Here is a 72,089-nt window from a genome sequence, read left to right as displayed (position 1 = left end):
TATTTTTATTTAAAGAATTTAAACAGTTTGTTAAGAAAACTGAATGAAAACAGTTACATAACTCCTTGGATAGTTACAAACAGCGCCCACCATTCCTCCCCAAAAGAGGGAAAAGATTGGGGAAAGGGGGACAAACAGAAGGCAGGAGAGGTTGCTGAGATTTTTCCTTTAGCTAGGCACAAGAAACCAGTGGGAAACAAAACTATGGCTAACAGTCGAATTGGTATGTGACTTGAGGATGGACAATAGTCCTAAAGCCCAACATACCAAATTGTGTACGCCTAGTATATGTCAGGAGCAGGAAGTGCTTGGAGGGGGAAGATAGACATAACTGCCAGGTCCATGGTTGGGTGGTGAGACCTTCCAGAAAAACAGAAAGTATTTATACAACTCTAAAATAATCATAAGCAGATAAGTGACCAACTCTGGGCTTATTATTTAATTCCTAGAAAGGCATTATTTTCAAGGAGGAACAAAAAATCATTGTTATAGCTAAAAATTTAAGTATATTATGTTGTATTAAGAATGGAAAAGTAGTAATCATATTATATCTTTTATTAGGATTATGCTCTCTTGGTAGAGATAACGCAATGATACAATCTATTAAACAGATGACCAAAAAATATTTATACTGTTTATTCATAGGAACATAAGATAAACAACACACTACTGTCTCAAGCAATGATAATTCCTTCTCATAGAAAATTTGAGATTATAGCAATAGAAATAAGTTTAAGAATCACAAGAAACAACAACTATCTGAGAATAGAACCATAAATCATATTAATGTAATGAATAAATCGGATGGAACCCTATCGCTACAATTAAACAACATTGGAATCATTTCAACATATGAAGGGTGACAATCTGTCCAAAGCTATCGAACTTTTCTTCCATTTAATCTTCATTCAAAATGTTGAATACATATAAAATCATGAAAGACTAGTTATGGTTTGTTTTGGATCTTTGTCCAACCTAGAAGGAAGGACTGAAAGCCAACTGACCTCGTATCAGCAGAGACTACATGAAACCATTGAAACAATAAACTTCAAATAAACTGAGAAACAATATCACGGGTACAACATTAAAATTTATAAACCATTCGAGTCATAAATATAAATAGACAGTGAGGATATCGCGCAACCAAGTTGAAAACCCATAAACAACCAAAAAAGCAAATAGCCAAGCTTTGCATCCAGGAAACCCTCTTAAGCGAAGCTAAAAACTATTTATGCAATGAAGGTTTTGTTGAGATGATCTTCAAGCCAGCAAACCCTCTCATCTGCTACATTATAAAAACCCTTAAATACTCTCAACAGTAGACAAAATAAACGAAGTAAATTCCCTTTTTCAATGTCGTTAGAGTGTTTCATAGCAGACGAACCTGAAGACACAGAAGATGAGTATGTTGTTAGGGTGTCTTCCACATCTACACTTCAAAAATACACTGGACAAAGGGTTTACCTACAAGGGTAAACCAGAGGATTAAACCTTGGATTTCGTGAATAATTTTTTAACCAGATATAAGACCAAAAACATTTTAGGTTTCCTTCTTGCCTGAGAAAGAGTCACCTCAGGTGAGGGAGAGCCGAAGACTTGTAGTCACCATCAGATAGTTAACCGTCTCTAAAATAAAAACAAAAAAGGAAATAAAGAATTTCTCAGTACAAACCTAAAGCCCTTGCCTCGGAGGAAAGACCTTCCTTGTGCTTTGCGATTCGGTTGGAGGAACGAGGTAGCACTCGAAGATCACACCTGTAACATAAGTAACCTTTAGTAGTTTTCCTTCTAATTGAGGAAATTAAACTGAGTTCAGCATATAGCAGAAACCCTTACAATCTTACCTAAGAGCTCGCCTGAGGACGACGAAACATGGAGGTCTGGTGCCAACATGGTGCCCCCTATCAACCCTGAAAATATACACAGAACCACCATATATTCCCTACCAACCTTAACAGAGTTGCAGAGCCACAATACTCGAGAAATTCCACACCCAAATGAGAAATGGGCGATTTTGACAGATGGAGGAGATGCTTAGGTTTAGTAGGAAGTGTTGGACTTGTCGGATTCATCCACCATGGATCTTAGGGTGGAAAAAAATTTCCATTAATGCCCTGGACCTCTCGCAACAGGTCAGGCTATCAAAATTAAAGCCGAACCTCAAGTGGCAGTGCCACATCATAATATTTTATCCCGGTGGTGTAATTTCCATGGTTTTCGAGCAGGCGCCTGGTGGGGTAGATCCAACAACTCATGTAGTTTCACTAGAAAACCATAAATTAACACTTTAATAACCCTTTCCAATCAAGTTGAATCTTTTCAAATATATGCATGGACATTACGGTTAAATAAATGCAAGAGATTTGGATAATATTCAGTAATACTTTAAGTTACAGTTCAATAAAAAATAAATAAAATCATATTGTATATTGATGAGTGTTACAAATGGTATCAGAGCCCATGCTCGCACACAGAGACTTATGGGAGAGATATTACACATTTAATTAAACTACAAAATACTTATATCTATGTCTATGTGAACACAGGGGTAGAAGAAAGAACCAAGAAACAGAAATATCGAGGACACCCAGATTATCAAACCAGCAGGAAGTGCCTTACGTTGAGGCCAATCTAGATATATGGATAAAGTTGGGAGAAGAATCCTGGAAAGCCAACGCTGCCCTACTTGAAACTGTGCAACAGTTACGTACTGGAATGATGAATTTGAGGACAGATAATGAACAACTGAGGCAGGAGAAGGAAAAGATTCTCAAAAGTCTGTCCGACCTACAAAATCAATGAGGACCAGACCCCAGTACAGAGGATAAAGAGAAGTCCCCAACAATCCACCACGGTGAGGAAAAGGGAGAATCAGCAGAGGGACATAAGGAGGATGAAGAGTGGCATTTGGATAATGTTTCTGACCAAATAAAGACAAAATACAGAAGATGGAATTACAGGGTGAATTAAAAAAATAAATCGCCGCTTTTCGAAGGAGAATCTGAAGAGGCCGTTGAAGCATGGCTGATTGACATGGGTAAATATTTTCAGATTTATGAATATACTAACAAACTTAAAGCACAATTGGAAGTTTACCAATTAAGGGCAAAGGCCATGCTCTGGTGGGAAGGAATTAAAATTGTGAGAAAGATTGACGAAGAACAAGTGACGTGACAATAATTCCAGAAACATTTTAAGGACAAATATTTGACCGAATGTTACTATGATGAAAAATAAAAGGAGTTCCATGAGCTAAGGTTTGGGACCTTGACCATGGACAAATATGTGAAGCTATTCACCTCCCTGTTACGATATCTCACTTATATGCTGGAGGAAAAAGACAAAATTCAGCAGTTTATTAGCAGTCTATCCAATTTTATGAAGGAAAAGTTAGAATTTGACTATCCTAGAACAATCGACGATGTTGTGCCAAAATATCATATCTGTTATCAGCAAATGAAATAGAAAAGTGAAGTGCGCAAAGCAACTTCAATCAGAAGAATGAAGAATTTACCCCCAAATAGACAATGGAATGTAAATGGAAGGAGTAATCAGCAAAGAAGTTTTGTGAAGTTTACCAGGACTGCACCCAAGGTCCCAGCGTACACTGAAAATAGACAGATAAATGGAATTAATAAACCTGCCACTGATCAACCACCAAAACAATCTCTGCAACACTGGGGATGTGGGGAATCTCATTATTACAAGAACGTCCCATGCAAAGCTAGAATGGAGCATCTTTCAAATATGCAGGAAACCTCCATAGTTGGAGATATAGCAAGAAGTATGCCCAGAATTAATGATGCTTTGGACGATCATGAAGAAGAATACGAGCCCACCATGATCGAGTGCGAAGGTATGATTGATGATCAACTTGTTTTTGTTTTATTTACTCGAGGTGCTAGCCTAAGTTACATTAGTCCCAAAGTGGTAGAGAAATGTTATTTGCTAAGACACAAATTTAAGAAATCTTGGCTAGCTCAGCTAGCCACCGGAACTAAGAGAAAGGTATCTATGAAAATAGAAAACTACCATATAATAGTTTCAGGACAACCCATCCATGTTGATCTAAATATACTTCCCTTAGGTTCATACGATGTACTAATAAGGATGGACTAGTTGGAAGGGCGTTGTTCCCTAGTGTATTGTAAAGAGAAATATGTAAGCTAACTTATAGAGTTGGGGCAAAGAAAGGAAGTTCAAGGAATCAAGAAAAACATTAAATTGCATGCTATTACTACTAACCAGCTAGGAAGATGCATTAGAAAGGGCTGCTAGATTTATGCTATCCAAGTAGGATACTCTAATGACAAAAATAAGATGACTTCATTGGAGATTATTCCTGTAATTCAGGATTTTGTGGATGTGTTTTCTGAAACCATCCCTGGATTGCCACCTAGACGTGATATTGATTTTACCATTGAACTAGTACCTGGAGCAACTCCTGTTTTGAAAGCTCCCTACCACATGAGCACTCCGGAGTTAACAGAACTCAAAATGCAGCATCAAAAAATTTTAGATAAAGGGTACAATCACCTTAGTGTATCTCCTTGGGGAGCCCCTGTGTTGTTTGTTCGAAATAAGGATAGGACCTTAAGGCTATGCATCGACTATCGTAAGCTAAATAAACTGACCGTAAAAAGGAAGTATTCTTTACCTCATATTGATGATTTATTTTATCAAGTGCAAGGGGGCAGCGTATTCTCAAAAAATGATCTAAGGTCTGGTTACCACCATATCAGAATAAAGGATGATGGCATTTGCAAAATTGCATTTCAAACTCATTATTGTCATTACGAGTTCGTAGTACTACCTTTCGGCCTTCCCAATGCCCCAACCACTTTCATGTGCCTATGCATGGCATTTTTAGCCTTTTCTAGATAAATTTGTACTGATTTTTATTGATGATATATTAATTTATTCAAAAAATGAGGAGGAGAATGAGAAGCACTTGAGAATAGTCTTGCAGATTTTGTGAGACAATCAGCTGTATGCTAAGTATAGCAAGTGCTATTTTTATAAAGACCAGATTCAGTACTTGTGCCATGTAATATCAGTTGAGGGAATAGCAGTAGATCTAGAAAAAATGAAAAATATAATGGAATGGACAACTCCCAATGTTGCTGACATTAGATCATTTTTGGGCTGGGAAAGTTATTACTATCGATTCATTAAAGGCTTTTCAAAAATAACTTTTTCTATGACCTTCCTACAGAAAAAGGGCCATGCCTTTCACTCAACAATGGATTGTCAACAAAGTTTTGAGCAGTTAAAGAAATTACTTACCATTGCACCGGTGCTAAAGGTACCAGATCCGGAAAAATAATTTGTGGTATCCACAGATGCAATTAAGGAGGGTGTCGGTGGGATATTAACACAAGAAGGAAAAGTCATAGCCTATGAATCATGGAAACTGAAGGACTATGAGCAACGATAATCTGCATATATCTGGAGTTAACCGCACTAGTGCGCACACTTAAAATGTGGCGGCACTACCTCCTAGGAAAGAAATTTATGTTATTAATTGATCATAGCAGCCTAACAAATTTCTTTAACCAGTCTAGCTTAAATGCTCGACAGGCCAGGTGGACTGCATTCTTGAGTGAATTTGACTTCGATATGAAGCACCTTCAAGGAAAATAGAATCAAGTGGCTGATGCATTGAGCAGGAAAATGCATTGTGCCTATGAAATACAATTCAGTCAAATAAAATCTAACCTTCTTCAAATCATCAGGGAGGCATCCCTCAAAGGCCCAGAATATGCATTCCTTTGGCAGCAAGCATCAGAGGATCGGAAGAGGGGGAACAATCTGATTATGCTATAAACTCTGACAAATTTTTAACATTCAGAAACAGGATTTATGTTCCCAACAAAAATTCTGTCAAACAATTGTTACTGGATGAATTTGACAGGAAGCCTTACACCGCTCACCCAGGATACCAAAAACTTTTGTTCGCCACCAGGAAAAATTATTTTTGGCTAGGTTTAAGGAAACATGTTGCGAAGTACTTGTCAAAGTGTTTAGAGTGTCATTTGGTGAAGGCAGAGCATTAGCATCCTATTGGTCTATTACAATCGTTATCCATTCTCGAGTAGAAATGGGAGACAATCACTCTAGATTTCATCAAAGGACTACCCCACACTACGAAGCAGCATGACTAGATTATGGTGGTAGTGGATAAGCTAATCAAAACTGACCATTTCATACCTATAAAATCCACCTACAAGACTGTAGAAATCACAGATATATTCATGAGGGAAATTTTCCGATTACACGGGATACCCAAGGTAGTAATATCCGAGAGACATGTAAAATTTACATCCACATTTTGGAAAACCCTCTTTGATGGGCTAGGTACTCAGATTCAATTCAGTACTTCCTACTATCCAAAGACGGATGGTCAGAAAGAAAGAGTGAATCAAGTCCAGGAAGACATGTTGAGGATGTTCGTAATGCCACAACCGCAAAAGTGGGAGGACTACCTCCATATGGTAGAGTTCACCTATAATAATGGCCATCACGAATCATTAGGCATGATCCCTTTTGAGGTGTTGTATGGAAGAAAGTGTCGGGTACCCATAGATTGGAATAGCTTGGTTAATAAGCTAGCATTGGGTCTTGATATATTAGCTGAAATGGAGGCCACAGTGAAAAAGGTCCGCTAGAACTTAAAAGTCACTCAGGATAGGCAAAATATTTATGCAGATAAAAAATGACTCATAAATAATTTCATTCGTGGGATCATGTGTACTTGAAAGTTAAACCCCGGAGAAGCACTTTACAGTGGAAGGGTTGAGCCAAGCTAGCACCCTGGTAATGTGGACCGTTCCAAATACTAGAACGAATTGGACCAGTGGCATACAAATTAGCATTCCCCTGCCACATTCGAGTCCACAATGTCTTGCATGTCTCCTTGCTAAAAAAATATGTATACAACCCTGATCATATAATTAACTAGGAAAACATACAGGTCAAACAAGAGGGAGAGTCTCTTGCATAACCTCTTCATATTCTCGATCAGAGAGAAACCACCTTGCAGAAGCGAGCCATCACCCAGGCTAAAGTGAAATGGAAGCACTTTGGCTCGGAAGAGGCTACTTGGGAAGAAGAGGAGACCATGCAGAAATACTATCCGACATTATTTTCTTAAAAGAACACTAGAGGCAGTGTTCCTCATAAGGGGGGGAAGCTGTAACACCCTCTATTGTACAAAATTAATTTGTCTTACCAAGTTTTACGTAGTACTTCAAAAAATGTTATTTTTCTTAACACAGTTTGTTAAAGAATTAAGGTTGGAAAAGCTAGAATATTATGATATTTTTATTTAAAGAATTTAAAGAGTTTTTAAAGCAAACTGAATGAAAATAGTTACATCACTCCTTGGACATTTAGAAACAGTTTCCACCTTTCCTCCCCCAAAGAGGCAAAAGAATGGGGAAAGGGGGACAAACAGAAGGCAGGAGAGGATGAGCAAGATTTTTCCTTGAGCTAGGCACAAGTAACCAGTGGGAAACAAAACTATGGCTAACAGTCAAACTGGTATGCAACTTGAGGTTGGACAATAGTCCTGAAGGCCAAGATACCAGATTGTGTATGCCTAGTAACTATCAGGAGCATGAAGTGCTCGAAGGGGGATGTTGGATGTAACTTCCAGGTCCATGGCTAGGTGGTGAGGCCTTCCAGAAAAACAAAAAGTATGTATACATCTCTAAAACAATCATAAACAGATAAGTGACCAACTCTGGGCTTATTATTTAATTCCTAAAAAGGCATTATCTTTAACCAGGAATAGAAAATCATTGTTATAGCTAAATATTTAAGTATATTCTGTTGTATAAAGAATGGAAAAGTAGTAAGTATATTCTATCTTTTTTTAGGATTATGCTCTCTTGGTTTAGGTAACGCAATGATACAATCTATTAAACAGATGACCAAAAAATATTGATACTGTTAATTTCATTCTAAACTTTAACTGTTTATTCATACGAACATAATATAAACAACACACTACTGTCTCAAGCAATGACAGGGAAAACAATCTCAAAATTCCTGTAAGATAATACCTTCTCATAGCAAATTTGAGATTATAGCAATAGAAATAAGTTTAAGAATCACAAGAAACAATTGCTATATGAGAATAGAACCATAAATCATATTAATGTAATGCATAAATCAGATGGAACCCTATCACTACAATTAAACAACATTGGAATCCTTTCAACACACGAAGGGTGACAATTAGTCCAAAGCTATCAGAATTTTCTTCCATTTAAACATCAATCAAAATGTCGAATACATATATAATCATCACATAGCAATTATAGTCTATTTTAGATCTTCGTACAATTCAGAAGGAAGGAAGTGAGGATATCGTGCACCCTGGCTGAGCAACCATAAACAACTAGAAAAGAAAATAACCAAGCTATGCATCAAGGCAACCCTCTTAAGGTAAGCTAAAAACTATTTACGCAATGGAGTTTTTTCCGAGCTAGAATTAAAGCCAACAAACCCTCTCATCGGTAAATTATCAAAACCCTTAACTACTATCAACAGTAGACGAAACAAACGAATTAAATTTCCCTCTTCAATGTTGTCAGAGGGTTTCATGGCAGACCAACCTGAAGACACAGAAGATGATTACGCTGTTAGGGTGCCTTCCATAGCTACGCTTCGTGAAACACATTGGATAGAGGGTTTACCTACAATGGAAAACCAGAGGATTAAACCTTGGATTTCATGAACATATTTTTAACTAGATATAAGACCAAAAATATTTTAAGTTTCCTTCTTACCTATGAAAGAAACACCCAAGGTGAGGGAGAGCTGAATACTTGCAGTCACCATGAGATAGTTAACCCTCTCTAGAGGAAAAAAAAAAAAGGAAATAGAGGAATTCTCAGTGCAAACTTGAAGCCCTTGCCTCAGAGGAGAGATCTTCCCTGCTTTGTGATTCAGCTAGAACAATGAGGTAGCACTCGAAGAGCACATGTGCAACATAAGTAACCTTCAGTAGTTTTTGGTCTGAGCAAGGAAATTAATTTCAGTTTAGAGTATAGTAGAAACCCTTACAATATTACTTGAGAGCTTGCCTGAGGAAGATGAACCATGGAGGTTTGGTGTCGGCATGGTGCCCCCTATCAACCCTAAGAATATTTTCAGAACCACCAAATATTCCCTACTGACCTTGACAGAATTGCAGAGCCACAATACTCAGGAAATACCACACCCAAATGAGAAATGAGCGAGTTTTACAGACGAAGGAGATACTTAGGGTTAGCAAGAAGTGTTGGAACCATCAGATCCATCCACCATGGATCATACAGTGGAAAAACATTTCCATTAATGCCTTGTCCCTCTAGCAGCAGGCCAGGCTGTCAGCATTAAAGCGGAACCTCAAGTGGTAGAACCACATCACAATATGCTATCCGGGTGGTGTAATTGCGACAATTTTCGAGTAGGTTCTTGGTGGGGTAGAGCCAACGGCTCATGTAGTTTCACCGAATAGCCATAAATTAACACTCTAATAGCCCTTTCCAATCAACCTGAATCTTTTCAATTATATGCATGGACATTATAGTTAAATAAATTCAAGAGCTTAGGATAACATTCGGTAATACTTTAAGTGATAGTTCAATAAAAAAGAAAAAGAAATCATATAGTATAGTGATGAGTGTTACAATCCATGAGCCTACCAAAAAATAGCCAACTAATAGATTTGCAGTTGATTATTTGTGTATGGGTTACACACAATAATATGTCATTTTGAATATTGAAATATATTTTCAAAACTAAGAAAAGAGATTAGAAGTTATTTCCACACATTGTTTGTGTTTGTGTAGAAAGTGGGAGATAAGTTCTTGATTTATGAATTATTAATCCAAGTTTCAAAATTTTGTTAGTATAATGTTTACTAAAAGAATTTTTTTTGGATTATTCTCTTACAACTCTTGCAAATCATTCTTATTTATAGTGTTAGGGGATCTGTAACATGCACAATGCTAGTGATTAGTGTGGTCATAGAACCAGAGGACACAACCACAACCCTAAAATCTCCAGTGATATTAAAATTGCATTCCCCCCCATTGCTCCCATTTTCCATTATGTTGGCATGGTTGTTAAAGTCCTGGAAATTGTCAATGTGTAGAACATGGAAATGAAATGGGGCACTAACAATTCTTTGTTGTCATCGACTCTCAAATTGGTGAGAATTTTCTTTACGAAGGAATAGAATGTAGTATAAAATGTTTCAAATATTGTAATACCTTGCTTTGTGTTATTTTCTTCTGCTTGTAGAACTGTAAAAAGGTTGCTAGATTCCAAGAGACTCAAAAAAGTCTTGAACGACCCAACTAATGATAGCAAATTTGTCATATTGGTGAAGACCGGTGCCAGTGTTGGTGCTGGCTTGGTTTCAATGTGGATGTTAGTTTAGCCACTAGAACTACAATGCCTCCATTTCCATTACAATGGCTATGTCCAAATTACCATGTTGAAGGATGTCATGCCAAGCATTGCTTTAACCTTGTGAACAAATCTAACAAGGTTGACATAGACATCTGTATTTTCCCGTAAGTCTTGTTACATTCAATATGTATGCTTAGAGTAATTCATTGGACTGCAATCATGCCACGTTCTGAATTTTTTTTTGTTTTGTAGGTGAAGGCAAAGCAGGTTAGACCATAAATAAGCTTGGGAGGAGATGTGTTCAATCTGATAATAATGCATGGCTACGACCAAGCTTTCATTATGGGATTGATTATCACTGTAGATTATATCATTCCATCTGTCTGAACACACATCCTTTATAAGGAGTACCTAAAGGAAACAGAGAGAAAGAATCTTTTTTAGGCCTTCCATCTCTCTCATGGTATTAGAAATTCCAAATCTCGCTGAAGATGAATTGAACGTGATAAATCCCACTTCAAAATACACTAAAAATATGGAATCGAATGTTTTTTTAGAGAGTGATGCCATGTGTAGAGTGTCTTATCTTATCCTTTTTTCACATGATTTTATGACACAAAGTGGAGATTTTAGACTCATTTTGACCCAGGATAATAATTCTTAACACTGACCATCTACAACATGTCTCAAATTATCACAAAAGTGTAACTCTATTTACCAAAGATGACAAACACGGTTGCCCATTCCCATGTTCATATTGTAAATTGAAGATCTTGGTTGTTCATTCCCATGTGATTTGCTGTTGAAGTTTATGATTTTTCTCATAGAATTTTAGTGGAAATGTTGAATGCACTCCAAACTAATCTCCCAAATTATAGTAACTAGTAAAAATCCAAAAATCTATCTCTCCATGCCTTAAAAAGGAAAACCCCAACTTATGTATTATTGACAATTTGAGAAAACCTCAATTGTGTCCATCCCCTATTTTATGGATTAGTGATTAATAATGTTGGCGACATTAATTCATTAATGAAAGTTGGATCAATTTGAATTTAGAATTCCTACGAAATTAGTTTAATGTGATGAATCATGTTTTGTTGTATTTACCTGGAAGGTGATATATATATATATATATATATATATATATATATATATATATATATATATATATATATATATATATATATATATATATATATATATATATATATATATATATATATATATATATATATATATATATATATATATATATATATATAGATATATAGTTTCTAGCTGAGAGGAATATCCATTGTTGTGTCACAAATATGACACTGTTGTCTCTTTCCCTACATGCTCTGGTGGCTAGTGGCTACCACACCAATCGCACTTCCCTTGGATCTTGTATTGAGTATTTTAAACCTATTCACTTTGGCAGAGTTCTCTTGATTTTGTTTCTTTATTAAATGAATTAATTGACACGATACAAATCTCATGAACTTTCAATTCATTGCAAGAGATATTCCCCTAAATCTAATGGTTATGGGTGTACAAACACCCACTAATAGCAATACATCTCCTCTTGTATGATGCACTTTTCACATGTTCCTAAATAAAATACATTGGCATGTCAAGCTCAACTACAAAGAGTATTCGAGAATGAGAATACTATCACAAACTTCAATTACATGATGAATTACAGTGTTTAGAATATTGTTACTCAACATCCAAACTTCAACAACTTGACCGAAATTTACAGCTTCAACTACAAGCCACTTGATCCATATGCATATCTTAGTAAGTAGCTCAATCCTTTTCCCCTAGGTTTTCCCACTTCATCATTTCTGACAACACCTTATCAGTTTTTCATTTAAATATTAATAATTTAAGATATCCCTAGTCTTATTTATGTCTTTGATGGTGCCTTTACAGATGACAATGCATTGTTTTGGGGACTACAATGATATGATTTTGGAAGCTGAACTAATGGGAAATGTCTAGTTTGAATTGTTGCTTCAGAAGGATACACAAACATTTAATCTAAAACAGAGGTGTGTGCTCCCTCGAAGAATCTACTTCTATGAGGAGGAAACACTCTTCATCTATGCTTTTTTTCATATTTTACTGACTTACGATGTTTCCATTGCAACATTTGGTGCAATTGCTAGTTTATTTATACTTAAAAGTGAGAGTGAAATGTTTTTAACACACATTTCTTAAATATGTTTGTAATATCAATAGAGGAGAAATAAAGTGAGAATATGATTATTGATGTTTTATAATGTTTTTAATTAAAAGTAACCAAATATGCACATTCATTTTAGTTTTTATTATTATAACCTATATTGCTCTCTTATGTAGAGAAATTTTTTATTTTTATTTCAAAAGGGAAGTGTCTACCCAATATTGAGGAGGGAAATTTACACATGTCCCTCATACTAAGTTGTGCCTCTAAATATAATGAAATTCTTAAGTAGCTAAAAAATAATTAGGTATATTTATGATTTTTCTTCTCAAATTTATTTTTTATTCTTTTCTTCTCAAATATATTTGTTATTCTTGACATACATATTGTAACTAAAAAATAGTAGGGGAGAGATGTCTAATGTTGTGCATGGACCTGTAGTTGTTATAGTACTAGTCCCACCAAGCCACCAAAAAATTGACACATGTGCAACCAATATTTAAACAAATATATATAACATTAAGTGCAAATATATTTTAATTTATGTCAAACATTTCCCAAAATGTTGACTCATCCCACAACTCTCCATAAATAGTCTTTTATATATCAACAGTACAAAACATATTGTCCCAACTAGAAAACAAATAAAACTATAAATTGTCCCAAAATGGTCTAATTCACGAGTTCAAGGTACACATCACTTCAACTCCCACTGAATTGAATTGGAGCTAAGTATCACAATGCACATTCATACCTACACATATGAAAAGTTGATGTATGTGAGCCATAATTGTTGCTTTATTCAACAATTCAACCCATTGTGTTCAGTATATGACACCCACCTCATTAAATTTCCCATTAAAACATATCAAAACACACTGATCAACCATAGGAAATTACCCATTGATGCGAGATTACAGTCCATGTAAATCCTTGTTACCAATTAAATCAAGTGCAAAAAGAGATAAAATAAGTTCAACCCTTGTTAAATTTACATTTTTAACATTCAAACTATTCACCAGCCTTGGAGACATACCATCAGAGAAAATTTCACAGTATATTCCAGTTACTTATTTCAATTTCTGCACAATATGTATTTCATTTTATTTGTTTTAGTTTTTGCATAATATGTATTTCATTTTTTTTTCAATTTTTGAACAATATGTATTTTAGTTTTATTAGGTTTCTTTATCTCTGTCCAAGTCATTTATTGTTATTGTTCTTACTATTTTTTTTTTCAAAAAAACCTATGTAGTATAGAATCGTGCACAAACTGTCATGGGAAACCATGAAGTGCACTCAAAACATTGAACTGTAAAAACATTTATCCTTGCAAATTGCCTCATGCACAAACAACAATAGGAAACCATGAAATCCACATACAACATTGAACTATAAAAAAATTGTCCTTGCAGGTTGTAGGTTGCAAGTAGTTATGGTTTCAGTCCTATTATTCAAAAGCGAATTTAGTTATTCAAGAATACCTAATGCATTTTTTTGGTGGTGTATTTTGACCAAGTATGAGACAAATTTGAGGCACTTTCCTTGGGTTCTAGGAGGATTTAATGTGACAAATTTTGACCATATTATTAAAGAAAATCTCGACCTAGACAAAACTGAGTCATGCCTCTTGGTTACTTCAGTTAGACCAATTGTGGATATTTAGAGACTTGTAGCTATTGTTGAGCATTCACATGACCTACTTCGAAGACTAATTTTATAAATAAGGGTTTATTGGGTTATTATCTATAGTAGATATTGTAAATCATTCCTTGGAACAAACTTAGCTATTCTATGAAAATTATATGAGACTTGGTTCTGAAGCTTTCAATGATATTTTGGGATGATTTATATTATTCATGATGTTGGACTGACTAGGGCTCAACACAATTTTCGATTTGAATAAAATCTATGGGAATAATCTTAAATGAATAATCCTATTTCTCTTTAGGCCAAATTGTGTTTCTCATAGATAGACACATCAATTCAGTTATCCTAGAACCTCAATAGAACCTTTACTATGGCAATCCTAGAGATTCCTTCAAGTCTAGAGAGTGTTATCTATAGGAATACAAATATTCGAAAACTAAGAACCATTCCCATAATAGGAGAATTACAAACCATTATAAATCAATTGATCGAGTTTTATGTTGATAAGTTTTATGTTGGTAAAGTGAGTGTTCATGGACATGAGGCTCAATATTTTTAAAGGAAATTAGCAACTCAATAAAACCTTTACTAAGGAAAGCCTAGAGCTTCCTTCATTCATGGAGAGTGTTATCCATAGGAATAACAATATTGAAAAACTAAGAACCATTCGCACAATAGGATAATCACTAACTATTACTAAGGCAAGACTATATGTTCTATTGAGTTGTTAATTTCCTTTAGCAAGGCAAGCCTAAAGCTTCCTTCATTCGTAGAGAGTGTTATCTATAGGAATAATAATATTACCAAACTAAGAACCATTCCTATAATAGGAGAATCACTAACCATTATAAAGAAATTGATCGATTTTTATGTTGGTCGAGTCATTGTTCATGGACATGAGGCTAAACCTTTTTAAAGGTAATTAATAGCTCAATATAACCTTTAATAAGGAAATCCTAGAACTTCCTTCATGCAAGGAGAGTGTTATCTATAAGAATAATAACATTGAAAAACTAACCATATATTTTAGGCCTTAAAATAGAGTACATCATTTTATTTTAAGTCATAAAAAAAGTTATCAAAAAGAAGTAGACCATATCAACATCTTAATGAGAACAAAAACTAGGTGTCACTTGTTTTATTTGAAATTCCTCCAATGTCTACCTCATTTTACTATAAGTCATATCTTTTTATATCAAAAACATTTATTGATATAATTGAAAAACTACAACCAATTGTAGGTCAATTTCAACACGGTCGCAGTCATTTTCCAAGTGCAAATATAGTCATATTAGTTTAAGTGGAAAAACAAGTTATCTAAAAATACAAATAGTGATATATTTGAATACATATAAAAAACTCCTTTTGTAGATTTGTCTTTCAAGGATACTATGAATAAGGAATATGTGTGAAAATTTGTTAAGATGCTACTATTTTTAATTGTGAATTGTGTCTTTATTATCACCCATGTTATTGCAAATTCTCTATTGAAATCTCCTAGAATATTTGAATCAATTAACATGTTCTTAGATTGTAGGAAGGAAAAAATACTAATAGCCTATATGAATGTTGAATTTCAACATTTCTTTGAACCTATATAATATACTATTGTTAACTAAATGCATGCAATAAATCTGTAAGTATTTTTATTTATGGCAAGAGTTAGTTATGTTGCTTGTACAAGGAGAAGTGGTAGGTGGTAGACCAGGGGTGCCCAGTTGTGTTGCACTTCATCAAATTATGATAGGACAGATCATGCAAATGTGAAAAATGCTCCAAGAAATATTTTTTGAGTGTAACCATGAGGCAGAAGACGATGTTTTACCACCATCAACCATATTCTAAGGTCCAAGTTCAACTAACAAGATCAATGGTATAAGAGGTTGAAAGAAAGACGAAATGTTAGTTGTAATTGACGATATATAGTTTAATGGTATTCACTTCTGGCATCTACAAAAAATCATGGTATTTCTCCCTTATCAATTCATTATTGGATAAATGAGCTCTCTCATATAAAACATAGAGGGCCTGTTACAGTTATAACTAAAGAGGAGGAGGTTGAGGTGCTTGAGTCGTGTAAGGAGATTGACCAATTGGGACATGGGCTAGAGTTGATAAAACTCAAATCCATAGCTTCTCAAATTGATCACGGAAGGTGAAACCCATTCAAAGATGGGTTTCCTGGTAAACCATGGTGGTTTGGGTTTAAAAAAAGGCATCCAAACCTTGTATTCTGTACAACTAAGGTCCTCGACATACAGAGGGTTTTAAATCTACACCCTGTAATTGTTTCTAGTTTCTATAATACTATTTCTAGTGAATGCGATAAGCATTATTATGCTTCAGACCATATATGGAACTTTGATGAAACAAGTTTACATGCAAGAAGGAATTGTGGTATGTGGGTAATTTCCAAGAGAGGGAGACAAAATGTGCCAAATATTTTTCCTAAAAGCAGGGAGTGGATAACTATTCTATGTTGTGTCAATGCAATTGGTGCTTCAATCCCATGATTTTATCTATTCAAAAGTAAAAATCAACTGAACAACTATATACAAAATTGTGAACTATGTGCATGCATGGCTGCACATCCCCATTCATGGATGACTAAAGATTTTTTTTTGAATTGGCTTTGTCACTTTTATGCATCTATATCAAGTGGTGTCTCGCTTAAGAAGATACACCTATTGTTTTTAGATGGCCATGGAAGCCTTGTTGTTGTGGAAACAATTGAGGAGGAAAATAATTTGGGCATCAAAATATTAACACTACCATCTTATGCCACTAACATATTGTAACCCCTTGATCTTAGTGTGTTTGGCCCTTTCTAGAACTATTTCAGGTTAAAGTGAGCTTCGTGGATGACAAAGAATCGAAGGGTTTGAGCTACTAGAGCTTGCAAGTAAAGCCTATTAAAAGGGCTCTCACACCATCAAATATTAGGACTGGCTTGAGGAGGACTGGAATCTGGCCTCTGAATTATGATTGTCTTATGCATGACACTGGTTGTAGCCATGCGTTTCATGTTTATGGTCAATAAGAAGGGCATGTCCAAGCACATGTTGAAGCACAAGAAGAAGTGGATGAACAAGAAGATGTAGTTGTGGTCGGTAATATGATTTCCCTCCCTGAAGGACACTTCTATGTTGATGATGATGAACAAGTAACATAAACATGGCATAATCATGAACCAATTGAAAATAACATGAAGGTTGTTCTACTAACTGAAGCACATGGAACTTCTACACGTTATATTCTTAATGACTCTGTTGATCATGCAAATCACAATGAGAATGTGGTTGAAAATTTCTTAAACGTTTTGATGTAAACATGAATCACTTATATTTATAAACACAAACATTATATATTTGTGAAATTGAAAAGGTAATAAATAGCATATCAACATCCATATGTTGGACAACTTAGGATAAAAGATAATGCCAAGTAATTGCTCCTCATTATTAGCTAAAGTTGCAAACCGTGAATAGGACTGCCGATAATTTTTGGAATTGAGAACTATGAGAAGGGGGCATTCAAGAAGACACAGTTTTGAAAATTAATGACAATGTCTATGGGCACTCAAATGCAAGAAGACACAATTTTGAAAAGAAATCACAATGTTTGAGAGAAGTCAAATTCATTCGTGATAATGGCTAGCAAGATGCTGGAATTAGCAGGCAGTTCCTTTCTTACATGAGAGCACACCTGCATTCCTAGTGAGCATTTCCACAAGGGCTAAACTCTTTGGTTTGGCACTATATGCGGTTGCATAGGTCGAAAGCACTTGTGATCCTGATGGCGTGAAATATGCACCATTTAGCAGCACATCCTCTTCTGACATCCAGTTCCACTTTTTCCATTCACTTTCTGTGGCGTTTTTCCTCTTGGTTACTTCTTTAGCTAAGGGATGTGCAGATGCCATGAATCTATTTCCCTGACTCAGTATGGTGGGGTTTTAACTTAAACCGATGGCATCCAAATCGGCACCTACATCTAGTTATCATTTTTAAACACATGTAAGTATCCAAATCGGCACCTACATCTAGTTAATTAATAATTTAATTTCTAAATAATATAATAGCTATTTCATACTTTTCCTTCACAAAACAATTCAATATAAGATGGGAAATGAATGGAATAGCTATTAAATTATTCACCTTGGAATTCGTTGGACGAGACCTTGGTCAAAATGGTTGAGTGAAACCATTTCCTACATAACATTGTCATGATGGTGGTCGTCACTGAGACCCAATAGCATCACCTACCATTGGAGAAAATCAAAGCATTGTGAAGGTAGAAGATAAGGAATAGAATAGAGTGAATTTCAATTAATGAATGAAAGAGTATGTGAGGTCACCTCATTGTGGCGAGTGAAATAACTGTTGGAAATGTTGATATAGGTGGATGACTTGACTACGTCAGTGAGGCCATATTCACAGTTAGACATAGAGAAATGGTCCACCCATATGTGCCTTGCTGTCGAGATGGAAATCCCATCTCCATGATTTATTTTTCTTGACACACTCTTCAGAGGATACATATTTACTACAACATTTCCTATACTTTTACAGTCATGAATGTGGATGCCATGAATGATGATGCTTGTCACATATTTTATGGTGATAAATGGACCCTTACCAATGTGGAATTTGGCGCCTCATCCATCGATTATTTTGAAGCTGTGAATAACAAGCTCTTGCTTGAGTTGGATGAGCATGTCATTGTGGAAGATGATCCACAACGGCTCCGTCTGAATCACAACATGATGCAGCGTGCCATGGGATGGATTCATGGCATCATCACCGGCATTTGTAACCACATAAAACTTGTCATTTTTTGCCTCCGATGGCTTGCTTGCTAAATCCAATGCTGCAATCTTCCAGTTGTTTTCATTTGCACTTCCAATTGCAGTCATAATGCCAACAGTCATCAATAGGATTACTCGTTGTACATGACAACACGCTCAGCTCATCTCCTCCTCTTGTGCTCTTGTTAATAATGCTTCTGCTTCTATTTGAATATGCATACATTGAAGCATTCAGTGTCAATTCAACCTCCAACAATGAATAATTAAAAAACAAAAATAGAAAGATTGACAAAATGGAATGTAATGTTGCATTGAGTGATTTATTTACTCTTGAACTATTTTCATTATGTTGATCTCATCTTTCTCCACATGAAATGTGGACCTACCTATATTTCCTGGTGGCTCTACTATCTTGCATCCCATAAACCTATCTCCATATTCTGATCCAAATGGCTTTGGCGCCCCACCATGAACGTAGCGGAGTATTCCTATCAACAACACGCAGCTCAAAATACTAATTGGATTGCTCATTTTGACAACCAGGACTCATCTTTGTCTTCTCAAGAGAACAACAACACTAACAACACTAGTAGCAGTTGCTTCTGATATGAACCACTCTTGCAAATGTCGGGGCTTCTTATAGTATCTACCATTTTTTTGTTACTATCATGATTTCATCACACTTGGTAAATTGCACTATGAATGTAGGGACATGCATCCACTAGAGGAATATGTCAAACATAAGTATATATATATATATATATATATATATATTCACATTATTAATTTTTATACTTCAATCATTATAATAATAAACATACATATTTCTGGTAAATGTTGTATTTTATATTCTACATTGACTCTAAATATGAAAAAATACACTATAGCCATTGTCTATTCATACTTATTAATTTCTCACTAGGTAAATGTTTATAGACAAACATGTATTACATTCTTTAGGTTGTAGGAAGGTAATCTAATTATTTATGCAAAACACTTCCCCTTTATAGAGAGAAATAACAAATGACAAACCATCCTAAACTCACATATTTATAAATATGTCATCATTTATATAGCATACAATATTTTCAACATTCAATATATACACATTTTATTAAATACCAATATTACTTCACAATTTTCTTGAATTCGAGCATGCACTGCAAGTTAAAATATTTTATGGAGATAGTTTCTCTTCCACAAGGATAAATATAACTAGCAATAAATAATTGTAGTTATTGTTAAAAGTCTTGATTCGAACAATATTTAAGAATTGTTGAAACCAATTGTATTATTATTTTAACAATATATGCTTTAACAATAATGTAAATTTGAACTTTGATTGTATATAACTTATTTTTAATTTGTATTTAATTGTAGCTGTAAAAAAGTTATAACACTTTTCTTTTGTCTAAAATATGTGATTTTATAATAAGTGTTAAATATTTTTATTTAATGACATTGTATTTACTTTATGTTTTATATATTCATCATTTAGATAGATGTTTTAGGTTAACATTATTTGCTGTAACCTTTGGATATCATGCACATATTATAATTGATCCCATGTTCATTATTCATATTTATATTCATGTTTTATCCCCAAATTTATTATTTTTTATTAAATTTGAAATAATCTAAGATTCATTAAATATAGTCAATATATTATTTTAATAAGGTGATGTTTATAAAATAATCATATTATGAGAGTGTCAATATTGTATGTTGATAAAGTAAATATATATTTTTAGTATTGTAATTCCTTTAGTTTCATTGTAATTTACACTAATAATTGAGTGCATTCCAGATTTGTTAATTACCTAACTTTCTTGATTGATGTGCTTTGACTAGATTCATATTTCGCACTCTTTTGGATTATACAATCATTTAATAATTCTTCATGTCATTAATATATATGAATCATGAACATATTAAGAGTTACTTAATGATTGGATATATATGATTTGTACTATTGCAGTAATCTACTTATACAAATATATTCATAACCTTTCAAGTGGATATGAAGAACCACATGGATATGTAATAAAAACTGAGTTAAGTTACACACCTAAGTTGTGCATTAGACATTATCTATCAATTTGAATATGAAGTTGTGAACATGCTAATATGATTTAAACTTGTTGGAAAATGAACTATTTGATGTGTATATGTAAATTCCTGTGAATATATAAATAAACATTGCTAATTATTAATAGACATGTGTAAATGTTGTAAAGAGATGTTAATACATGATAGAGAAATCACACCTCAATGACCACGAGCCTCTCACTATTACTAAACGGAATGTAGATAACATAGAAGTTTTAGATGTTAAATTAATTTCCTTCCTACAATAAAAATGCCTAATTAAACTATATGAGTAAATTAAACATAGATAACATAGAAATTTTGGCTGTTATATTAATTTCCTTCCTACCATAAAAATGTCTAATTGAATGGATGATCATAACCTAGCCATTGGTACTGATTATATTGGAATCAATAGTAATGTTAATATACTGATTATATTGGAATCAATCGTAATGTTGATATAAATTAAATATTTTAAGAAAAGTATCCTTTATGTGAATCCAATTGAAAATTACATTATGAATAAGTAATTCGTGAAAATAATATTTATACGAGGATAATTACATGCATTTCATAAGAGTACGCATTCAAGGTAAAAATAGATTTTATTTCTATGTGGAATTTTAAATGGAAGTTGGACATTAACAATATGTATTAGTATAAAATTAATATAATATCCTTTTTTTTAAATGAAATAACACATGAAAAAATAAAGAAAGTTATAAAAGATAATAAAAAACATTGAAAATTGGAACAATTGTTGAGAGGGGAAATAATAATATACATTTTCAGAAATTAGAATTTTTTAAAATGAAATATTAGGTGAAATAATCAAGTTAGAAAAGATAATAAGGAACATTGAAAATTGGAACAATTGTTGAGCGATGAAATAATAATATACATTTTTAGAAACTAAAACTATTTATGGAAGAGAAATGTGGATGGATGAATAATAAATATATTAGTGAATACATAATTAAAAATTTTGGATGAGTCAACATATCTTATTTTGTAAAGTAATGTAAGAATAACATAACGAGCTGCTATATAAGACATCTAACTTTCTTTTTTTTAGAAAATTTCAAAATAAAATGTTAAATATTTTTCTCATAATGATATTAAAATTTTGATTAAGTTTTATTTTAAAATAAATATTCCATATCCCCGAATGCAGGTGATTAGAGGCGCATTCACTGCGATGGGACTTGAGTGGGCGAAGCCGAGACGCCACCTGCCAGCCATGTACGGAGGACTGAATTCCATGTGGGGGTAGGATCATGCGCAGGTGGGAGTAATAGAGTGTAAGGGAATGTCTGAGGCCAGCATTAATACGACGTCCCTCCTCGCATGCGATGACTGTTATCGGCCCTTGGCTCCCATGAATGCCATAGTTATGGCTGGAGGGTCTCAAGGTAGAGGAACTTGTTTATTAGCCAGTTTTTGCCATGGCTATACGTTGTTGTTTCTTATGCTGTTTTCGACGGTTGCGGGTGCTGCTGGTGCAAAGGCTTCATGGTGGTTGGTTTTTGGCTCTTATTCACCGTCCTCTGCTGTGGTTGTGGGCTCCCGACCGCAGGCTTGTGTGCTCGATCCGCATTGTTCCTCTCCTGTTGTTTGTGTTGTTTACATTCACGCTGTTGTCATGCCTAGGCTCTGCCAAAGGATTCTCAGCCGTAGAGGCTCAACGCGTGGCGCTCCTTCACGCCCTTCCTCCGGTGACGCTGCCTTGGGTCAGGAACCTCGATCATGCAGCGGAAGAGGGGGCATTCTGAGGCCCAGCCAATTCCTCGAACCCAGTTCTCCAGGCTCTTGGACTTCGCCCTCCTCCTTTCTGTCCTCTTTCTAGAGGAAGCCCAAGAAGAGGGCGAGCCCAGTGCTCCAATGCTAATTACAGAGGATGCCCATGAAGAGGGCGAACCCAGTGCCCCGATGCCAATTGCAAGCTTGCAACAAGAGATGGAACCGTCGGCCATCATTTTCAATGTCAATTCAATGGCGCCTATTCCTCTAGTCACACGCAAAAATGAGGCGACCTAAGCTCAGGACCTGGCTGAAGGGGGTTGGTGCAGGATCGTGGAGGAGATACCAGATGTTTAATCAAGCTTTGTAGCTTCTTAACAGGTTTTGCGGCTCAGTTGAAAGGGCTTTTTTGTTAAATGTGTCAAACTCAGTTTCTGCTATCGTGTCAAGGTCAATCTCTAGTTTCTGTTGTGTTTTCTCACTGTTTGTGTTCTTCTGGATCCCCTGCGTGGGACTGCAAAACAATATCTCGTCCAATTTCTCAGTTTTGGACAATGTCTGTCTCAAATGGCCTTCCTCTTAGGCTATTTGGCTCACTGTGCTCAACATGTTGAAATTTTACTCTTTTACTGTGAATAATAATATAGTCTTATTTAGAAAAAAAAATAAAAAATATTCCATATCTCTTTTATAACTATATAATTTGTTACTTAAAAAGAGAAATTATTTAATTATTATTAATTTATACACTTTTATATCACCCTTATAACTTCAAAAGTAACTCCATTCCCTCTTCCGTTCACAACGCTGAACAATAAGAGAACCCTAAACAAGTAGTATAGAAACCCTATCTTCGATTTACGAAAGAAATAAAATTCTCCAACAAAAAGTTGGAGAACAACAAATTACAACTTATATTCATAAAATGACTAAATTAAAAATATAATACATACAAATTTAGTAAGCATGCACTCATTTTAATATTTTTCAAATTTTATGTTAGCTTATCTTATATTCATAAGATAGCTGAATTAAAAATAATACATATAAATTTAATATACATAAATTCATTTTAATATCTTTTAAAGCTTTATGCTAACTTATTGCTAACGTGTACACATTCCCATAATCTTTGTAACTTTAGGATGGCCAATCCTCACACCCTGTGATTGTATCTTGATGCTAACTTTAAGAATTACATGAGAAAGCGATGAAAGCTAACGATCCCTAAAAGTTTGCAATATTCAATTATCTTTGGAAAAAAATGTGAATTTTTGGAGGCTTAAAAGTCAAAAGATCGAAGTTTGTTGTATTCAGATGCAAACTTAACTGACATGTGGAAAGCCATTGGTTTTTCGAATCCTCATTGCTTGCCGTCAAATCTCTATAACAGTATTTTCACATGACATAAGTTGCATTGCACGTTTAATATGAATTTAAGATCAAGTTTAACACGTAAATCTAGGTAAATATCTAATCATTAAAAGGATCATGTTTAACATGTAAACGGTACAAAAATGTCAATAAAGATTAAGCTTAATCTATAAATTTAAATTGAGCTAAAATAATAAAAATAAAATATTTATTAATTTAGCGAAAATAAATTTGAAATTAATTAAAATGAAAGTATAAACTTAAAAATATATAAGTTTTATATATAAATATCATAATACATTAATATTACTTTTCGCAATTATTTTTTAACGGCTACTCATTAGACACGATTTATGATTGGAAACTTATATGTTTTGAGGTTATTTATGATGGTAAGATTATTATGTTATATTTTTAAATTTGTTTTTAATTTTATAAAAATTTTATTTTTATTTTTTAAACATTATAATAATTTTTAATAATATATTTTTAAAAATAATTAAATAAATATAATTAATTAATTTTATATAAATATATTTATTAATATTTAATTATTTTTTTACTAATTTAATATATTTAATCTTATTTTGATCTCTTTTAAACATAAGAAGAACATATCATCACTTCACTCAGACACAAACACTATGTCAACAACATAAAAAAAACTATATCCTCACTTCACCCTCAGACAAACACTACTTCAGCCCAGCACAATCACACATAAAAATAGGCAAAAACAAGAGCTCGTGTATGCAAGTGAACCAGAAAAACTTTTCTTGAAAACACTTAATCAATTTTTGTTGGAATATAAAGATGCACATGTGAATATAAAGATATATTTTTAGGAATGAAGGTTTAAGTTTATATATATAAATGATATTGTTACGATTGTAATATTGTGTTTTGATATTTTAAATTATATATAAGTTTATCTAGTTAATAGATTTATCTGAAATTTTATTTGAAATAGAGTTAGTTAAAATTTATATTTTTCAAGGTTTTATAATTTGTAATGGTGTAATTAAGTGGTCAAATTACAACTAAATGATATGTATTCATGGACTTGAGCTTAGTGTTGATTTGTATTTATGGACTTGAACTTAGTGTTGTAGATTATGTAATATTAGATAACCATATTTCCAGCCAAAATGTAAATCTTGACCTATTAAATGACCATGATCTTGACTTCCATGATATTGACTCTCATAATAGACCTTTAACCTTAACTTCAAACTTTTCCATGCAAAACAAGCACATGCATGACAATTGAGAGAGTCAAAGGAACCTACTTTTGGACAGAGCAAAAATTGTTAGCTTCTTAAAGTATTTAAATAGGGATTTACACCTCTTAACGTATAACGATAACATTGAAAAACCTCTATGACAATTTCACAATGACCATTAACAAGTTCTCTAGGAAGGTGTCATATAGAACGAATAATAGAACTGCCAATCTTTGGTATGATAATGATAGCAAAATTTCTAGAAAAACTATTAGAGATGCTCCTAACAAAACCTTAAAGCTTGATAATATAAATACCTAGAAAGCCTCCATGATAATTTCACAATGACCATTAACAAGTTCTCTAGCAATCAATGTGTCATATAAAAAGAATAATAGAACTACCAATCTTTGGTATGATAATGATTTCAAAATTGTTAGAAAAACTATTAGAGATTCTCCTAATGAGACCTTAAAGCTTGATAATATAAATACCTAGAAATTGTGTATTAAAAGAAAGAAAATATATCTTACAAATAAAAAGAAAGAGAAACTACTACACCTATTTGAGTTTGATCCTAAAAAGTTTTAGAGGAAATTTTTCATTCCTAAGTCTAAAGAAAATTTTTTGATTCCTTTGAAGAACTAGAATATTTACCTTTAAAAAGTCAATGGATCCCCTAACACCATGGTCACGATTTTGAATTCCTTATAGAGAATCATATATTTTCTTTGGAGGATATCGAGTTTGGGGTTAAGAAACTTGCTAGTGAGAAAGCTAAGAACGTTGAAGGATACAAAGTTGAAATTATTGAAACGGGAGAATATTTCCTCATCTTGGACATACACAACCACTTTAGTTTCGTAGTGAACCAATTCTTCCCTATCACTTGGATATAGAGCCTTATTGCTTCTATATTTGAAAGCGAGGATAAAATAATTCCTTCTAATTACAAGACCTTGATGTTTAGCCATATTTTAGCCAAACTATATGTGCTTATTTTTGAGAAAGAAGATTAGTCTTTGGCTTGAAAACAATGGTAAAAGAGCTAACGGCCAAGTTGGGTGTAAGAGATATCATTCAACCATGGAACATCTTGTTACTCTTAGGATAATTGGAGAGGAATGCTTCAATAACAAAATTTGTCTCTTTTGTGGTTTTGTTTACTTTAGAAAAGCTTTTGGCACTATTCCTAGAAAAGAGTCATGGAAGAGGCTAGAAGAGGTAATGGTTCCTATCGAGTTCAAATATTTTATGGCAAGGCTATATGAGAATTATATTGCAAAGTTTATGGCCACTCAGGGTTGTTCGGAGGAAATTATATGAAATATTGGATTCAGGTATGTTTTTCCCATATCCCTTACCATTTTTGGCATATACATGTATAAATTCTAAAAGATTTTGGAATATGTAGGTTGGGTTGGCCCCAAAGTCACTTGTATGACCATAACACTTTTCCTTTACATTGATTATATTGTTATTTTTCCTAGGAACTATTATGATCTTGGGAAGAAACTCAAAAGCCTCCAAGATTTCTACTTCAAATGGATATGACTACAAATACCAACAAAACCAAAGTCATAATATCCACAAATATGACCTATGATATTTTCATTCATGAAAACAACTCCTTGCAAGAATTTCGTTCATGCAAATATCTGGGAAATGACATCCATCATAAGCACAATTGGAAATATAACATTGCGAAAAGGATAAATGGAGGCTAGAAATTTTATTATTGGTTGAAAATGATTGTAAGTTGGTAGATTTTTAGATTTCGTATAAAAAATATCCTCTTTGAGACTCTTGTAACTCCTGTTGTTTTATAGGGGTGTGGGGTTTGGGGTTGAAATATATCTAGAGATTCATGGAAGAAGATTGAAACAATCAAAAAGTAGTTTATTGCCTAAAACCTCAAGAATACAAGACTCTCTACCCCGTCCTCCTAATTCAAGAAAGACATTCCCACATAAAAAGCTTGGTTATGACTAGTTTTCATATGTATAAGAAGTCATATAACATGGAGGGCAAGAGGTTTCCCAATATTCCTTCCAACTCTACTCAAAATTCCCTCCTCGAAGTCAAGAAAGGGTGGCATAAGGATCACGAGTATTGGCTATATCATTGAGGAATAAAGGAGGAGATCATGTTTCACAATTTGGATAATACTAAAAATAATATTACTTCCAAATTTAAGGAGAAATTAAAGAAGGATATCATATTTGACAATTTGGATAATAATCAAAATATTATTACTTCCAAACTCAAGGAGAAATTTTGGGAAAATAAAGAGGTGGAGGGGAAAAAATACGATGTTATAAGGAGGTGATTAACCCCAATCTCAAAAACCAAAATTATCTCTCTGCCTTGACTAGTGCTAAGAAGAAAATGAACAGTGTCAATATTAGAACTAATTATCATGAGGTTAAGAGTGAAACTAGGTATTGATTGATTTCCAAAATTCCATAAGATGAAAGAGTTTATCACCTCTGCTATCCTCAGAGGGTTGAAGAGGGAAATCACTTTCTATTAGATTTTGCATCTTATACCCATATTATATCTAATATTGAAAATATTTGTAATTATATAGACCTTTTTAACCTTTTAACTCAGTAAAATGATGGTGATCTAAGAGTTCTCATGGAATTATATTTTCTTTTGTGGAAGTCAATTTTAGGTGAGTTATGGATTTCACGGAGACACACTTTGCTTTGGCATGCTAGAAATTCTTTTTGGTTTGTTGGTGCAAAGAGGAACTTTGTTTCTTTTTTTTGAACTTCATTTTCTCTCCACTTAATGTATTTCAGCTATGAAAACAATGTAGATAAGTACTTATAGACTTGCTCTCATTTTGTCTTGTTTGTTTCCACTGTGGAAATGATAACTATGCTAGATGTAATGGAGTGAGAATTTTTCTCTCTTGCTTTGTTGTACTCGGGATTTTTGGTTGTTATGTTTTACTGGATGGATCTAAATGTCAAGATCTATAGTAACTTTTTTTCAGATGAAATATAAGTAATTCAATTTACCAAAAAAAAAAAGTGGAAATGAGAACTAAAAGGAGAGGGATACTATTTTGAAAATAATAAAAATGTTTGAGGGTGCTTGAATTCCAAGATAGTGGGCAAGAAGTTTAGTTAACTTTGAGTTTTTTTGTTTGATGAGAGAATGCTTTTATTCCAAGTGATTTATTTCATAAGGGCCAACATCTTTAGTGTGAAACTATATGCAATTCCATATCCCAAAAACTCATGTGATATGCATAGCTAAGCAACACATCAATTTTTAGTTTCTAGTTTAAATTCTATTTAATTTCATTATTGTTTTAAATTGCCTTAAATGAAAATAGTGGGTTTTGAACTTCCATGGATGACATACACTTGTCATGAATTCTAGTTATTTTTAATTACATATATGTGTCCAAACCAACACCTACATTCATGTAATTCACAATTTAATCTACATATAATAAGATTAAAAATGTTGTTCTTTCAAAAAAATGCAAAATGATATAGGAAGTGGTAGAACGAAAAAAATAAATAAATTAATATTCACCTTGTCTTTTGATGCTCAGTACCGTCACCAAAATGGTTTCTTATACCCACATAATTCTATCATCATGGAAATTGTCAGTTTGACCCAACATTAACACCTACAGTAGGAAAAAAACATACCAACCTAAATATCTTATCATTGTCAATCTATAAGAGAATGAATAAAGTAGTGTGAATTGTAGTGAATTTATTAGTTAACACATGGTCTATGATTGAATATTGAAGTTCGCCTTGTTGTAGTGAGTGAAATAACTGTTAAAAATGGGAATAAACATGGGTTAATTAATTATTTCAATGAGACCATCTTCATAGTTAGACATGGAGCAATGGTCCACCCATATTTTCCTCCATGTGAAGATTGAAGAGATATGTTTACTATAATGTTTGTTACATGCTTATAGGTTTGAATGTGCATGGCAAGAATGATTTTGTCTATAACATTTTTATTATCATTATACACAAGCTCTTAGAAATACAGATGATGGTTTCTCATTCATAGATTGTTTTGAAACTATAAATTATTAACTCTTACTTTAGTTAGATAACCATGTCATTATAGAAGATGGCCTAGAGTGGCACCATTTGAATCACACCTTCTCACACCCCACTATCACCTTACTAAGGGACATTAGGAATCAACTTTTACTTTATTACCACATTTTTCTAGGAAGTCAACTTAACTCAATAATACATGAATGTGGCTTGAAAATGGACTAAACAAGAGGGTAAACCAAGTATATAGGTTGATGGTATAGAAGGGTTGATTGTGTAGTTGAGTAAATCAACTAATAGATATAGTACATTAGAGTAACACATATGCCAACCCACGGGTGTAGACTCTTGTCGAATTCAACCTTTTATCAGTCTAATTTTGTATTTACTATCGATTCAATTTTTAATTTTTAACATGGCTCGCAAAACTTTGGATTCCAATGCTAATCATGCCATTAGTATCTAATTCCTATTAGCATCATTTTAAATACTTAGTGACATATTGAGGGTGAATTACTAACTAAATTATTCTGTTCTAGTTCCCCTATCTCATGATTTTAATTTATTATGAGTGTGCCATCATGAATTCACTAATCTAGGAACAAGTGAGAATATTTAAAAAGATGCGCATGTTCATAATGTTATTGATTTAGTACTCCCCAGATCACCTCACATACATGTCAATTTGGATTTTAAAGAACATGTGCACAATTTCAATTGCTTGTGAATGCTTTCAAGAATGTGTATGCATTCAAAAAGCATGAGTTAGGCTTCAACAATGCATGGGAAATCTATAAAAAAAAGACGCTTTCAAGAATGAGTGTGTATTTTCAAAACATGTATGTTCTTTTATGTCTAGAATCATTAAGATGTATGGAGCGAGGGAGGGAGACAGGGGTAGAGTTGGGGTTTGGTTGTTAAAAAAGGAATAAGGAAGGGGTGGAGGGATAGATATGGAAATGAAGGGAGTGGAGTGAGGGTGGAGAGACAAAAGATGATAAGGACTGGGAGACATGAGAACAATGCTATAAATGGATAAAGAGGAAGTTAATGAGTGAGAGGAATGAATAAAAGGGAGATAGAGTCACGAGGTAGAGAAAGAGAAGTAAGAAGAGGGAGACTTAGAGAGGGAAAGGTGGGTGATAGGGGGCATTGGGGAAGGGAGTTAGAGAGAGAGAGTATGGAGGAGAGAAGAACAAGGAAAGAAAGAGAGTGAGCGTGTGTGTGTGTGTGTGTGTGTGTGTGTGTGTGAGAGAGAGAGAGAGAGAGAGAGAGAGAGAGAGAGAGAATTGTGGGAGATAAAGCGGGGAGAGAGAGAGGGAGAGATGGGAGTATGTACACAATGGCTAATATATATGTTTTAATAATTTCATGATATTTTTTTTATAAATGATCACATTATGAGAGTATCAAAATTGTATGTTGATAAAGTTAATATCATTATTTTAGTATTTTAATGTCTTTTTTTTCACTATAATTTACAACAATAAATAACTGGATTTTAGATTTTTTAATTACATGACTTTATTGATTGATGTGCTTTGGCTAGATTGATGTTTGGTACTCTTCAGGATTACTGTAATCTAAAATTTCATCATGCCATGAATATATATGAATCCTGAACATATCAACAGTTATATAAGGTTGTTGGATAGTTTTAACGGGTGTTTGAATGATTGAGTTGATTTGACATTGTATATATATGATTTGTACTATTAAGGTAACCTACTTCTACAAATCTATTAATGACCTCAAGTAGATATGAAGAACCACATGGATATGTAATGAAAATGAGATAAGTTACACACCTATATTGTGGATATGGCATTATCCATCAATTTGAATATGATGTTGTGTACATGCTAATATGAATTAAAGCTGGTTGGAAAAATGAGCTATTTGTTATATATATATATATATATATATATATAATTCCTATTTAACCGTAGATATTTTTAATATCTAAATTTGAATAAATAAAAATCAAATTATTATTAAGTTATTATTATTATTATAATAAAAAAGATAGAGTTATGAGTATTATTATATTAAAACTCCTGAATAGATAATATTTTCAAATATATATTAATAATAGAATTTGATTTTTTTTACAGCTATCAAATTTCAAGGTTTTTGGGTTTCCCAAAGGTTTTTGATTTGGTTTTTAACCTTTTAACTCAGTAAAATGATGGTGATCTAAGAGTTCTCATGGAATTATATTTTATTTTGTGGAAATAAATTTTAGGTGAATTATGGATTTCACAGAGACACACTTTGCCTTGGCATGTTAGAAATTCTTTTTGGTTTGTTGGTGCAAAGAGGAACTTTGTTTATTTTTTTGAACTTCATTTTCTCTCCACTTAGTGTATATCAACTATGAAAATGATGTAGATAAGTACTTATAGACTTGGTCTCATCTTGTCTTGTATGTTTCCATTGTGCAAACGATAACTATGCTAGATGTAATGGAGTGAGAATTTTTCTCTCTGGCTTTGTTGTACTCGGGTTTTTGGGTTGTTATGTTTTACTGGATGGATCTAAATGTCAAGATCTATAGTCACTTTTTTTCAAATGAAATATAAGTAAATTCAACTTACCAAAAAAGGGAAAAGTGGAAATGAGAACTAAAAGGAGAGGGATACTATTTTGAAAATAATTAAAATGTTTGAGGGTGCTTGAATTCAATCATGATATTGGGTAAGAAGTTTAGTTAATTTTGAGTTTTTTTATTTGATGAGAGTGTGAAACTATATGCAATTCCATATCCCAAAAAACTCATGTGATATGCATAGCTAAGCACCACATCAATTTTTGGTTTCTAGTTAAATTGTGTTTAATTTCACTATTGTTTTAAATTGGCTTAAATGAAAATAGTGGGTTTTGAACTTCCATGGATACATACACTTGTCATGAATTCTAGTTATTTTTAATTACATATATGTGTCCAAACCAACACCTACATTCATGTAATTCACAATTTAATATACAAATAATAATATTAAAAATGTTGTTCTTTCAAAAAAAAAATGCAAAATGATATATGAAGTGGTAGAATGAAAAAATAATTAATATTCACCTTGTCTTTTGATGCTCAGTACCTTCGCCGAATGGTTTCTTATGCCGACATAATTATATCATCATGGCAATTGTCAGTTTGACCCAACATTAACACCTACAATAGGAAAAAAACATACCAACCTAAATATCTTATCATTATCAATCTATAAGAGAATGAATAAAATAGTATGAATTCCAGTGAATTTATTAGTTAACACATGGTCTGTGATTAAATATTCAAGTTCGCCTTGTTGTAGTGAGTGAAATAATTGTTAAAAATGGGAATAAACATGGGTTAATTATGTCAATGAGACCATCTTCACAGTTATACATGGAGCAATGGTCCACCCATATTTTCCTCCCTGTGAAGGTTGAAGAGATATGTTTACTATAATGTTTGTTACATGCTTATAGGTTTGAATGAGCATGGCAAGAATGATTATGTCTATAACATTTTTGCTATCATTATACACAAGCTCTTAGAAATACAGATGATGGTTTCTCATTCATAGGTTGTTTTGAAACTATAAATTATCAACTCTTACTTTACTTATATAAAGATGTCATTATAGAAGATAGCCTAGAGTGGCTCCATTTGAATCACACCTTCTGACACCCCACTATCACCTAGATAAGGGACATTAGGAATCAACTTTTCCTTTATTACTACTTTTTTTATAGGAAGTCAACTTAAGTCTATAATACATGAATGTGGCTTGAAAATGGACTAAATAAGAGGGTAAACCAAGTGTATAGGTTGATGGTATAGAAGGGTTGATTGTGTAGTTGAGTAAATCAACTAATAGATCTAGTAGATTAGAGTAACACATAGGCCAACCCATGGGTGTAGAATCTTGTCGAATTCAACCTTTTATTAGTCTAATTTTGTATTTACTATCGATTCAATTTTTCATTTTTAACATGGCTGACAAAATATTGGATTCCAATGCTAATCATGCCATTAGTATCTAATTCTTATTAGCATCATTTTAAATACTTAGTGACATATTGAGGGTGAATTACTAACTAAATTATTTTGTTCTAGTTCCCCTATACCATAATTTTAATTTATTATGAGGGTGCCATCATGAATTCACTAATCTAGTAACAAATGAGAATCTTTGAAAAGATGCACATGTTCATAATGTTATCGATTTAGTACTCCCCAGATCGCCTCACATACATGTCAATTTGGATTTTGAAGAACATGTGCACAATTTCAATTGCTTGTGCATGCTTTCAAGAATGTGTATGCATTCAAAAAGCATGAGTTAGGCTTCAACAATGCGTGGGAAATCTATAAAAAAAACACGCTTTCAGGAATGAGTGTTTATTTTCAAAACATGTATGTTCTTTTATGTCTCGAATCTTTAAGATGTATGGAGCAAGGGAGGGAGAGAGGGGTAAAGTTGGGGTTTGGTTGTTAAGGACGGAATAAGGAAGGGGTGAAGGGATGGAGGGATAGATATGGAAATGAAGGGAGTAGAGTGAGGGCGGAGAGACAAAAGATGATAAGGACGGGGAGACATGAGAAGAGTGGTGTAAATGGATAAAGAGGGAGTTAATGAGTGAGAGGAAATGAATAAAAGGGAGATAGAGTCACGAGGTAGAGAAAGAGAATTAAGAAGAAGGAGACTTAGAGAGGGAAAGGTGGGGGATAGGGGGCATTGGGGAAGGGTGTTAGAGGGAGAGTATGGAAGTGAGAAGAACAAGGAAAGAAAGAGAGTGAGCATGTGTGTGTTTGTGTTTGTGTGTGTGTGTGTGTGTGTGCGTGTGTGTGAGAGAGAGAGAGAGAATTGTGGGAGATAAAATGGGAAGAGAGAGAGAGGGAGAGATGGGAGGATGTACATAATAGCTAATATTTATGTTTTAATAATTTCATGATATTTTTTTTTATAAATGATCATATTATGAGAGTATCAATATTGTATGTTCATAAAGTTAATATCATTATTTTAGTATTTTAATGTCTTTTTTCACAATAATTTACAATAATAATTGACTGCATTTTAGATTTTTTAATTACATGACTTTATTGATTGATGTGCTTTGGCTAGATTGATGTTTGGTACTCTTCGGGATTACCGTAATGTAAAATTTCATCATGCCATGAATATATATGAATCCTGAACATATCAACAGTTATATAAGGTTGTTGGATAGTTTTAATGGGTGTTTGAAGGAGTGAGTTGTTTTGACATTGTATATATATGAATTGTACTATTAAGGTAGCCTACTTCTACAAATCTATTAATGACCTCAAGTAGATATGAAGAACCACATGGATATGTAATGAAAATGAGGTAAGTTACACACCTATATTGTGGATAGAGCATTATCCATCAATTTGAATATGATGGTGTGAACATGCTAATATGAGTTAAAGCTGGCTGGAAAATGAACTATTTGTTATATATATATATATATATATATATATATATATATATATATATATATAATTCCTATTTAATCGTAGATATTCTTAAGATATAAATTTGAATAGATAAAAATCAAATTATTATTAAATTATTATTATTATAATAATAAAAAAGATAAGAGTGATGAGTATTATTATATTAAAAGTCTCGAATAGATAATATTTTCAAATATATATTAATAATAGAATTTGATTTTTTACAGCTGTCAAATTTCAAAGTTTTGCGTGTCCCAAAGATTTTTGATGGGGCTAAATCTATTTCCACCATCAAAACCATAATTCAAATACTATTACTGCAAAATTTTTAGAAAAAAAAATTAGCCAAAGACTCAAGACACTTCGCCAGATAATTCGGCACATAATCCTTCTGATTAAGTCCTTCATTGCGGACAAAGTTTAAAATGATTATTTTTAAAATTTACATTTTCATATAAACATGAATCTTTTATACTTGCGAAATTGACAAAGTAATAAATTGCAGATCAATATCAATATGCCGGATAACTTATTATTATAAAAGATAATGTGAAGGATAAGAAGGGCAACATTGAAGAAGACACAGTTTACAAAAGTAAAAGCAATGTTTGCGGCTACTCAAGTTCAGGTGTGATAATTGTGGGTAAGAAGTTGCAGTTAGCAGCGAGTTCCTTTCTTGCACGAGAGCACCCCTGCCTTCCTGGTGATCTCTTCCACAACGGCTGAGCTCTTTGGTCTGCCACTGTATGCGGTTGCATAGGTCGAAAGCACCTGAGATCCTGACGGCGTGAAATATGCACCATTTAGTAGCATATCGTCTTCTGATATCCAGTTCCACTTTTTCCATTCACTTTCTGTGGCGTTTTGCCTCTTGGTTACTTCTTTAGCCAAGGGATTTGCACTTGCCATGAATCTATTGCCCTGACTCAAAATGGTGGGGTTTGAACTTCCACCGATGGCATACATTCCCCACTCAGTGTAATCGTTGTTAAACACATGGAAGTATCCAAATCGGCACCTACATCCATTTAATTCATCATTTAATCTCTAAATAATATAATAACTATTTCATACTTTTCCTTCACAACAAAATGCAAAACAAGACGGGAAATGAATGAAATAGCAAATAATTACTCACCTTGGCATTCGTTGCACGAGACCTTCGCCAAAATGGTTGAGTGCAACCGTTGCCTGCATAACCTTGTCATGATGGTGGTCGTCACTGTGACCCAATAACATCACGTACCATTGGAGAGAAGCAGGCCATTGTCAAGGTAGAAGAGAAGGAATAAAATAGAGTGAATTGCAATTAATGAAGGAATGAGTATGTGAGGTCGCTTACCTTGTTGTGGCGAGTGAAGTAATTGTTTGAAATGGTGATATAGGTGGATGACTTGCTTGCGTCAATGAGGCCATCTTCGCAGTTAGACATAGGGCAATGGTCCACCCAGATGTGCCTCGCTGTCGAGATGGAAATCCCATCGCCATGATTTATTTTTCTATTCAGAGGAAAGGTGTTTACCATAGCGTTTCGTAGACGCTTACACTCATGAATGTTGATGCCATGAATGATGATGTTTGTCACATCTTTTATGGTGATACACGGGCCCTTACCAATGTGAACGTTGGCGCCTCGTCCATCGATTGTTTTGAAGCTGTTAATAACCAGCTCTTCCCTGAGCTGGATGAGCATGTCATTCTGGAAGATGATCCACAGCGGCTCCGTCTGAATCACGGCATGACGCAGTGTGCCATGGGATGGATTCACGGCATCATCACCGGCATCCGTAACGACATAAAACTTGCCGTTCTTGCCTCCGATGGCATCCTTGCCAAATCCAATGCCGCAATCTGCCAGCCGTTTTCTGTTGCGCTCCCAATTGGGGTCGCACCGCCAACAGTCGTCGATGGGATTACCCGTTGCACATGACAACACGGTCAGCTCGTCTTCTTCTGTTGTACTGTTACTAATGCTTCTGCTTCTGTTTGAATATCCCAAAGATTAGGATGCTTGTTTCAATAAACACAAAGAAGATGTAATACTGTTTTGTTCACCACTTTTGTCTGAACATCGGTTTGTAGATGGAATGATGTGATATTTTTCAACTTGGTGTCTATGAGTCCCCATAAGCTTGACCAAAACTTCTCGACAAATCTCGACAAATCGAGAATCTTGATAAAAAATAATAGATTTGGGCAACCCACAATGCACCCATACATTTTTAAAGAACATTTGTGCAGTGTGTTCACTTGTAACCTACTTCTTACAAGGCATCAAAATAAACGTCTTGCAGAAACAATCCACCACAACATAAAGATAATCATGATTTTTTTTGGACATAGGTAACCCTCCTAAAAATTCCATAGAAACACTTTCCACCCCATCTTCAATTATTCATATTCATATTTTTATCCCACAGATATGATTTTTAATTAAATTTGGAATAATTTAAGTTTAAGCTTCCTTAAAAAGGGTTAATATATATGTTTTAATAATGTCATGTTATTTTTGTTAAAATAATGAGATTAGGAGATTATCAATATTGTATGTTGATAAAGTTAATATCATTTTTTAGCAATGTATGTCTCCCTTTTCACTATAATTTAGAATAATCATTGAGTGCATTCTAGATTTGATGATCATCTGACTTTCTTGATTGATGTGCTTTGACTAGATTGATGTTTGGTACTCTTTTGGATTATACACTCTAATAATTTTTCATGTCATGGATATATGTGAATCATGAAAATGTCAAGGGTTACTTAATTTTGTCAAATAGTTTGATTGGGTGTATGAACAAGTAACTTGGTTGATGGTGGATATATATGAATTGTACAATTCGAGTAATATACTTATTCAAATCTAATAATGACCTCTCAAGTGGATATGAAGAACTCCATGGGTATGTAATGCAAAGTGAGTTAAGTTACATGCCTAAGTTGTGGATAGGACATTATCTATGAACTTGAATATGAAGTTATGAACGTGCTAATATGAGTAAGAACTTGTTGGAAGAATGATATATATATATATATATATATATATATATATATATATATATATATATATATATTCTAATTAATCTTATACATGTGTAATTGTTGTAAGAAAAGGTTTATACATGATAAATAAATTTCACATTTCCATGAGGGAAGATCATACCGAGCAACTCACAAAGTATAAGGACCATGTTATACCTGATTGCAATCCTCAAGACCTTAATAACCACCCGCCTCTTATGTGAGTAAATGGAATATATTTAACATAGAAATTTTCCATGTTATATTGATTTTCTCCCTACTATGAAAATGTCTACTTGAAAAGATGACCATAACCTCACTATTGGTACTGATTGTATTGGTATCAATAGTAATGTTGATACATATTCAATATTTTAAGAAATATATCCATTATTTGGATCCCATTCAAAATTACATTATGAATAAATAAATTCATGAAAGTAACCTTCCTACAAGGATAATTACATGGATTTCATGAGTGTGAACATTGGAGTAAAAATGCATTTTATTTCTTTATGTAATTTGAAATGGAAGTTAGATATTAACAATACATATTAGTATATCGCCCCAAGGGTTAGTCCAACTGGTCAAGTCGTGCCTCCCCAAAACGGGAGGTCACAGGGTCGATTCCACCCGAAGCCCTTGGGGTTAGGTCTGTGATGGCCGAGGGGTGTGATCCTAGAGATCAACCCTAGTTATTTCGTGGACGCACGGGTGTACGTGAACCACCCCCCTGACCACGGGTGTACGTGAACCACCCCCCTGACCACGGTTGATTTCGTGGACGCACGGGTGTACGTGAACCACCCCCCTGACCACGGGTGTACGTGAACCACCCCCCTGACCACGGGTGTACGTGAACCACCGGGAAAAAAAAATTACATATTAGTATAAGTTTAATATATTATCTTACATTTTTTAATTTAAAAATAAAACGTTTTTTGAAATAACCAAGAAAAATGATAATGGGAAATTTTAAAAATTTGAAAAATTACAGAGCCAAGTGGATGAATGAATAATAAAGATATTAGTTATTTAATGAAAGGGACAAATGGATGAATGAATAATAAAGATATTAGTTATCTAATGATTAGAAATTTTTTAGACATGTTGAATTTGTACAAACAATGTAAGAAGAGTGAGAGAGAGTGGCTATATAAGACATCTAGATAGTTATTTAAGTATTGAATATTTTATTTAGAAATAAATATTCCATATCTCTTTAATAACTACATAATTTATTAGTAAAATGCTCAGATCATTTGATTATTGTTAATTTGTACACATTCATATAAATTTTATAACTTCAAATAGAAAATTCTAAAGCACTAGCATCAAAAAAAACCTATCTTCACTTTACCTAATAAAAAAATTAATCTCAACAAGAAATTACAACTAATATTCATAAGACCATTAAGTTAAAAAAAACATGGATAAGCCTATTTCAATATCTTTTAAAGCTTTATGTTAACCTTTTGCTAACTTGTAAAAATTCATATAACCTTTATAACTTGGAGGTGGAAACCTCAGTCCATCTTATTGTATTGGATCCTATCTTTAACTATCACATGAGGCAAGCGAACGATACCTAAACTTTGCGATATTCAACAATATTTTGATAAATTTGAGGCGTAAAAGTCAATAGATCGATGCTTCTTGTATTAAGATGCATGCAAAGACACGTGGAAAGCCTGGCCAGCGAACTGCAAGTCGTCAAACGATTATCTGTGATGATGTAATGCTGTGAGATTAGGGATGCGCCTACGTCCAATACTTTCAATTTGAAATCGTCGTGTTCGATGTTTATAGACATTATCAAGAAACGAAAAATATATACGAACCATAGTGTGAACGTAAACCGAGCCGGCAAAGCTAAGGCAACGTTCTAATCTACTGAATATTTCAAACTTAAATTTTTGTTTTTCTTATTTATATTTTAATGAAGGAGTGATCGATATTTAAACGAATTTCTAAAGAACAGAAGACCCTGAAGCGGAAATAAAAAATTATAAAAAATTAAGTTATTTATTTTATGATTTTGTTTTATTATCTTCAATATATAAATTTGATTGAAAATATATAATATATTTTCTCGCAAGGGTAGTTTTAGTGGTGATTAATATTGATTGGTTGAGATTCCAAGTTTAAACTCTCCTCCTATATATATATATATATATATATATATATATATATATATATATATCTTAAAAATAAAGATTAAAAAAATGAGTTTATGGTAGATTTTGTATGGGTTATGATTTGATTATAATTTTTTTTCAGGTTAATCTAAGATATTAGAAACATATAAAAAAATGGATGCTGTAAATCTAAATTGAAAATAGAAAAATAGAAAATAGAAAAATAGATCATTATGGGAATCTTAATTAGGGATTCTTTTGTTGTAAAGTATTGTGTAAACCATGAGATTTGAAGTTCAAGTCCCAGTGGAATACACATGTTGTAAGTGACTTCTTTGTGACTTTTATGAAATAGTTGTATCTTTAGTTGCATAACATTAATAACTAACATATATGAGATAGTATGACATTTTAATTTGTTCCCATTAAATAAATATTTCAAAATCTATTTGATATATAAGTGATTAAATGTGAGAAACTTATTAGGTGTAAAAAAAAACCTTTTGCAACCCAATATGAGAGAAATGTATAACTTCTTAAGTAATTAACATAGAGTTCACACTACATTTTAAAAAGTTATTAATAAAAAATAATTCAATGTCACTCATAAAGAAATATTAAAATGGGACCTTAAATAATGTAACGTAAGGTAAGGTGATTGAAAGTAAGATATTCCTTATTTGGCCTATAGGTGATTTTGGAGATATGTATGCCCTTCAATTTTTTATATGGAGTTCACATATATCATTTGAAAAGATATTAATAACCAAAAAATATGTCAATTAATGTCAATTAGTCACGTACCAAATTTACAAGGATATAAAAAAAAACTCATTGTAGAGTTGACTAAAAAATGTCAACTATAAATAAAATATTTAGATGCCCAACATAAATGAAATAATAGTGTACCAAATTTACAAGTATATAAAAAGAAAAGGTAACACAAAATTTTAAAAATGTGATTATGTCTTTATATTTGTGTTTGAGAGACCCTTGTAATTCATGCAAATCTTAGTATATAGTTTATATATGGCATTTGAAAAACTATTAATAACAAAAAACCATTTCAATGTTAGTGAAGTAGAAAGTAAAATGATATTATTGTTAAAACATTTGAATGTAGTATTATTTACTATAAGGGAGATGTATGATTCCTTTCATGCTTAACATGAGATTGACATGAGAAAATTAAATTATATCTATTTTAACTATAAATATATTGGGAGTTGAAAAATATTAAAATTTGAGGAAATTCTTTCTCCTTTAAGGGTGACAATTCAATGATGTTTTACTCAATATATTGTTAAGATAGATCTATACTCATTATACATATTTATGCATTCACATATACAATTATAAAATGAAAAAATGCACATGCTACACACACCGTGTGTATTTTTGAATACCAAAATGGATTAAACCCTTCAAAATATCCCTTGGACACTTGGATTGTGTACACAACATAACCCAAACCTAGAATTCCAACCCGTCTTTGTTGGATTTTAGACAAAACTTATTGAACAAAATACCTAAAAATGGTGAGAATTATAAATAATTAAAATATTAAAATTTTTTAACCATAAGAATTTACATTTTTTAAGTTATTTTATAAGTAACTTTGTTATATATATATATATATAAAAGACACAAATGAGAAGTGATTTTATTAAATTTGTGCCTAGTCACAAGAAATATGAGGGGAATTCAATGCATTGCCATTTCATTATAGGATCTTTCATTGAGACAATAACTAAACTCATGGGATACATATCCCAATAATCTCCATAGGTATTACAACTGAGACCTTCTTCATGTTTACAACAATATATTCTTAGTATTCTGAGCATAATAGAATGAAAAAATAGTACATTGAGCTATTTGTGGGGCTTTTGGAGTAGATAATTTGCACAGAGTTGGAAACCTGAAGCCAAATTAGAATCTATTTCGCGTTCTCGGTTTTGTTTACTGGATTTCCTATCTGAGAGGGGCTTACATTGCACTTGACAAGAAGGTTTTTCTAGTGTTTTCTCCCATGGATGATTTTGCATGAACTACTCTAATTGCCATAGATAAAAATAACGTAATATTAAAAAATTATCTACATAGCATTCTTTTATTAATTTCTTCATGTTGCTTTTAGGCTAAAATTTCCTCTAATGTTTTCTCAAAATATGGCTTGGACCAAGAGGGATGAGCAATGAAGAGGCTTACTATTATTTTTCCACTAACACTTTTCAATTTCCCTAATCCTCATTAGGGGATTCCGTCATAGGGGTATATTCTTCTTGTCCAGGATCTTGAAGGGCCTTAAAAGAGTTTTTGTTGAAGGAAGGTTTCGGGAATGAATATGTTGCAACATATTTTTTGGGTCTGTAAGCTTGTTATGTTATTTTCATATTTTATTTTATGTTGGTTGGAAGCTCATACCTTTAGAAACAATGGTTGGGGCTTGTTCATATCTTTTCCTAGCGGAATTTTTTGGTGAATTTCCTTTGACAATGAGAAATTATATATTTAAACTAAATATGCTCATAGTCCAATTCTATGATATGGCTCCATTCTCCAAGGTTTGTCTTTAGGGTCAACATAGATGCAAGAACAATAAAATTGTCCTCCTTTTGGTTATTCTTTATATAGACAGTGGCACATATTGTTTCCATTGTGTTTAGTGCATCAAGCCCTAGAGATGAACAAGGAGGTGTGAAAACTGAACCCACACTAGAAATCTAGTGATGTCATAATCTAAATTGAAATCAAGAGTCCATGGAGTGATAAAGAGGCCTATGGAGCCCATGAAATACAAACCTGATATGAAAATAAAATCTCTTTCCTTTTTTTATAGAAACAAGAGGACATGGAATCCCCTTCCAATTTCAATGAAAGTTACTTGTCCTTGAATCTTCAGGAACCATTGTTCTATGATCAAAGTTTCAACAGCTTCTAGATTTTGCCAAAAGCCCATGAAATTTCCAGCCAACATATTTTTTAAGAGAGAGAAGGCTCTCTTGCACAAATATTAAGGAGAGAGATCCACTACAGGGGTCTCAGATAATTTCTTCACAATTTTGATTTTGGGAGGAGAAGTCACTAAGGTTTTTGAGACTATAGCGAGGCTTTGAAAGTTGCTTCCTTATCCATGTCATTGTGAACAGAATGTACAGAAAACATGGATGACAATAAAAACAAGAGAAGCTACGGGTTTAAAGACTCAACAAGCATAATAATCCCTACAATTAAACCATCCAAACAAGCTCGAGCATGCTTTAGGCTTGTAAGAAAACTATCGGTTACTAGGGAAACCCTAGTCTCCTGATAGAGACCTCCATTTAGAACTTAAAAATAATTTTATTTAATATATTTTAAAATACATATTAATATTGAAATAGTTGATTTATGGTATATATTGAATTTGTTGTTGTTGTTGTTGTTATTATTATTATTAATCAAATATCATAAATTAACTTTATATAAATAATTAAATGGTACACATATTAGAAAGTAATCAATTTTTTTACTTTCCCAATTATTTCTTATTTTTTGGGCATTGCAATATTTTATTATAATCAAGCCTAAAATAATTTTTAAATATATAAAGAAAGTTGATAATTTTTTTATTATTTTTTGTAAGCTTGGTAGGACTACGTCTTCATCATGTCCAAGTTCACACCTCGATCGAGGGGATAACACAAGATTTGAACCCAAGACTTTTAATTTGGTGAGACTTCATTCCCACGCCCATAGGCAATTGAGCTATCCCAAGTGCACTAAAGAAAGTTGATAATTACAAAAATAAATTAATGTGGATATTCAAGTAATTTATTGAACTCCTTTGTTGAAATATTTTAAAAAATATAAGAGTTATACATCTTCCTCATACTCAAAACTGAAAATATTTTTTTTTGTTATAAAATTATATTACTTCACATGAACAACTAAATATTTATGCCGTAAGGCATTCCATCTCAAAATAACTCCCCTCCTGTGCCACCTGTACCTTTATTTACCTTTGATTCAAGTGTTAGATGATGGAAGTAACATCTGCCATCCAATTAAAAACGAGTATTAGTCAGTTACGATTCAATTTGTTGTGTGATAGTTACGATATGGGATATTTCTTAAATATCATAATGCAGAGCGCAATCTAGGGTTAATGGCATCCACAAAGAACTAGAGGTTGAGATCCACATTTTTTGCTTTTGGGTAATGGCGAGAGACAACACTTGTGAGAATGGTGTGCAGTTGGAAACGAGGTCTATGGCTTCTTTGGTGGCTTCTTATGGAGAAAACAGATCGGCTCTATGCTGGAATATCTAATTCCTACCTGTCTCTAGTTGTGATTCTTTCTATGTAAGGATTTAGTTCCTATTCTATAGGAGCTGGCAATATCTACTTGTTCCTAGTTTGATGTGTGGTTGAGAGATTTCCTTAACCAACAGATTGTGTGTCCAAGATATTCTACCTATCTTGAGACAACACTTCTTGTATATATATGTAATTGCATTTGAATAATAAAGTAATTGAGATTCTCTAATTTTATCATGGTATAAGAGCCCTGACGGCCTGGCCCCTCATGGGCTTGGCCCGGGCTGAGGAAATAAAGATTTTAGTGTATGTGGTTTGTCCATCAGTTTTTTTAAGCACCTGTTGTTAAGCATGCTGCTGCTCTAGTCTGACATATACAGGACGTTGTAAATTATGTTGCCAATGAAGGCCTGCGGGCGTCTTTTGGAAGGCAGAGTTTTTGACGATTGGTTCCAAAACATAGCATGGATATTTTTAGCGATGGATCAGCGTGAGCATTTCACAACATGGATCGTTTAAGTAGTGGATATCTTCATTTTTTGGTGTGATCAGTTAAAATATTACAACCTCCGGCAATCGATGGTATAGTGAAAGTGGAGGGGAGAAGTGGAGGAGCGTCTCTACACTCAGCTTGTCCAATCTGTGGCTCTTCAGTGGCTCTGTGGATGGATTTTCGCTCTGGAGAGTGTGGCGTAGCTAAAAGAGAAGAGATGTTGGAGCTGTCAATTCTGATTTATTCTAGGTTAAGCATTGAGAAAGGCTTTCATTAGAGACGGTGAGAGATTTTCCAGAACCCATTGAAGAGATAGTATAGTCCAGTTCCCCTGACACATTGACTGTATCAGATCTAAGTCACGGTGAAGGAACTGTTCTTCAATTCCTTACGTGTAAGTTTATCCAAAGATTCATGTGTATTTCTTCATATGTCGAAAATGAGTGCCCTGTCAAAAGAATTAGTGAAATGTGTGGAAATTGTGTCTTTTATTTATGGAAGATCAGAATTTTCCTTGACGCTTGTTGTGAGTCCCACTGTGATGAGGCTGAAAGAAAGCCTGTCAATGTCGTGTTAGAATTTTTTGATTTCTACTCATTGCGCATTTGTGTGGTGCCTACAATTAACTACTGGTGCATATGCTGACAAACAAAATTGCTAGTGATTATATCCATTGAGGAAGGGCGATGTGGGTACAGAGGCCATCGCCATGCCATAGGGCATAATTGTCCAGAAAAGGATCAACATGATGAGGAAGATGAGCTTAACAAAGATGAATTTATTCTCATAGGTTTTGATGTTAAAGAGGCTTTTAGTAATGGAGAGGATTGTGAGGAACGAGGAATGATATGACGAAGAAGAATCTTCATGGTCGAGCCATATTGCAGGTGTAGGAAATTACTTTGAACAATGTGATGACAATCACCGAAATAGAAATGAAGTCGAAGCTGGAGATGCTTCAAAAGACAAAATTCCACTTGAGAAATATAAAAGCCCTCCTGTGACTCCAGTGATTGAAATGCCTTTGCCAGTTGCATAAATTGTCCCTCTATTTCTTATTCTAGAATTGGAGTGATAAAGTTGTCATTGAAAAGTGACTCGTTAGATAAGGTATTCCATCGTTTTTTCTTAGCACATTGATTCAAGTCCTTAAAATTCTCATGTAATTAATGTAAATATGGCTAACAATTAGAAGTTCACAATTAGTTTGGCCCACTATTTTCAAGAGTTTGAATCTATGTTGGAATTGGCCATTCCAACAATAGATAAATTTATTTGCAGGAATGATTAACCATGGGATATGATGAAGACATGACTGTGAAGATGGCATTAGAGGAGATGCATCAAAGATTGGAAGATGATGGACAACTAGGTGAAAGTTTGTGTGAGTTAGTGTGAGTTTTTGGAATAGACTCACTAGCATGTTATTTTAAGAGTCACATTTTATTAAGTAAGCAAGTCTAGGGTGTTTTATAGTGGTCTTTGTAAACTGTGTACCTGGTAACTCCAGAGTTGGAGTGTGAAATGTAAGCCTTGTAAGGCATGTGTATCCCCATATAGTTCATGGTAATCTAAAAACCACTTTGTATTCGTAATATTTGTTTGTGGTAAGCTAGAAACTACATGTAAGAGTGAAGTGGGACAAAGATTCCCATTGGCATGATTTAGGGTTAGCCGAGAAAACCCTCCGCTTGGTTGAGTCGCGTCTTTGGAGTGCCCTAGTGGTAGGTTTGTAGCCTAGAGTGGCTGGAGTGCCCTGTTGGCAGGTTTGTGGCCCATAGTGGCTGGAGAGCCTTCATGGCTATGTTGAGCCTTCATGGCTGAGTTGAGCCTTGGTGGTTGTGTTTAGCCTTGGTGGCTGAGAGCCCTTGGTGGCATGGTCGAGGGTGATCCGTTAAAACCCAGAGCATGGTTATGGGTAATCCAATAAAACCCATGATGATATTGGAGGGGGATTTATAGGTACAAGTACAAGTACAGGTGTGCAGTTATAATGGTTGACAGAACCACGTATGTGAAGGGCATCCTACAAGACTAGCGGTTGCAGCGGTTTGTACCCATGCATTCCGATATATGGTTGTTCCTTTATATGGACATCAACATATTCTTTTTGGTATATTTGACCACAGCTAGATTTTGCACATTGATATGGAGACAGGTACTCACTAAGGGGGAGTGTTGGAATATGTAATTCCTACTTGTCTCTGGGTGTGATTCTTTCTATGTAAGGAGTCAATTCCTATTCTATAGGAGTTGGCTATATGTACATGTTCCTAGTTTGGTGTGTGGTTGAGAGATTTCCTCGACCAACAGATTGTGTGTCCAATATAGTCTACCTAACTTGAGACAACACTTCTTGTATACATGTAATTGCATTTGAATAATAAAGTAATTGAGATTCTCTAATTTTATCACTCTATGTGGTGTGAGTGTCGATGGATCCAAACTCATGACCCACCTCTAAAGTGATGTGGTCAGTGTATACAGTGCTCCAATGGGAATAGGGTTTTGCGGTTTGATAGTTGGAGATGGATTTGTTTGGGGATTGGAAGCCTCGTTTGGACAACCATATCTATTTGTAGATGGGTGTTCCACCTGCGATGCAATCTCTGGTTTCAAGTCATTGAAATGGGAGGGTATCATGTGTGTGGGATTTAGGCAAAAGAACTAGGTATGATAGTTTTTTGGGCGGTTAATAAATCTACCCGTCTGCTTAATGTTTCATTGGGAGCTTTGGTGGGATGGAAATTTCATACATGCACAAGCACCTGCATAGTAAGTCAGTGAACAAATTGGATTGGGTCGGGCGAGTAACGATCCCTGTTCAAGTTTCCTGGGGCTTGAATACCATAGTGCTGAAGAAGTTCCACTTGAGCTTCTTAAGCCATCTATGTGAATTAACTTTGAAAGGGATGGAATTAAAGAAAAAGATTAGATATCTTTGGTAGCTATTCCCACTAATGGATGGTTACTTGTAGTGGCATTCTGTTTTGGTGTGCACTCTAGATTTGAGAAAAATGACAAGAGGCGTCTTTTGAACATCATCCATGAGCTTCCTATGATATTTGAGGTTGTGACTGAAACTGCAAAAAGAGAAAAAAAAAAAAAAAGAGAAACTGAGTGTAACCAATCACAATGGCAATAAAAAATGTGTTCTACCCTTAAAATAAAAAATAAGAAGAGATCACATTATCATGTTTTACCAAAAACTTTGAAAATAAAAGTTACTAAAGTTTTCTAATGAAAAAGTTGAAGTATGCATAAATTCTAAGGTAACAATCACTTCTACTCTCAAACCCCGACATAGAAAAGTTATATTTAATGGTAAATGTGGAAATAAAAGTAATCCAAAATCATACTCCCCAAAAATTCATGGAAGGAAAATTACTCAATAAAGTAAATTTTAATTATGTTTTTTTTTTGTCTTTTTTCCCACAAATTACAAATATTTTTTATAATATTGTAAATTAGTTATTTGTTACCCATTTTTAAAATGCATCTAAATACCAATATAAAAATTTAAATTTGTTATTTGTTAAAGTTTTAATATAATCTAAACCAAAATTTTAAGAAACAAAAACATTATAAAAACTAATTAAATAAACATGAATTAAACAAGATAAATTTATGAATTAAACAAATATTTATCTTGATACTCAATGTAACATCGAAGTGCTTATCAGCCAACTACCTAGTTTTCAGATAAAAATCACAATTTTGGGAAACAACTTTTCACATGAAGAGTAAAATATAGAATCTTGCCATAATATTTTCATTACTCATAATGACCCATTTTGATTGGAATCATGTCAAGTATAAATCTAAGAAAGATATATGAATATTTTTGCTAATTAAAATTTTTAAAATTTAAGAAACATTTCTATCTACAAAATGTTATATTAAATTAGTGTAATTATACTTTTCAATATATGATATATGTAAAATAATTAACATAAAGATAAAACATTACAAACAATACAATTTTTCCATGTTTTATAAAGCATTAAAAAAATACCATCCTTTCATGCCTACTAGAGAAATAGATGAAGTGTAAATGTAAAGGGATATAATTTTAAGGGATAATTTGAATATTTTACAATATCATATCTTAGAGTAATTATACTAGAGATCAATAATATTTATTAAAATTTTGAAAATTTATGAAACATTTTTATCTTTAAAATTTTGCAGAAGATTTTATTTAATTAATATTAAATTAATATAATTACTCTTTTCAATATATGATATATATAAAATAATTAAAATAAAAATAAAACATTATAATCAATACCATCTTTTAATGTCCTATAAAGAATTTAAAAAATTCCATCCTTTCATGCCCACGACAAAATCATTGCGTTTACAGTCCATTCTCATCCAAAGCAGGTGAAGTATAAATCTAAATGGTAATTTGAATATTTTGCAATATCATATTTTAACATTTTTATATTAGATATCAGTAAGATTTATTAAAATTTCTAAAATTTAAGAAACATTTTTACCTTTAAAATTTTCTTGAAAATTTTATTAAATTAATATAATTACACTTTTCAATATAAGTAAAATAATTAACCTAAAAATAAAACATTACAAACAATACCATATTTTCAAGTTCTATAAAGCGTTAAAAAAATACCATCCTTTCATGCCCACTAGAGAATAGTGACGAGAATTTGAAGTCAAAATTACCTAAGTCAACCAAACAATTAATCCTTCGAGAAATAAACATACGGTATCCATGTAACACCCTCTGTTGCAAAAACATTTATTTTCAGGCTGGAAAAGCGAGAATATTATGATATATTTATTTAAAGAATTTAAACAGTTTGTTAAGAAAATTGAATGAAAAAAGTTACATAACTTCTTGGATAGTTACAAACAGCGCCCACCTTTCCTCCCCAAAAGAGGGAAAAGATTGGGGAAAGGGGGGAAACAGAAGGCAGGAGAGGTTGCTGAGATTTTTCCTTCAGCTAGGCATAAGTAACCAGTGGGAAACAAAACTATGGCTAACAGTCGAATTGGTATGTGACCTGAGGATGGACAATAGTCCTAAAACCCAATATACCAAATTGTGTACGCCTAGTAACTGTCAGGAGCAGGAAGTGCTCGGAGGGGGATGCTGGACATAACTGCCAGGTCCATGGTTTGGTGGTGAGACCTTCCAGAAAAACAGAAAGTATTTATACAACTCTAAAATAATCATAAGCAGATAAGTGACCAACTCTGGGCTTATTATTTAATTCCTAGAAAGGCATTATTTTCAAGGAGGAACAAAAAATCATTGTTATAGCTAAAAATTTAAGTATATTCTGTTGTATTAAGAATGGAAAAGTAGTAATTATATTCTATATTTTATTAGGATTATGATCTCTTGGTTGAGATAACGCAATGATACAATCTATTAAACAGATGACCAAAAAATATTTATACTGTTTATTCATAGGAACATAAGATAAACAACACACTACTATCTCAAGCAATGATAGAGAAAACAATGTCAAAATTCCTGCAAGATAATTCATTCTCATAGAAAATTTGAAATTATAGCAATAAAAATAAGTTTAAGAATCACAAGAAACAACAACTATCTGAGAATAGAACCATAAATCATATTAATGTAATGAATAAATCGGATGGAACCCTATCGCTACAATTAAACAACATTGGAATCATTTCAACATATGAAGGGTGACAATCTGTCCAAAGCTATCGAACTTTTCCTCCATTTAATCTTCATTCAAAATGTTGAATACATATAAAATCATGAAAGACTAGTTATGGTTTGTTTTGGATCTCTGTCCAACCTAGAAGGAAGGACTGAAAGCCAACTGACCTCGTATCAGCAGAGACTACATGAAACCATTGAAACAATAAACTTCAAATAGACAGAGAAACAATATCACGAGTACAACATTATAATTTATAAACCATTCGAGTCATAAATATAAATAGACAGTGAGGATATCGCGCAGCCAAGTTGAGAACCCATAAACAACCAGAAAAGCAAATAGCCAAGCTTTGCATCAAGGCAACCCTCTTAAGGGAAGCTAAAAACTATTTATGCAACGAAGGTTTTGCTGAGATGATCTTAAAGCCAACAAACCCTCTCATCTGATAAATTATAAAAACCCTTAAATACTCTCAACAGTAGACAAAACAAACGAAGTAAATTCCCTTTTTCAATGTCGTCAGAGGGTTTCATGGCAGACCAACCTGAAGACACAGAAGATGAGTATGTTGTTAGGGTGCCTTCCACATCTACACTTCAAGAAAGACACTGGACAAAGGGTTTACCTACAAGGGTAAACCAGAGGATTAAACCTTGGATTTCATGAATAATTTTTTAACCAGATATAAGACCAAAAACATTTTAGGTTTCCTTCTTACCTGACAAAGAGTCGCCTCAGGTGAGGGAGAGCCGAAGACTTGTAGTCACCATCAGATAGTTAGCCGTCTCTAAAATAAAAACAAAAAAGGAAATAAATAATTTCTCAGTGCAAACCTGAAGCCCTTGCCTCGAAGGAAAGACCTTTCTCGTGCTTTGCGATTCGGCTGGAGGAATGAGGTAGCACTTGAAGAGAACACCTGCAACATAAGTAACCTTTAGTAGTTTTCCTTCTAAGTGAGGAAATTAAACTGAGTTCAACATGTAGCAGAAACCCTTACAATCTTACCTAAGAGCTCGCCTGAGGACGACGAAACGTGGATGTCTGGTGCCGACATGGAGCCCCCTATCAACCGTGAAAATATACACAAAACCACCATATATTCCCTACCAACCTTAACAGAGTTGCAAAGCCACAATACTCGGGAAATTCCGCACCCAAATGAGAAATGGGCGATTTTGACAGATGGAGGAGATGCTTAGGTTTAGCAGGAAGTGTTGGACTTGTCGAATCCATCCACCATGGATCTTAGGGTGGAAAAGCCTTTCCATTAATGCCCTGGACCTCTTGCAGCAGGTCGGGATATCAAAATTAAAGCCGAACCTCAAGTGGCAGCGCCACATCATAATATTTTGTTCGGGTGGTGTAATTTCCATGGTCTTTGAGCAAGCGCCTGGTGGGGTAGATCCAACAACTTGTGTAGTTTCACCAGACAACCATAAATTAACACTTTAATAACCCTTTCCAATCAAGCTGAATCTTTTCAAATATATCAATGGACATTATAGTTAAATAAATGCAAGAGATTAGGATAATATTCAGTAATACTTTAAGTTACAGTTCAATAAAAAATAAAAAAATCATATTGTATAGTGATGAGTGTTACAAATGGTATCACAGCCCATGCTCGCACACTGAGACTTATGGGAGAGATATTACACATTTAATTAAAATTACAAAATACTTATATCTATGCCTATGTGAACACAGGGGTAGAAGACAAAACCAACAAACAGAAATACCGAGGACATTGAGATTATCAAACTAGCGGGAAGTGCCTTACGTTGAGGCCAATCCAGATATATGGATAAAGTTGGGAGAAGAATCCTGGAAAGCCAACGCTGCCCTACTTGAAACTGTGCAACAGTTACATACTGGAATGATGAATTTGAGGACAGATAATGAACAACTGAGGCAGGAGAAGGAAAAGATTCTCAAAAGTCTATCCAACCGACAAAATCAATGAGGACCAAACCCCAGTACAGAGGATAGAGAGAAGTCCCCAACAATCCACCATGGTGAGGAAAATGCAGAATCAGCAGAGGGACATAAGGAGGATGAAGAGTGGCGTTTGGATAATGTTTCTGACCAAATAAATACAAAATACAGAAGATCTAATTACAGGGTGAATTAAAAAAATAAACCGCCACTTTTCGAAGGAGAATCTGAAGAGGTCGTTGAAGCATGTCTGATTGACATGGGTAAATATTTTCAGATTTATGAATATACTGACAAACTTAAAGCACAATTGGAAGTTTACCAATTAAGGGGAAAGGCCATGCTCTGGTGGGAAGAAATTAAAATTGTGAGAAAGATTGACGAAGAACAAGTGACGTGGCAATAATTCCAGAAACATTTTAAGGACAAATATTTGACCGAATGTTACTATGATGAAAAATAAAAGGAGTTCCATGAGCTAAGGTTTGGGACCTTGACCATGGACAAATATGTGAAGCTATTCACCTCCCTGTTACGATATCTCGCTTATATGCTGGAGGAAAAAGCCGAAATTTAGGAGTTTATTAGCAGTCTATCCAATTTTATGAAGGAAAAGTTAGAATTTGACTATCCTAGAACAATCGATGATGTTGTCCCAAAATCTCATATCTGTTATCATCAAATGAAATAGAAAAGTGAAGTGCCCAAAGCAACTTCAATCAGAAGAATGAAGAATTTACCCCCAAACAGACAATGGAATGTAAATGGAAGGAGTAATCAGCAAAGAACTTTTGTGAAGTTTACTAGGAATGCACCCAAGGTCCCAGCGTACTCTGAAAATAGACAGATAAATGGAATTAGTAAACCAACCACTGATCAACAACCAAAACAATCTCTGCAACGCTGAGGATGTGGGTAAGCTCATTATTACAAGAACTTCCTACACAAAGCTAGAATGGAGCATCTTTCAAATATGCAGGAAACCTCCATAGTTGGAGATATAGCAAGAAGTATGCCCAGAATTAATGATGCTTTGGACGATCATGAAGAAGAATACGAGCCCACCATGATCGAGTGTGAAGGTATGATTGATGATCAACTTGTTTCTGTTTTATTTGCTCGAGGTGCTAGCCTAAGTTACATTAGTCCCAAAGTGGTAGAGAAATGTCAGTTGCTAAGACACAAATTTAAGAAATCTTGGCTAGCTCAGCTAGCCACCGGAACTAAGAGAAAGGTATCTATGAAAATAGAAAACTACCATATAACAGTTTCAGGACAACCCATCCATGTTGATCTAAATATACTTCCCTTAGGTTCATACGATGTACTAATAAGGATGGACTAGTTGGAAGGGCGTTGGTCCCTAGTGGATTGTAAAGAGAAATATGTAAGCTAACTTACAGAGTTGGGGCAAAGAAAGGAAGTTCAAGGAATTAAGAAAAACATTAAATTGCATCCTATTACTACTAACCAGCTAGGAAGATGCATTAAAAAGGGCTGCCAGATTTATGCTATCCAAGTAGGATACTCTAATGACAAAAATAAGATGACTTCATTGGAGAATATTCCTGTAATTCAGGATTTTGTGGATGTGTTTCCTGAAACCATCCCTGGATTTCCACCTAGACGTGATATTGATTTTACCATTGAACTAATACCAGGAGCAACTCTTTTTTCGAAAGCTCCCTACCACGTTAGCACTCCGGAGTTAACAAAACTCAAAATGCAGCTTCAGGAACTTTTAGATAAATGGTACAGTGACCCTAGTGTATCTCCTTGGGGAGCCCCTGTGTTGCTTGTTCGAAAGAAGGATAGGAAGTTAAGGCTATGCATCGAATATCGTAAGCTAAATAAACTGACCGTAAAAAGGAAGTATTCTTTACCTCATATTGATGATTTATTTGATCAAGTGCAGGGGGGCATCGTATTCTCAAAAAATGAGCTAAGGTCTGGTGACCACCATATCAGAATAAAGGATGATGGCATTTGCAAAATTGCATTCCAAACTTATTATTGTCATTACGAGTTCGTAGTACTGCCTTTCGGCCTTCCCAATGCCCTAACCACTTTCATGTGCCTATGCATGGCATTTTTAGCCTTTTCTAGATAAATTTGTACTGATTTTTATTGATGATATATTAATTTATTCAAAAAATGAGGAGCATGAGAAGCACTTGAGAATAGTCTTGCAGATTTTGCGAGACAATCAGCTGTATGCTAAGTATAGCAAGTGCTATTTTTAGAAAGACCAGATTCAGTACTTGTGCCATGTTATATCAGTTGAGGGAATAGCAGTAGATCTAGAAAACATGAAAAATATAATGGAATGGACAACACCCAATGTTGCTGACATTAGATCATTTTTGGGCCGGGAAAGTTATTACTATCGATTCATTAAAGGCTTTTCAAAAATAACTTTTCCTATGACCTTGCTACAGAAAAGGGCCATGACTTTCACTCAACAATGGATTGTCAATGAATTTTTGAGCAGTTAAAGAAATTACTTACCACTGCACCAGTGCTAAAGGTAGCAGATCCGGAAAAATCATTTGTGGTATGGACATATGCAATTAAGGAGGGTTTCGGTGGGATATTAACACAAGAAGGAAAAGTCATAGCCTATGAATCATGGAAACTGAAGGACTATGAGCAACGATACTCTGCATATGATCTGGAGTTAACCGCACTAGTGCACACACTTAAAATGTGGCGGCACTACCTTCTAGGAAAGAAATTTATGTTATTAATTGATCATAGCAGCCTAACAAATTTCTTTAACCAGTCTAGCTTAAATGCTCGACAGGCCAGGTGGACCGCATTCTTGAGTGAATTTGACTTCGATATGAAGCACCTTAAAGGGAAAGAGAATCAAGTGGCTGATGCATTTAGAAGGAAAATGCATTGTGTCTACGAAATACAATTCAGTCAAATAAAATCTAACCTTCTTCAAATCATCAGGAAAGCATCCCTGAAAGGCCCAGAATATGCATTCCTTTGGCAACAAGCATCAGAGGAACGGAAGAGGGGGAAACAATTATATTATTCTATAAACTCTAACAAATTTTTAACATTCAGAAACAGGATTTATGTTCCCAACCAAAATTCTGTCAAACAATTGTTACTGGATGAATTTCACAGGAAGCCTTACACCCCTCACCCAGGATACCAAAAACTTTTGTTAGCCATCAGGAAAAATTATTTCTGGCTAGGTTTAAGGAAACATGTTGCGGAATACTTGTCAAAGTGTTTAGAGTGTCAGTTGGTGAAGGCAGAGCATTAGCATCCTACTGGTCTATTACAATCGTTATCCATTCTCTAGTGGAAATGGGAGACGATCACTCTAGATTTCATCACAGGACTACCCCCCACTGTGAAGCAGCATGACTTGATTATGGTGGTAGTGGATAAGCTAATCAAAACCGCCCATTTCATACCTATAAAATCCACCTACAAGACTGTAGAAATCACAGATATATTCATGAGGGAAATTTTCCGATTACATGGGATACCCAAGGTAGTAATTTCTGAGAGAGATGTAAAATTTACATCCACATTTTGGAAAACCCTCTTTGATGGGCTAGGTACTCAGATTCAATTCAGTACTACCTACTATCCACAGACAGATGGTCAGAAAGAAATACTGAATCAAGTCCAGGAAGACATGTTGAGGATGTTCGTAATGCCACAACCGCACAAGTGGGAGGACTACCTCCATATGGTAGAGTTCACCTATAATAATGGCCATCACGAATCATTAGGCATGATCCCTTTTGAGGTGTTGTATGGAAGAAAGTGTCGGGTACCCATAGATTGGAATAGCTTGGTTAATAAGTTAGCATTGGGTCTTGATATGTTAGCTAAAATGCAGGCCACAGTGAAAATGGTCTGCTAGAACTTAAAAGTCACTCAGGATAGGCAAAATATTTATGCAGATAAAAAAATGACTCATAAATAATTTTATTCGAGGGATCATGTGTACTTGAAAGCTAAACCTCGAAGAAGCACTTTATAGTGGAAGGGTTGAGCCAAGCTAGCACCCTGGTAATGTGGACCGTTCCAAATACTAGAATGAATTGGACCAGTGGCATACAAATTAGCATTCCCCCACCACATTTGAGTCCACAATGTCTTGCATGTCTCCTTGCTAAAAAAATATGTATACAACCCTGATCATATAATTAACTAGGAAAATATACATGTCAAACAAGAGGGAGAGTTTCTTGCATAACCTCTTCATATTCTCGATCAGAGAGAAACCACGTTGCAGAAGCGAGCCATCACCCAGGCTAAAGTGAAATGGAAGCACTTTGGCTCAGAAGAGGCTACTTGGGAAGAAGAGGAGACCATGTAGAAATACTATCCGACATTATTTTCTTAAAAGAGCACTAGAGGTAGTGTTCCTCATAAGGGGGGGAAGCTGTAACACCCTCTATTGCACAAAATTAATTTTTCTTACCAAGTTTTACGTAGTACTTCAAAAAATGTTATTTTTCTTAACACGGTTTGTTAAAGAATTAAGGTTGGCAAAGCTAGAATGTTATGATATTTTTATTTAAAGAATTTAAAGGGTTTGTTAAGAAAACTAAATGAAAATAGTTACATCACTCCTTGGACATTTAGAAACAGTTTCCATCGTTCCTCCCCCAAAGAGGCAAAAGAATGGGGAAAGGGGGACAAACAGAAGGCAGGAGAGGATGAGCAAGATTTTTCCTTGAGCTAGGCACAAGTAACCAGTGGGAAACAAAACTATGGCTAACAGTCAAACTGGTATGCGACTTGAGGTTGGGCAATAGTCCTGAAGGCCAAGATACCAGATTGTGTATGCCTAGTAACTATCAGGAGCATGAAGTGCTCGAAGGGGGATGTTGGATGTAATTTCCAGGTCCATGGCTAGGTGGTGAGGCCTTCCAGAAAAACAGAAAGTATTTATACATCTCTAAAAAAATCATAAACAGATAAGTGACCAACTCTGGGCTTATTATTTAATTCCTAAAAGGCATTATATTTAACCAGGAACAAAAAATCATTGTTATAGCTAAATATTTAAGTATATTCTGTTGTATAAAGAATGGAAAAGTAGTAAGTATATTCTATCTTTTTTAGGATTATGCTCTCTTGGTTTAGGTAACGCAATGATACAATCTATTAAACAGATCACCAAAAAATATTGATACTGTTAATTTCATTCTAAACTTTAACTGTTTATCCGTACGAACATAATATAAACAACACACTACTATCTCAAGCAATGACAGGGAAAACAATCTCAAAATTCCTGTAAGATAATTCCTTCTCATAGAAAATTTGAGATTATAGCAATAGAAATAAGTTTAAGAATCACAAGAAACAATTGCTATATGAGAATAGAACCATAAATCATATTAATGTAATGCATAAATCGGATGGAACCTTATCGCTACAATTAAACAACATTGTAATCCTTTCAACACACAAAAGGGTGACAATTAGTCCAAAGCTATCAGAATTTTCTTCCATTTAATCATCAATCAAAATGTCGAATACATATATAATCATCATAGAGCAATTATAGTCTGTTTTATATCTCCGTACAATTCAGAAGGAAGGAAGTGAGGATATCGTGCACCCTGGCTGAGCAACCATAAACAACTAGAAAAGAAAATAGCCAAGCTATGCATCAAGGCAACCCTCTTAAGGGAAGCTAAAAACTATTTACGCAATGGAGTTTTGTCCGAGCTAGAATTAAAGCCAACAAACCCTCTCATCGGTAAATTATCAAAACCCTTAACTACTATCAACAGTAGACAAAACAAACGAATTAAATTTCCCTCTTCAATGTTGTCAGAGGATTTCATGGCAGACCAACCTGAAGACACAGAAGATGATTACGCTATTAGGGTGCCTTCCATAGCTACGCTTCATGAAAGACATTGGATAGAGGGTTTACCTACAATGGCAAACCAGAGGATTAAACCTTGGATTTCATGAACATATTTTTAACCAGATATAAGACCAAAAATATTTTAAGTTTCCTTCTTACCTAAGAAAGAAACACCCCAGGTGAGGGAGAGTTGAATACTTGTAGTCACCATGAGATAGTTAGCCCTCTCTAGAGGAAAAACAAAAAGGGAAATAGAGGAATTCTCAGTGCAAACTTGAAGCCCTTATGTCGGAGGAGAGACCTTCGTCGTGCTTTGTGATTCAGCTAGAGGAATGAGGTAGCACTCGAAGAGCACACCTTCAACATAAGTAACCTTCAGTAGTTTTCGGTCTGAGCGAGGAAATTAATTTCAGTTTAGAGTATAGTAGAAACCCTTACAATATTACTTGAGAGCTTGCCTGAGGAAGATGAACCATGGAGGTTTGGTGCCGGCATGGTGCCCCCTATCAACCCTAAAAATATTTTCAGAACCACCACAATATTCCCTACTGACCTTGACAGAGTTGCAGAGCCACAATACTCATGAAATACCACACCCAAATGAGAAATGAGCGAGTTTTACAGACGAAGGTGATGCTTAGGGTTAGCAGGATGTGTTGGAACCATCGGATCCATCCACCATGGATCTTACAGTGGAAAAACATTTCCATTAATGCCTTGTCCCTCTAGCAGCAGGCCAGGCTGTCAGCATTAAAGCCAAACCTCAAGTTGTAGAACCACATCACAATATGCTATCCGGGTGGTGTAATTGCGACAGTTTTCGAGCAGGTTCTTGGTGGGGCAGAGGCAACCGCTCATGTAGTTTCACTGAATAGCCATAAATTATCACTCTAATAGCCCTTTCCAATCAACTTGAATCTTTTCAATTATATGCACGGACATTACAGTTAAATAAATGCAAGAGCTTAGGATAAGATTCGGTAATACTTTAAGTGATAGTTCAATAAAAAAGAAAAAGAAATAATATAGTATAGTGATGAGTGTTACAATCCATGAGCCTACCAGAAAACAACCAACTAATACATTTGTAGTTGATTATTTGTGTATGGGTTACACACAATAATATGTCATTTTGAATATTGAAATATATTTTCAAAACTAAGAAAAGATATTAGAAGTTATGTCCACACATTGTTTGTGTTTATGAAGAAATTGGGTGATAAGTTCTTGATTTATGAATTATTAATCCAAGTTTCCAAATTTTGTTATTATAATGTTAACTAAAAGAAAAAAATTTGGATTATTCTCTTACAACTCTTGCAAATCATTCTTATTTATAGTGTTAGGGGATCTGTAACAAGCACAATGCTAGTGATTAGTGTGGTCATAGAACCAGAGGACACAACCAAAACCCTAACATCTCCAGTGATATTAAAATTTCATTCCCCCCCATTGCTCCCATTTTCCATTATGTTGGCATGGTTGTTAAAGTCTTGGAAACTGTCAATGTGTAGAACATGCAAATGAAATGGGGCACTAACAATTCTTTGTTGTCATCGACTCTCAAATTGGTGAGAATTTTCTTTACGAAGGAATAGAATGTAGTATAAAATGTTTCAAATATTGTAATACCTTGCTTTGTGTTATTTTCTTCTGCTTGTAGAACTGTAAAAAGGTTGCTAGATTCCAAGAGACTCAAAAAAGTCTTGAACGACCCAACTAATGATAGCAAATTTGTCATATTGGTGAAGACCTGTGCCAGTGTTGGTGTTGGGTTTGGGTTCAATGTGGATGTTAGTTTATTCGCCAGAACTACAATGCCTCCATTTCCATTACAATGGCTACGTCCAAATTACCATGTTGAAGGATTTCATGCCAAGCATTGCTTTAACCTTGTGAACAAATCTAACAAGGTCGACATAGACGTCTGTATTTTCCCGTAAGTCTTGTTACATTCAATATGTATGCTTAGAGTAATTCATTGGACTGAAATCATGCCAAGTTCTGAAAATATTTTTTGTTTTGTAGGTGAAGCCAAAGCATGTTAGACCATAAATAAGCTTGGGAGGAGATGTGTTCAATATGATAATGATGCATGGCTATGACCAAGATTTCATTATGGGATTGATTATCACTGTAGATTAGATCATTCCATCTGTCTGAACACACATCCTTTATCAGGAGTACCTGAAGGAAACAGAGAGAAAGAATCTTTTTTAGGCCTTCCACCTCTCTCATGGTATTAGAAATTCCAAATCTCACTGAAGATGAATTGAACGTGATAAATCCCACTTCAAAATACACTAAAAATATGGAATCGAATGTTTTTTTAGAGAGTGACGCCATGTGTAGAGTGTGTTAGCTTATCTTTTTTCACGTGATTTTATGACACAAAGTGGAGCTTTTAGACTCATTTTGACCTAGGATAATAATTCTTAACACTGACCATCTACAACATGTCTCAAATCATCACAAAAGTGTAACTCTATTTACCAAAGATGACAAACATGGTTTCCCATTCCCATGTTCATATTGTAAATTGAAGATCTTGGTTGTTCATTCCCATGTGATTTGCAGTTGAAGTTTATGATTTTTCTCATAGAATTTTAGTGGAAATGTTGAATGCACTCCAAACTAATGTCCCAAATTATAGTAACTAGTAAAAATCCAATAGTTTATCTCTCCATGCCTTAAAAAGGAAAACCCCAACTTATGTGTTATTGAAAATTTGAGAAAACCTCAGTTGTGGCCATCCCTTGTTTTATGGATTAGTGATTAATAATGTTGGTGAGATTAATTCATTAATGAGAGTTGGATCAATTTGAATTTAGAATTCCTATGAAATTAATTTAATGTGATGAATCATGTTTTGTTGTATTTACTTGGAAGGTGATATCTATATATATATATATATATATATAGTTTCTAGCTGAGAGGAATATCCATTGTTGTGTCACAAATATGACACTGTTGTCTCTTTCCCTACATGCTCTGGTGGCTACCACACCAATCTCACTTCCCTTGGATCTTGTATTGAGTATTTCAAACCTATTCACTTTGGCAGAGTCCTCTTCATTTTGTTTCTTTATTAAATGAATTAATTGACAGGATACAAATCTCATGAACTTTCAATTCATTGCAAGAGATATTCCGCTAAATCTAATGGTTATGGGTGTACAAAAACCCACTAATAGCAATACATCTCCTCTTGTATGATGCACTTTTCACATGTTCCTAATTAAAATACATTGGCATGTCAAGCTCAACTACAAAGAGTATTCGAGAATTAAAATACTATCACAAACTTCAATTACATGATGAATTACTGTGTTTGGAATATTGTTACTCAACATCCAAACTTCAACAACTTGACCCAAATTTACAGCTTCAACTACAAGCCACTTGATCCATATGCATATCTTAGTAAGTAGCTCAATCCTTTTCCCCTAGGTTTTCCCACTTCATCATTTCTGACAAAACCTTATCAGTTTTTCATTTAAATATTAATAAGTTAAGATATCCCTAGTCTTATTTATGTCTTTGATGGTGCCTTTACAGATGACAATGCATTGTTTTTGGGAATCAAATACTACAATGATATGATTTTGGAAGCTGAACTAATGGGAAATGTCTAGTTTGAATTGTTGCTTTAGAAGGATACACAAACATTTACTCTAAAACAGAGGTGGGTGTTCCCTCGAAGAATCTACTTCTATGATTAGGAAACACTCTTCATCTATGCTTTTTTCATATTTTACTGACTTACGATGTTTCTATTTCAACATTTGGTGCAATTGCTAGTTTATTTATACTTAAAAGTGAGAGTGAAACATTTTTAACACACATTTCTTAAATATGTTTGTAATATCAATAGAGGAGAAATAAAGTGAGAATATGATTATTGATGTTTTATAATGTTTTTAATTAAAAGTAACCAAATATGCACATTCATTTTAGTTTTTATTATTATAACCTATATTGCTCTCTTATGTAGACAAATTTTTTATTTTTATTTTAAAATAGAAGTGTCTACCCAATATTGAGGAGGGAAATTTACACATGTCCCTCATACTAAGTTGTGCCTCTAAATATAATGAAATTCTTAAGTAGCTAAAAAATAATTAGTTATATTTATGATTTTTCTTCTCAAATTTATTTGTTATGCTTTTCTTCTCAAATATATTTGTTATTCTTGACATACATATTGTAACTAAAAAATAGTAGGGGAGAGATGTCTAATGTTGTGCATGGACCTGTAGTTGTTATAGTACTAGTCCCACCAACCCACCAAAAAATTGACACGTGTGCAACCAATATTTAAACAAATATATATAACATTAAGTGCAAATATATTTTAATTTATGTCAAACATTTCCCAAAATGTTGACTCATCCCACAACTCTCCATAAATAGTCTTTTATATATCAAGAGTACAAAACATATTGTCCCAACTAGAAAACAAATAAAACTATAAATTGTCCCAAAATGGTCTAATTCACGAGTTCAAGGTACACATAACTTCAACTCCCACTGAATTGAATTGGAGCTAAGTATCACAATGCACATTCATACCTACACATATGGAAAGTTGATGTATGTGAGCCATAATTGTTGCTTTATTCAACAATTCAACCCATTGTGTTCAGAGTATGACACCCACCTCATTAAATTTCCCATTAAAACATATCAAAACAGATAGATCAACCATAGAAAATTACCCATGGATGGGAGATTACAGTCCATGTAAATCCTTGTTACCAATTAAATTCAAGTGCAAAAAGATATAAAATAAGTTCAACCCTTGTTAAATTTACATTTTTAACATTCAAACTATTCACCAGCCTTGGAGACATACCATCAGAGAAAATTTCATAGTGTATTCAGGTTACTTATTTCAATTTCTGCAGAATATGTATTTCATTTTATTTGTTTTAGTTTTTGCACAATATGTATTTCATTTTTTTTTCAATTTTTGAACAATATGTATTTTAGTTTTATTAGGTTGCTTGATCTTTGTCTAAGTCATTTATTGTTATTGTTCTTACTATTTTTTTTTCAAAAAAAACTATGTAGTATAGAATCGTGCACAAACTGTCATGGGAAACCATGAAATGCACTCAAAACATTGAACTGTAAAAACATTTATCCTTGCAGATTGCCTCATGCACAAACAACAATAGGAAACCATGAAATTCACATACAACATTGAACTATAAAAAAATTGTCCTTGCAGGTTGTAGGTTGCTAGTAGTTATGGTTTCAGTCCTATTATTCAAAAGTGAATTTAGTTATTCAAGAATACCTAATGCATTTTTTTGTGGTGTATTTTGACCAAGTATGAGACAAATTTGAGGCACTTTCATTGGGTTCTAGGAGGATTTAATGTGACAAATTTTGACCATATTATTAAAGAAAATCTCGACCTAGACAAAACTTAGTCATGCCTCTTGGTTACTTCAGTTAGACCAATTGTGGATATTTAGAGACTTGTAGCTATTGTTGAGCATTCACATGACCTACTTCGAAGACTAATTTTATAAATAAGGGTTTATTGGGTTATTATCTATAGTAGATATTGTAAATCATTCCTTGGAACAAACTTAGCTATTCTATGAAAATTATATGATACTTGGTTCTGAAGCTTTCAATGATATTTTGGGATGATTTATATTATTCATGATGTTGGACTGACTAGCGCTCAACACAATTTTTGATTTGAATAAAATCTATGGGAATAATCTTAAATGAATAAACCTATTTCTCTTTAGGCCAAATTTTGTTTCTCATAGATAGACACATCAATTCGGTTATCCTAGAACCTCAATAGAACCTTTACTATGGCAAGCCTAGAGCTTCCTTCATGTCTAGAGAGTGTTATCTATAGGAATAAAAATATTCGAAAACTAAGAACCATTCCCATAGTAGGAGAATTACAAACCATTATAAATCAATTGATCGAGTTTTATGTTGATAAGTTTTATGTTGGTAAAGTGAGTGTTCATGGACATGAGGCTCAATATTTTTAAAGGAAATTAGCAACTCAATAAAACCTTTACTAAGGAAAGCCTAGAGCTTCCTTCATTCATGGAGAGTGTTATCCATAGGAATAACAATATTGAAAAACTAAGAACCATTCCCACAATAGGATAATCACTAACTATTACTAAGGCAAGACTAGATGTTCTATTGAGTTGTTAATTTCCTTTAGCAAGGCAAGGCTAAAGCTTCCTTCATTCGTAGAGAGTGTTATCTATAGGAATAATAATATTACCAAACTAAGAACCACTCCTATAATAGGAGAATCACTAACCATTATAAAGAAATTGATCAATTTTTATGTTGGTCGAGTCATTGTTCATGGACATGAGGCTAAGCCTTTTTAAAAGTAATTAATAGCTCAATATAACCTTTAATAAGGAAATCCTAGAACTTCCTTCATGCAAGGAGAGTGTTATCTATAAGAATAATAACATTGAAAAAATAACCATATATTTTAGGCCTTAAAATAGAGTACATCATTTTATTTTAAGTCATAAAACAAGTTATCAAAAAGAAGTAGACCATATCAACATCTTAACGAGAACAAAAACTAGGTGTCACTTGTTTTATTTGAAATTCCTCCAATGTCTACCTCATTTTATTATAAGTCATAACTTTTTATATCAAAAACATTTATTGATATAATTGAAAAACTACAACCAATTCTAGGTCAATTTCAACATGCTCGCAGTCATTTTCCAAGTGCAAATATAGTCATATTATTTTAAGTGGAAAAACAAGTTATCTAAAAATACAAATAGTGATATATTTGAATACATATAAAAAAACTCCTTCTGTAGATTTGTCTTTCAAGGATACTATGAATAAGGAATATGTGTGAAAATTTGTTAAGATGCTACTATTTTTAATTGTGAATTGTGTCTTTATTATCACCCATGTTATTGCAAATTCTCTATTGAAATATTCTAGAATATTTGAATCAATCAACATGTTGTTAATTGATTGTAGGAAGGGAAAAATACTAATAGCCTATACGAATGTTGAATTTCAATGTTTCTTTGAGCCTATATAATATACTATTGTTAACTAAATGCATGCAATAAATTTGTAGGTATTTTCATTTATGGCAAGAGTTAGTTATGTTGCTTGTACAAGGAGAAGTGGTAGGTGGGAGACCAGGGGTGCCCAGTTGTGATGCACTTCATCAAATTATGATAGGACAGATCATGCAAATGTGAAAATGCTCCAAGAAATATTTTTTGAGCATAACCATGAGGCAGAAGACGGTTTTTTACCACCATCAACCATATTCTAAGGTCCAAGTTCAACTAACAAGATCAATGGTATAAGAGGTTGAAAAAAAGACGAAATGTTAGTTGTAATTGACGATATATAGTTTAATGGTTTCACTTCTGGCATCTGCAAAAAATCATGGTATTTCTCCCTTATCAATTCATTATTGGATAAATGAGCTCTCTCATAAAAAACATAGAGGGCCTGTTACAGTTATAACTGAAGAGGAGGAGGTTGAGGTGCTTGAGTCGTGTAAGGAGATTGACCAATTGGGACATGGGCTAGAGTTGATAAAACTCAAATCCATAGCTTCTCAAATTGATCACGGAAGGTGAAACCCATTTAAAGATGAGTTTCCTAGTAAACCATGGTGGTTTGGGTTTAAAAAAAGGCATCCAAACCTTGTATTGTGTACAACTAAGGTCCTTGACATACAGAGGGTTTTAAATCTACACCCTGTAATTGTTTCTAGTTTCTATAATACTAACTTTGATGAAACAAGTTTACACGCAAGAAGGAATTGTGGTATGCCGGTAATTTCCAAGAGAGGGAGACAAAATGTGCCAAATATTTTTCCTAAAAGCAGGGAGTGGATAACTATTCTATGTTGCGTCAATGCAATTGGTGCTTCAATCCCATGATTTTATCTATTCAAAAGTAAAAATCAAGTGAACAACTATATACAAAATTATGAACTATGTGCATGCATGGCTGCACATCCCCATTCATGGATGACTAAATATTTTTTTTTGAATTGGCTTTGTCACTTTTATGCATCTATACCAAGTGGTGTCTCACTTAAGAACATACACCTATTGTTTTAAGATGGCCATGGAAGCCTTGTTGTTGTGGAAACAATTGAGGAGGAGAATAATTTGGGCATCAAAATATTAACACTACCATATTATACCACTAACATATTGTAGCCCCTTGATCTTAGTGTGTTTGGACCTTTCTAGAACTATTTTAGGTTAAAGTGAGCTTCGTGGATGACAAAGAATCGAAGGGTTTGAGCTACTAGAGCTTGCAAGTAAAGCCTATTAAAAGGGCTATCACACCATCAAATATTAGGGCTGGCTTGAGGAGGATTGGAATTTGGCCTCTGAATTATGATTGTCTTATGCATGATACTGGTTGTAGACATGTGTTTCATGTTTATGGTCAATAAGAAGGGCATGTCCAAGCACATGTTGAAGCACAAGAAGAAGTGGATGAACAAGAAGATGTAGTTGTGGCTGATAATATGATTTCCCTCCCTGAAGGACACTTCTATGTTGATGATGATGAACAAGTAACATAAACATGGTATAATGATGAACCAATTGAAAATAACATGAAGGTTGTTCTACTAACTGAAGCACATGGAACTTCTACACGTTATATTCTTAATGACTCTGTTGATCATGCAACTCACAATGAGAATGTGGTTGAAAATTTCTTAAACGTTTTGATGTAAACATGAATCACTTATATTTATAAACACAAACATTTTATATTTATGAAATTGAAAAGGTAATAAATATCATATCAACATCCATATGTTGGATAACTTAGGATACAAAATAATGTCAAGTAATTGCTCTTCATTATTAGCTAAAGTTGCAAACCGTGAATAGGACTGCCGATAATTTTTGGAATTGAGAACTGTGAGAAGGGGGGAATTCAAGAATACACGATTTTGAAAATTAATGACAATGTCTATAGGCACTCAAATGCCAGAGGACACAATTTCGAAAATAAATCACAATGTTTGAGAAAAGTCAAATTCGTTCGTGATAATGGCTAGCAAGATGTTGGAATTAGTAGGCAGTTCCTTTCTTACATGAGAGCACACCTGCATTCCTAGTGAGCATTTCCACAAGGGCTGAACTCTTTGGTTTGGCACTATATGCGGTTGCATAGGTCGAAAGCACTTGCGATCCTGATGGCGTGAAATATGCACCATTTAGCAGCACATCCTCTTCTGATATCCAGTTCCTCTTTTTCCATTCACTTTCTATGGCGTTTTGCCTCTTGGTTACTTCTTTAGCTAAGGGATGTGCAGATGCCATGAATCTATTTCCCTGACTCAATATGGTGGGGTTTGAACTTAAACCAATGGCATACATTCCCCACTTATTGTAATCATTGTTAAACACATGGAAGTATCCAAATTGGCACCTACATATAGTTAATTCATAATTTAATTTCTAAATAATATAATAGTTATTTCATACCTTTCCTTCACAAAAAATTCAAAATAAGATGGGAAATGAACGAGATAACTATTAAATTATTCACCTTGGAATTCGTTGGACGAGACCTTGGCCAAAATGGTTGAGTGAAACCATTTCCTACATAACATTGTCATGATGGTGGTCGTCACTGTGACCCAATAGCATCACCTACCATTGGAGAAAATCAGAGCATTGTGAAGGTAGAAGATAAGGAATAAAATAGAGTGAATTTCAATTAATGAATGAAAGAGTATGTGAGGTCACCTCATTGTGGCGAGTGAAATAACTGTTGGAAATGTTGATATAGGTGGATGAATTGACTACGTCAGTGAGGCCATCTTCACAGTTAGACATAGAGAAGTTGTCCACCCATATGTGCGTCGCTGTCGAGATGGAAATCCCATCTCCATGATTTATTTTTCTTGACGCACTCTTCAAAGGATACATATTTACTACAACATTTCCTATACTTTTACAGTCATGAATGTGGATGCCATGAATGATGATGCTTGTCACATATTTTATGGTGATAAATGGGCCCTTACCAATGTGGAGTTTGGTGCCTCATCCATCGATTGTTTTGAAGCTGTGAATAACAAGCTCTTGCTTGAGTTGGATGAGCATGTCATTGTGGAAGATGATCCACAGCAGCTCTGTCTGAATCACAGCATGATGCAGTGTGCCATGGGATGGATTCATGGCATCATCACCAGCATTTGTAACCACATAAAACTTGTTGTTTTTGCCTCCGATGGCATGCTTGCCAAATCCAATGCTGCAATCTTCCAGTTGTTTTCTGTTGCACTCCCAATTGCATTCGCAATGCCAACAGTCATCAATAGGATTACTCGTTGCACATGACAACACGCACGACTCATCTCCTCCTCTTGTGCTCTTGTTAATAATGCTTCTGCTTCTATTTGAATATGCATACATTGAAGCATTTAGTGTCAATTCAACCTCCAACAATGAATAATTAAAAAAGAAAAATAGAAAGATTGACAAAATGGAATGTAATGTTGCATTGAGCGATTTATTTACTCTTGAATTATTTTCATTATGTTTCTCTGATCTTTCTCCACATGAAATGTGGACCTACTTATATTTCCTGGTGGCTCTACTATCTTGCGTCCCATAAACTTATCTCCATATTTTGATCCAAATGGCTTTGGCGCCCCACCATGAACGTAGCGGAGTATTCCTATCAATAGTACGCAGCTCAAAATACTAATTGGATTGCTCATTTTTACAACCAGGACTCAGCTTTGTCTTCTCAAGAGAACAACAACACTAACAACACTAGTAGCGGTTGCTTCTGCTCTAAGCCACTCTTGCAAATGTCGGGGCCTTCTTATAGTATCTACCATTTTTTCGTTACTATCATGATTTCATCACACTTGGTAAATTGCACTATGAATGTAGGGACATGCATCCACTGGAGGAATATGTCAAACATAAGCTGTGAATATATATATATATATATATATATAGATATAGATATAGATATATTCACATTATTAATTTTTATACTTCAATCATTATAATAATAAACATACATATTTCTGGTAAGTGTTGCATTTTATATTCTACATTGACTCTAAATATGAAAAAATACACTATAGCCATTGTCTATTCATACTTATTAATTTATCACTAGGTAAATGTTTATAGACAAACATGTATTACATTCTTTAGGTTGTAGGAAGGTAATCTAATTCTTTATGCAAAACGCTTCCCCTTTACAGAGAGAAATAACAAATGACAAACCATCCTAAACTCACATATTTATAAATATGTCATCATTTATATAGCATACAATATTTTCAACATTCAATATATACACATTTTATTAAATACCAATATTACTTCACAATTTTCTAGAATTCGAGCATGCACTACAAGTTAAAATATTTTATGGAGATAGTTTCTCTTCCACAAGGATAAATATAACTAGCAATAAATAATTGTAGTTATTGTTAATTTGAACAATATTTGAATTGTCTATAACTTATTTTTAATTTGTATTTAATTGTAGCTGTGTAAAAAAGTTATAACACTTTTCTTTTGTCTAAAATATGTGATTTTATAATAAGTGTTAAATATTTTGATTTAATGACATTGTATTTACTTTATGCTTTATATATTCATCATTTAGATAAATGTTTTAGGTTAACATTATTTGATGTAACCTTTGGATATCATGCACATATTATAATTGATCCCATGTTCATTATTCATATTTATATTCAAGTTTTATCCCCAAATTTATTATTTTTTATTAAATTTGAAATAATTTAAGATTCATTAAATATATTTAATATATTATTTTAACAACGTGATGTTATTTTTTAGAAAATAATCAGATTATGAGAGTGTCAATAGTGTATGTTGATAAAGTAAATATATATTTTTAGTATTGTAATTCCTTTAGTTTCATTGTAATTTACACTAATAATTGAGTGCATTCCACATTTGTTAATTACCTAACTTTCTTGATTGATGTGCTTTGACTAGATTGATGTTTGGCACTCTTTTGGATTATACAATCATTTAATAATTCTTCATGTCATGAATATATATGAATCATGAACATATTAAGAGTTACTTAATGATTGGATATATATGATTTGTACTATTGCAGTAATCTACTTATACAAATATATTCATAACCTTTCAAGTGGATATGAAGAACCACATGGATATGTAATAAAAACTGAGTTAAGTTACACACCTAAGTTGTGCATTAGACATTATCTATCAATTTGAATATGAAGTTGTGAACATGCTAATATGATTTAAACTTGTTGGAAAATGAACTATTTGATGTGTATATGTAAATTCCTGTGAATATATAAATAAACATTGCTAATTATTAATAGACATGTGTAAATGTTGTAAAGAAATGTTAATACATGATAGAGAAATCACACCTGAATGACCACGAGCCTCTCACTATGACTAAACGGAATGTAGATAACATAAAAATTTTAGATGTTAAATTAATTTCCTTCCTACAATAAAAATGCCTAATTAAACTATATGAGTAAATTAAACATAGATAACATAGAAATTTTGGCTGTTATATTAATTTCCTTCCTACCATAAAAATGTCTAATTGAATGGATGATCATAACCTAGCCATTGATACTGATTATATTGGAATCAATAGTAATGTTAATATACTGATTATATTGGAATCAATCGTAATGTTGATATAAATTAAATATCTTAAGAAAAGTATCCTTTATGTGAATCCAATTGAAAATTACATTATGAATAAGTAATTCGTGAAAATAATATTTATACGAGGATAATTACATGCATTTCATAAGAGTACGCATTCAAGGTAAAAATAGATTTTATTTCTATGTGGAATTTGAAATGGAAGTTGGACATTAACAATATGTATTAGTATAAAATTAATATAATATCCTCTCTTTTTTAAATGAAATAACACATGAAAAAATAAAGAAAGTTATAAAAGATAATAAAAAACATTGAAAATTGGAACAATTGTTGAGAGGGGAAATAATAATATACATTTTCAGAAATTAGAATTTTTTAAAATGAAATATTAGATGAAATAATCAAGTTAGAAAAGATAATAAGGAACATTGAAAATTGGAACAATTGTTGAGGGATGACATAATAATATACATTTTTAGAAACTAAAACTATTTATGGAAGAGAAATGTGGATGGATGAATAATAAATATATTAGTGAATACATAATTAAAAATTTTGGATGAGTCAACATATCTTATTTTGTAAAGTAATGTAATAATAACATAACGAGCTGCTATATAAGACATCTAACTTTCTTTTTTTTAGAAAATTTCAAAATAAAATGTTAAATATTTTTCTCATAATGATATTAAAATTTTGATTAAGTTTTATTTTAAAATAAATATTCCATATCCCCGGATGCAGGTGATTAGAGGCGCATTCACTGCGATGGGACTGGAGTGGGCGAAGCCGAGACGCCACCTGCCAGCCATGTACGGAGGACTGAATGCCATGTGGGGGTAGGATCATGCGCAGGTGGGAGTAATAGAGTGTAAGGGAATGACTGGGCCAGCATTAATACACCATCCCTCCTCACATGCGATGACTGTTATCGACCCTTGGCTCCCATGAATGCCATAGTTATGGCGGGAGGGTCTCGAGGTAGAGGAAATTGTTTATTA

General features: G+C 33.6%; 1 protein-coding gene and 1 pseudogene across 1 annotated transcript; both read right to left on the bottom strand.

The window, feature by feature from the left end:
* Positions 1–35,632: 35,632 nt before the first annotated feature.
* On the bottom strand, positions 35,633–51,652 carry LOC149159479 (putative pectate lyase 18). The gene is made up of 5 exons (XM_089434327.1): positions 51,596–51,652; positions 51,432–51,514; positions 36,318–36,957; positions 36,114–36,217; positions 35,633–35,993 (listed from the first exon to the last, which is right to left on the bottom strand). Exons 1-5 carry the CDS (start codon positions 51,650–51,652, stop codon positions 35,633–35,635), a joined length of 1,245 nt encoding a protein of 414 aa, XP_089290453.1.
* A 15,833-nt stretch (positions 51,653–67,485) lies between these two features.
* LOC149159478 (putative pectate lyase 18 pseudogene) lies at positions 67,486–68,838 on the bottom strand (annotated as a pseudogene).
* Positions 68,839–72,089: the final 3,251 nt, after the last annotated feature.

The sequence above is a fragment of the Pinus tabuliformis genome, chromosome 5_2, assembly GCF_031772625.1.
Source record: "Pinus tabuliformis cultivar Carrire ecotype Pingquan chromosome 5_2, CPIR1, whole genome shotgun sequence".
Classification (NCBI taxonomy): Eukaryota; Viridiplantae; Streptophyta; class Pinopsida; order Pinales; family Pinaceae; genus Pinus; species Pinus tabuliformis.
Note: the sequence above shows the minus strand (reverse complement) of the source record. Positions and strands in the feature narration are given on the sequence as shown.

What these genes read in the sequence shown, in the direction of transcription:
- LOC149159479 (XM_089434327.1), bottom strand. Translation starts at nt 51,652, where the DNA reads ATGTCGGCACCAGACATCCACGTTTCGTCGTCCTCAGGCGAGCTCTTA. An exon ending in CTTCGAGGCAAGGGCTTCAG is followed by an intron (nt 36,958 to 51,431) that starts GTTTGCACTGAG and finishes ATATTCAAACAG; the next exon opens with AAGCAGAAGCATTAGTAACA. An exon ending in ACTTCACTCGCCACAACAAG is followed by an intron (nt 36,218 to 36,317) that starts GTAAGCGACCTC and finishes CTCCAATGGTAC; the next exon opens with GTGATGTTATTGGGTCACAG.